At 40.4% G+C, this 67,500-nt stretch overlaps 1 protein-coding gene across 1 annotated transcript; it reads right to left on the bottom strand.

Annotated features, from left to right (window-relative positions):
- Positions 1-25,007: 25,007 nt before the first annotated feature.
- raly (RALY heterogeneous nuclear ribonucleoprotein) lies at positions 25,008-53,382 on the bottom strand. The gene is made up of 6 exons (XM_030135028.1): positions 53,112-53,382; positions 44,419-44,491; positions 43,338-43,385; positions 32,968-33,131; positions 29,539-29,658; positions 25,008-25,204 (listed from the first exon to the last, which is right to left on the bottom strand). The coding sequence occupies exons 1-6, from the start codon at positions 53,365-53,367 to the stop codon at positions 25,008-25,010; spliced, it is 858 nt and encodes a 285-aa protein (XP_029990888.1). The 5' UTR covers positions 53,368-53,382.
- Between the last annotated feature and the right edge of the window lie 14,118 nt (positions 53,383-67,500).

The raw sequence follows: 67,500 nt of genomic DNA, 5'->3' as shown, positions 1-67,500 counted from the left end.
CTCATCTGTCTCACCTCTGGCGCCTGTCTGAGTCAGGACAGATAACAGCTGTTAGATCTCAGGGCACAGTAACGCACCACATTTCACTGACGGTAACGGGAACGGTGTTGGAATGTTTCAAATAATGATTCATCACATTACCCGTTACTGGAAAACAATAATGGCATTATTTTAAACGCTGTTATTCCTAACACTGCAGACAGACTAACAGATTCATGAAACTGAGGATATGACTGAGGATGGACAGATTAGATGAAAAACTGGTGATGAAAGTCAAACACAGCTTTAACTGGAGTTTCAAACATTCAAAGGTCAGAGCAGATACTTAACAGTAAACCTGTCTGAACGGATGAACCACAGTTTACATCTGGGAACATGTGTAAGAGCAGCTCAGACTAATACACACATCTGGTTCAATGTGGTGGTCCCCTTAGACCAGTACAGACCAATACAGGCCAACACAGACCAGTACAGACCAGTAGAGCCCAGTGGGTTCATATGGTGACCTGTTTGGTACCAGACCACATCATCATATGAACCCACAGATCTGTGCATATTTCACTCAAACTCCTCATTTTGCTGTTTCTCAAATCTGAATATCTGACACTACTCTTATTTCTCAGGTGGATTTTTTTTTTTTTTGGGTGGGGGGGTGTTTTGTCTTGGGCTGAGGCGACTTTTCACCATCACATATTTTTTCAACATGACTCATCGTGTTGAACTTCCACATGTCCAATCTGAGCTAACTGTTAAACGTCACTTCAATCCTTCCTGGTGTCAAACTGCTTCAGTATAAAAACACTGGACACACTGTTCATGTCCTGAAGCAGCTGGAGCTCTGCCACACACACACACACTCCACTGTGTGTGTGTGTGTGTGTGTGTGTTTCAGATGTGTTTTGAGTCTCCTGCTGTTTTATCATCTTCCTGTGGTTCTGACACAGCAGTGGGTCTGTCTGCATCAGTGTGTGTTCTTTCATGTGTGTGTGTGTGCGTGTGTGCGTGTGTGTAACTCATCAGTTCTATGCTGTGTTCTGGCAGTTTCCTGCTGTTTTAGTTTCTTCCTGTGACTCAGACAAAGTGTCAAGTCTCTCTCCTGTAGGTTTTTACTGTGTGTGTGTGTGTCCGTCTTCCTTCAGCTGGATGTCCGTCCTGTGCTGTGGTCCACTCCTCTGCCTGTCCACGGCTCTCTCTCTCTCGCGCTCTCTCTCTCTCTCTCTCTGTGTGTCTGTCCGCTGGTCCACGCTCCTTCAAACACAGACGGACAGATGTTCAGTGACGACAAACATCAAACATCACATTCATTAGCCAATCAGGTGGTTACAGGTTAGACGTACACTAGGGTTGGGAATCTTAGTTGTCAGGCTGATTGGATACTCACCTCCATCTGTTATATTACAGATACATGTGTCACCTCATGATGTGATGTGATACGACTCACACCCAAATCACAATACACAGTGACTAAGAACATTGATTGAACACATTCATTCTGGTAAAAAAAAATATGCAGTGGAATTCAATGAGCTGATTATTTATTTGTCAAATAAATAAATTTGAGTGTTCTAAACAGTTTGTTCCGTGTCCTTAAATAAATCCTGTGCTTCATTTTGTTGTCAGTGTTTCTCTTCAGTTTGTTTAAACAGAATACCAGTTTACCCTCTTGTTAATGTTTCACTTAATGTGGAATTTTTGTTGTTGCTCTTTTTCTGCAGAATATGAATTGACACAACTGGGATTAGATTTGTGTTGTTTGTTCCAAACTCCCTTTCAGGGAAAAGTGCAATACTAATGTTTCAAATACATTTAGTAATATTTTATCTATTTTATTTTCTATTTGATTTATTGCAGCAGAATTATATTATTCCTGTTTTTCTACATTGTATTGTTTCCAAACATTGGGGGAAAAATGTTCAAAAATTCATAATAAATGCATTAAAGACATTTTAGGGGTTTTCTTTCTTCCCGTACGAAACCGAAAAAACTGAACCGTGGCTTTGAAAACCGAAAACGTACTGAACCGAACATTTTGTGTACCGTTACAGGCCTAGTAAATATTTATTTTTTATATAGACCCAAAGTTCTTCCGAACCTGCTTCAGAACATCTGTCTACATCTGGGTTGAATGTTTAACCCTCTATCCTGTTTTTAGGACCAGAGTCAGACAAATACCCAGTTCCATTAAAAAAAGACTAATATCACTGCTTTCAGATCAGTAAAGCTTGTAAACCTCGAGGCAGAATATTGTTAAAATTGCACTTATTTTTTCTTAGGAAATTTCAGTTTTTTCAGGTTATTCACATCTTTTATGTTTGGATAGTTTATAAAAGTAAGTATTTTCATATTTATTTTGGGGTTTTTTTTGCACTCAAACAGTCATAAATTGTCAGTTGTCATTATTTATCAGTTCTTCTGTTCTTATTTGACTGGTTGGGTCCACTGCAAATCAAATCAGACTGAATGTGGAACCTGAAAGAACAGGAGTTTGAGAGCCCTGATCTAAGGGAAACCGTTTACGAACACAGACTAAACTGCATCTGATTAATCAGTTATAATTTGTTTGAATGTGCATTTATTTATAAAAAATAAGAGCCTTTTTCCACTGTGACAGTTAAATACTGGAACATATTTAATGTCACAGATCAGGTTTTTAACAGCTGAACACACATACTTACAGTCAAGATAATTCTATGTCATCTACGCAGAATTTAACTGAATGTAAAGAAGGTCTTTCATGTTTGGTAAAAACATGTCATAATGTGTGTAGTGTTTAGTTTGAAGACGACTGAAGTGGAACAGCCTCCTGCGGTTCAGATGTGATCGGATGTTTAAGGAGAATGAAAACAGACAGAAAAGCCTCGACCGCAGAGAAGAAAAGAGTTCCACCATGAGCAGAAACAAAAGCGCTGTGTTTTAATTAAACTGTCATGAGGTTCATCATGTGGACATAAATCCACATTTATGGACACATGTTCCACAGACACCAGCTCTGTTCTGCTGTCTGTGTTCTCCAGACGTCACAGCCGTCTGCCTCTGGACGGTCCATCGTCCACATGTCCAGCGTCCACATGTCCTGCTCATAAATGTTCTGGGCTGGTTTCTGCTCAGACCTGTGGACATGCTTAAACTCCAGCTCTGAAAACATACATGAGTTCTTCTGTTTCAGGCTGGAGGCCAAGGTTCTGACAGTTTTGGATTTTTCATTCTAGTTTAGTTTTACAGGAGGTCCTCGGGTTATGCGGTACTCAACCTGCGCTGTTTCGACTTTACGACACCTGAGTCTCGTCTGCCAGTTTGTCTCCAACCCCACAGTGAAGAGTGTCTGTGTTTGTGCTCCGTAATTTTCTCGGTATCCTTGCCTTTTTCACCCTCCTTTTTCACATCATGGCCTCAAAAAAGAAAGCAGGATCTTCTAGTGATGCTGGTCCAGCCAAGAGGAAAGCCATTACAATGGAAACGAAGCTGGATATCATCAAAAGGTCGGAGAAAGGCGAGACGCTGACGAACACTGGTAATACGTGTATTTGGATATTTATTGAGAGATTTGGGGGGTATTTAGGGGGTATTAAAGGGTTAATTCCGACTTACACGGAAATTTGGGTTATGTCGCCAGCGTAGGAACAGAACTCGTTCGTAACCCAAGGACCTCCTGTATTTAGTTTGGACTTTTTTTTTCTCTAATCCAGTTCGTTTTAATTCATTTTTAGAGCAGGTTTGATAGTTTTTATTAGTTTTCTTTTTGTTTTTTCTAAATGCTTAGTTGTAGTTCAGTTGTAGTTCAGTTGTAGTTCAGTTGTAGTTCAGTTGTAGTTCAGTTGTAGTTTAGTTGTAGTTCAGTTGTAGTTTAGTTGTAGTTCAGTTGTAGTTCAGTTGTAGTTCAGTTGTAGTTCAGTGGTCTCTTTTCTCTTCTTCTCTGTGCTCCTATTCAAATCAATCCCAGACAGGACTCTGCTGCTTTAGTCTCCATGTTTCCAGGTAGAGTGGGGACCAGAAGACGACTGGAAACCACAAGTGAACACAAGTGACGGAGCAAAAAGTGTCGTATGGAGACAGCACAGAAAACTGAGAGAGACAAAGAAATCCATTTAACATCAATCTGACATTGACAAAGACCAAAACGAAGGGAATTTTATCCATAATTTTTTATCCGTTTTAGTTAGTTTTGTAAAAACACAGTACAGTTTCAGTTAATTATGTTTTTTTCTTTTAATTATAGTTTTCATTTATTTCAGTTAACAAAAATGTTTTTACAATTCTAGTTTTCGTCATTTCATTAGTTTTTGTTAACGATAAGAACCTTGGCTCAGAGTGTGTGTGTTTTGCTTTTGACCTTCTCTTGTTGGTTTTTCTGGAATCACTCCTCTAATCTAAACCACAGATCCTCTAGATCCTCCACAGGTCCTCTACAGATCCTCCACAGGTCCTCTACAGATCCTCCACAGGTCCTCCAGATCCTCCACAGATCCTCCACAGGTCCTCCACAGATCCTCCAGATCCTCCACAGGTCCTCCAGATCCTCCACAGATCCTTGTCTTCCTCTGTTTGGTTTCCACAGCCTCAGTGCAGTTGGATCTCATAATTCAGCTCAGATGTTCAGATCTGTCATTTTCAGTCCAGCTCAGTTGGATCTGTCAGAGTGCTGGTCAAACTGCAGGAGTTACTGGAGGAAGCTCTGGCTCATTCCTGCTGGATTTGATGAACGGTGGCTTTGATCTGGATTAAAAATGACAAGCCCATGTCCTGCAGGTTTTATCAGATGAAGGATGTGACGTTTGGACACTTAAGGGGTTTATAAAGACATGCAGGATTTATTTGAAAGCTCGAGCTTAACTTGCCTTCCTTAGAACAAATACAGAAGACAGATCGCCTCCCTGAACATCCCTTTATCAGATCCCTTCACATTCAGGACTTTACAACTATATAAAGCCTTTCAGTCCTAATCCCACAGGATCAGCTGTGGAGCAGGTACTGGTCCAGGGCCCAGACCCACGTTCTGTGTGTAGAATGGGTTGAATCAGACCCATGGGCTGGGTCTACTGGAGGTCTACATATTCAGTCCTATTGGACAGACATTTGACTGGACATGGAACAGCTTCAGTGGCTTTGAAACTGGGCATCAAATCCTTATGGGATGTTTTCCTCACATCATATATATATATATATATATATATATATATACACACACACATATATATATATAAGAAAAAAGGACCCCCCCCCATCGGTCCACATTCACTTCATTATGAGTGTTCTAGCTGTTCTACTCTGTTCTGTTCTATTTTGTTCTGTTTTCTATAGATGCTTCATCAGAGTAAGAGATCAAAGGCGTCTATGGAATGGACAATTTCTCAGTTGATCCTCGGAGAGAAAATCTGATCTTTTCCAGTTTCAACAAAGATGTTACAACTGTTAAATTGTGTCTTTTTAACATCAAAACATCTGTGTTTAACTTTGCAGTACTGTCATTTTCATTACTACAATTGACCCCAAAAACTGAAAAACTGTGCTTTAGGGACTTCTTATTTTTATCCTCCTCAGACCCAGGAAAGGTCAGCAGTACCAGCTTTTCTTGTTTTTTATTAAATCAATGCCTATATTGGAAACATCATGATTAAACAGTTTTTTCAGATGCAGTTTTTCAAATTTTTATGGAATGTCCTTTGTGGTGGACAGTTTTATTTTCTTTTTGTATAAAGTTATGAAACTCTTGTCCATAAATGTGGACAGAAAACCCACAGCTGGGTCTGAGGAGGATAAAAAAAGAAATTAAAATAATAAACTAATCAAAACAAACTGTATTATATTGAAATAATTTTATATAGAGCTGAAGTAAAGTTAGGAAGAATGAATTTTTGTGAAATATTTAGTAAAACTTGACTAAATGCATTTGAACCATCTTTAAATCTCCATAACATCAGTATCAGTGTCAGTGTGTGTTAGTATTTGTCAGTAGTTTGAATGTAAACATGTGCTGTGTGTCATATTTTTATGTGTAAATGAGCTGAATGTTCACACAGACACAAAACCTGCTGCAGGTTTCAGTCGAACATGTTCCTCCTGGTCTTTGCTGTGGAACACATGTGCTCCTTGGCCTTCACGGATCGATCAGTCATCTGAAAAATAACAGACTGACTGAAAACCTCCATTCAATCAGAAGCAGACTGTGTTTGACTGAAGCTGGAGACGAGCTGCTTTTTCCAGGTAAAGACTCTGGTGTCAGGAACAAGGTTCTAATAGTTTTGGATTTTTCATTATAGTTCAGTTTTATTTAGTTTTGAAAATATAAAATAAAATAAAATATGGGGCCCCTTGAAAAGAAAGGACCATCTGTGTCCATACCATACCATACCATAGCAACTTTATTTATAAAGCACTTTAAGAACTTTACAGCAGGCCAAAGTGCCGTACACCAAACATAAAACAAGGGATTAAATAAGTAAATAAAACTAGTGATAACACAGGGTGTTAAGCGGGCTAAGAACAACAAAATACAACCATCATAAAAACAAAGAGAAATTAAAATCTGTTAAAAACAGTATAAAAAAAAAAAACAGACATGTCACTCACTGATTAAAAGCTAATGAGAAAAAGTGCGTTTTTAGACGTGATTTAAAGACAGGTACAGACTGAGCCTGTCTAACAACTAAGGACAACTGGTTCCACAACTTAGGGACGACAACAGAAAAGGTACGATCCCCACAAAGCTTCTTTTTAGGTTTTGGAACCACAAGCTGCATCTGATCTGCTGACCTGAGAGCACGAGGGGGGGCGTAGGGGTGGATCAGGTTGGACAGGTAGGAGGGCGCAAGGCCACTCAAACATTTAAAAACAAATAAAAGAATTTTAAAATCAACTCTAAAACGCACTGGGAACCAATGGAGTGAAGCTAAAACCGGTGAAATATGTTGATGTTTGCGTGTCCCTGTTAAAAGCCGAGCTGCAGCATTTTGGACCAGCTGCATTTTCACTCAACCCGGCATGAAGTGCATTACAACAGTCAAGTCTAGTGGTTACAAAAGCATGGATCACAGTTTCAAACAGATCCCTGGGCAGAACAGATTTTACTTTTGCAAGCTGTCTTAAGTGAAAGAAACTGGACTTGACCACACCACTAACTTGTTGGTCGAGTTTAAGACTGGGGTCCATTTTAACACCCAAATTTGACATGACCGGTTTAACCAAATGAGATAAGGAACCCAGGTCAACAAGAGCTGTGTGATTTGAAACACTGGGGCCAAAAACCATCACTTCTGATTTGTCCTGGTTTAGATTCAGAAAATTCAATGACATCCAAGATTTAATGTCATCAATACAGTCCAATAGCGGTTTTATCGCTTGTGGGTCATCCTTCTTAAAAGGTTAATAGATTTGACTGTCGTCTGCATAAAAATGGAATGCAATGCCATGTTTCCTCAGGATGTACCCTAAAGGGAGCATATAAAGAGAAAATAACAAAGGTCCAAGGATGGATCCTTGTGGTACCCCACATGACAGGGGGGCAGAAGAGGAAACAAATTCACCAAAGTGAACACAGAAGGATCTCCCAGTCAAATAAGACCTGAACCAGTCCAGAGCCGAACCCTGAATCCCCACCCAGTGTTCCAGTCGGGAGAGGAGGATCCCATGGTCAACGGTGTCGAAAGCGGCTGTCAGGTCAAGCAGCACCAGAACAACAAAAAGGCCAGCATCAGTTGAAATAAAAATGTCATTAAAACCCGTAAGAGAGCAGACTCCGTGCTGTGAAGATTTTTAAAACCAGACTGAAAAGTTTCTAAAATACCGTGCTCATCTAAAAATGATTTCAACTGAATAAAAACAATTTTCTCCAGGATCTTTGAGAGAAACGGGAGCTTAGAGATAGGCCTGAAATTTGACACTGCTGCAGAATCAAGGCCAGGTTTTTTAAGCAAGGGATGCACCACTGCATGTTTAAAATGAGCAGGGACAACACTGGATGACAAGCTACTGTTTATAATTGATTGGACAGCAGGCGCTATTGTTTCAAAAACCTCCTTAAAGAGACGCGGAGGTAGTGGGTCATCTGGAGAACCTGCAGCCTTCAACTGAGCAACAATGTTTTTTAATTCTGGGAGAGTTACAGGCTCAAAGTCATCAAAAACAGCACAACAGGGGACATGCACGGAGGGGTCATGAGAAGCAGGTGTTATTTGAGTCCTTATAGTTTCAACTTTGCTCACAAAGAATGAAAGAAACTTCTCACATGTTTCAGAAGAATGCTCTACGCACACAGGCTGAGGGACATTTAAAGAAGAATCAATAGTCTTGAAAAGCACACGAGGGTTATGACGATTATTTGTAACAATCTCAGAGAAATACTTCGTTCTTGATAATTTTACAATTGATTGATAATGGCGCCAGCTTTCTCTTAGAATTTGAAAAGACACTTCCAGTTTATCTTTTTTCCATTTGCGCTCAGCTCGTCTGCATTCTCACCTGGCAGCACGAGTATTCTCATTTAACCAAGGCTCCAGTTTAGGTTTAGATGCCCTTATTTTAACTGGAGCCACAGACTCTAGCACAGTCTGGCAGATCGAATAAAAACTAGAGGATAGCTCCTCGGTATCAGCGCATACAGACTGGTCAAAATTAACAGTAAAAGTGGCAGCAAACTGAGCAGCAGTGGAAGGGTTAAGTACCTGACAGCGGCGCGCTGGAGCGCACGGTTTGGCCATTAGACGGTGTCCAGTGCAAGGTTCTAATGGTTTTGGATTTTTCATTATAGTTTAGTTTTATTTAGTTTTGACTTTTTTTTTCTGAAATTCAGTTTGTTTTAATTCATTTTTAGAGCAGGTTTGATAGTTTTTATTAGTTTTCTTTTTTTTTTCCTAAATGCTTAGTTTTAGTTTAGTTTTTTTTTTTATATCTTTTCTCTTCTTCAGCCCAGAGACCATGTCTGTGGGCTGGCCTGGGAACACCTCGGGATCCCCCTCAGAAGAGCTGGAGGAGGAGTCTGGGGAGAGGGAAGTCTGGGCGTCCCTGCTTAGACTGTTGCCCTCGTGACCCGGCCCCGGATAAGAGGAAGAGAATGGATGGATGGATGGATTTCTCTTCTTCTCTGTGCTCCTATTCAAATCAATCCCAGACAGGACTCTGCTGCTTTAGTCTCCATGTTTCCAGGTAGAGTGGGGACCAGAAGACGACTGGAAACCACAAGTGAACACAAGTGACGGAGCAAAAAGTGTCGTATGGAGACAGCACAGAAAACTGAGAGAGACAAAGAAATCCATTGAACATCAATCTGACATTGACAAAGACCAAAACGAAGGGAATTTGATCCAGAATTTTTATCCGTTTCAGTTAGTTTTGTAAACACACAATACAGTTTCAGTTAGTTATGGGTTTTTTCTTTTAATTATAGTTTTTATTTATTTCAGCTAACGAAAATGTTTTTACAATTCTAGTTTTGGTCATTTCATTAGTTTTCGTTAACCATGATAACCTTGGTCCAGTGTTGTGTAGTTTTTTTGTCCCAGGGGACAGAAGTCTGTCCCTGAACATGAACCCACTCCTCTGTTTGGTGACAGTTCTGTGCAGAGGATGGACTGAAGAGTGTACATGTGTGCAGGTGTCGTGTTCTTATTCTGATGTCACATACAGTGGAAACTGTACATGACTTTTTTTATATTGTAATTGTTCTAGTTTCAATAAAAAGAGTAAAAAAAAAAAAAAAAAACAAGGCTCTGTAGCGCCCCCAAAAGACCACTACTCCTGTGTTTTGATCCTGTGGTCGTAGATGTATATGTTTGGTTTATTCTGTCGTCCCACTCTGGCCTGCAGGGGGCCACTGGTGTATGAGTGTGCACATGTATTAGAAGTATGTGTGTTTAAATTCTAAAATTCCAACGGACCCCCAGACTATCTACCTGGGTCTAACACCTGATGACGTAATTAAAAGAGAAGCACTTCTTTAAAATTTTAATTCTTGCCTGCAAAAAGGTAGTCACAAAGAACTGGTTCAAAAATGACCCTCTATGACCACAGCAATGGCTGGACATTATAGAGGAAATACACTATATTTCCAAAAGTCTTGTCTCCTCCATCCCAATCCTCAGACTCAGCTGTTCCAGTCCCTTCCATGTCCACAGGTGTATTAAATCCAGCCCTAGGCATGCAGACTGCTTTTACAAACATTTGGGACAGAATGGGTCTCTCTCAGGAGCTCAGTGAATTCCAGTGTGGAACTGTGATAGGATGCCACCTGTGACACAAATCCAGTGGTGAACTTTCCTGGCTCCTAAATATTCCACAGTCAGCTGTCAGCTGGATTAGAAGAAAGTGGAAGTGTTTGGGAACGACGGCGACTCAGCCACGCAGTGGTAGGCCACGGAAACTGACGGAGCAGGGTCAGCGGATGCTGAGGCGCAGAGTGCGAAGAGGTGGACGACTGTCTGCAGAGTCGATGGTACAGACCTCCAAACTTCATGTGTCCTTCAGATTAGCTCCAGAACAGTGCGCACAGAGCTTCATGGAATGGGTTTCCGTGGCCGAGCGGCCGCATCCGAGCCATACATCAGCAAGTGCAATGCACAGCGGTGGATGCAGTGGTGTAAAGCACGCCGCCACTGGACTGTAGAGCAGGGGAGGAGCCTTCTCTGGACTGACCAATCACACTTCTCCATCTGACGATCTGACGGACGGGTCTGGGTTTGGCGGTCTCCAGGAGAACGATACTTGTGGGAGCGCATTGTGCCGAGTGTAAAGTTTGGTGGAGGGGGGGTTATGGTGTGGGGTTGTTTTTCAGGAGCTGGGCTGGGCCCCTTAGTTCCAGTGAAAGGAACTGGGAATGCTTCAGCAGAACAAGACATTTGGGACAATTCCACACTCCCAGCTTTGTGGGAACAGTTTGGAGCCGGCCCCTTCCTCTTCCAACATGACTGTGCACCAGTGCACAAAGCAAGGTCCATTTGGACATGGAGGACAGAGTCTGGTGTGGATGAACTGGACTGGCCTGCACACAGTCCTGACCTCAACCCCATAGAACACCTTTGGATGAATTAGAGCGCAGACTGAGAGCCACGCCTTCTGTCCAACATCAGTGTGGGACCTCACAAATGCACTTCTGGAAGAACGGTCCAGAATTCCCATGAACACACTCCTAAACCTTGTGGACAGCCTTCCCAGAAGAGTTGAAGCTGTTAGAGCTGCAAAGGGTGGAGCCACGTCAGACTGAACCCATAGACTAGGAATGGGATGGACCTGACATTCATATGGGAGTCAAAGCAGGAGAGGGAATACTGTTGGCAGTATAGTGTATATACCATGGAAAAATGTGCATTTCATCTGAGGGCTAAGATGGGAACTTTGAAGCAAAGATGACAGAAATGGATCAGATTCAAGGACACTAATTCTGGATATCAGATCAGGTATGGAAAAGCAGTCGAATGCATAAGGAACAGCACCACCCCCTTCTTAGATTGTGTGTTGGGTTTTTTCCCTTTTGTTATTGCACTGTAAAAGTGATTTAAAACATTAAAATAAAAAGTTAAAAAAAAGGAGCCTGATGACAGCCCAGCCCCGCCCCACCCCTCGACCTCACCCTGCTCCCAACCAATGTCGCCAGTTTGGTTTTATGATTTCTGAGAGATAAAGAGTTTTGGAATGTCAGCATTTGTTTTTGATCAGATTGTAAATAGTTTGCAGTCACCGCAGCAAATGTTCAGGGTGAAAAGTCTTTTTTATTTTACTGAGTTTTCTCCTGTTTGGAATTCGGAGGCCAGGTTAGACCTGTCTGTGTACTTTGGTTTCTGTGTTTAGATTAGGGACTTTTAGAGTGTTTGAGTCGGTTTGATTTGTTGTTTTGCTACTGCTCACCCTAAAAGAAATAAATTTCTGCTCGGTTTTGATTTAACATAGACTGTCACAGTCTTCTGTGGGAGTGGGAGTCATTTTACATTATGCCCTTTTGTACCCCCAGACTAAGGCGTAACATCCTGACAACATGCTCCAAACAGAACACACTTTTTCTGATTGGCTTTTAATCAATGAGTGGCATGTTTCTTTTATATATATATATATATATATATATATATATATATATATATATATATATATATATATATATATACACACACACACACACACAGGGTGGGGAAGCAAAATGTACAATGAACATTTAGTTGTTTTTTCTCAGCAGACACTACGTCAGTTGTTTTGAACCCAAACATATACTGATGTCATAATCATACCTAACACTATTATCCATACCTTTTCACAAACTTTTGCCCATATGAGTAATCAGGAAAGCAAACGTCAAAGAGTGTGTGATTTGCTGAATGCACTCGTCACACCAAAGGAGATTTCAAAAATAGTTGGAGTGTCCATAAAGACTGTTTATAATGGAAAGAAGAGAATGACTATGAGCAGAACTATTACCAGAAAGTCTGGAAAATACTATTAAAGAAGAATGGGAGAAGTTGTCACCCCAATATTTGAGGAACACTTGTGCAAGTTTCAGGAAGCGTGTGAAGGCAGTTATTGAGAAAGAAGGAGGACACATAGAATAAAAACATTTTCTATTATGGACATTTTCTTGTGGCAAATAAATTCTCATGACTTTCAATAAACTAATTGGTCATACACTGTCTTTCAATCCCTGCCTCAAAATATTGTACATTTTGCTTCCCCACCCTGTATGTATGTATGTGTGTGTATATATATATATATATATATATATATATATATATATATATATATATATATATATATATATATATATATATATATATAATGCTTTTTTTAATCAGATTTTAATTTGTCTTTGTTTTAATGATGGTTGCATGTTGTTGTTCTTGGCCTGCTTTGCACCCTGTGTTATTCACTGTTTTTACTTATTTCTTTACTTATTTAATCCCTTGATTTATGTTTCGTGTACGGCACTTTGGCCAGCTGTAAAGTTTTTAAAGTGCATTATAAATAAAGTTGGTATGGTATGGAACCAAACCTGGTCCACATACATATGTCAATGAGATCCACATAAAAGTCCAATGGGCTGATGACGTCAGACCAACAGAAAGTCATGTTGAATTTTCTGTCCATTTTTGGTGCTTTCCTCACAGTGTCTTTTGTATCTCCTCCTACAGATTGAACTCAGTTCACTTTAAACGTGTTCAGTTCAGTCTGAACAGGTCATGTACAGATGTGGTCAGGTGACCTTCAACAGGTTCAGTACAGGGTGGAGAACTTTGATGTTCGTCATGAAAAATGAAACTGTTATAATTCAACCATTTTTCATCCAATCAAAACCAAACTTGACCTATTTGATAATAGCCCCGCCCTGAACAAAATGTCATAACATTATTGAACGTGACTCATAGCTCCACCTACTGGTGGACAGTGGAATTCCATCTAAGTCAATGTTGCTCCGTCCTCAGCCCCATGTGACCTCCAGACCCCTGTACTCCTGTGTTCACCTTTAGCTGTGTGTGTGTGTGTGTGTGCGTGTGTGTGTGTGTGTGTGTGTGTGTGTGTGTCATAACTGAATATGTTTTTACTGTTTGGTTCTTTATGTGATGTCACTGGAATCTATGCAAAGGACTTCATGAAGTCAGACTGAACAGGAACGGAACATCAGTGCCTCTGGACAAACTGTCAGTAAATGTGAGCGCTGCATGTGCCTTTGTTTCCTTCATCCTTAAAGCTGCTGAAGACTTTTGTGACCATGTTTCTTCAGATCTGTCCATCCTCAGTCCTATCCTCAGTTTCATTCGTCTGTTCGTCTGTCTGTCATTCCTCAGCTGAATCTCTTCCTCATGCTGAACAGTTTCTTAGTTCCATCCACCACAATCAAACCATGTGTTTACACTTTGAGCCAGGAGGGAACTGGGCATCTGAGGAATTTTGCTGTGACGTGCATTGTGGGAAAGGGAGGCTCACGCAGCCACCTGCAGTGGAACCATATGATATTACATGGATGAAACAAACACGACGCGGAAACAGCTGAAACATGGAAACGGCTGGAGGAATATGCATAGAAGGAAGAGAGCTCCTGCTGTTTCCATGTGGTGTCTGTTCCAGCTGCTGCTGTCAGGCAGCCGCACAAACCAGCGTTGAACCAGACTCAGAGCTGAGGTTCAGGTCGAGTGGAGCTCAAACTCTTACCTCTCATGGGTGGATGGGTTCTGTCTGTGCTGACAGACGACTGTTCTCCTGAAGAAGAAGAAAAAGAAAAAGAAAAAAGAAAAAGGAGAAGAAGAAAAAGAAAAAGAAAAAGAAAAAAAAGAAGAAAAGGTCAAAGTCAGCAGCAGTCATAAATAACACATGTATCCAGGACGGTTTTGGTTTGTTTTAGTTCTGAAAATGAAAAACACACACATGCACAGAAGTAAACCATGTTCATGTCACAGTGAAGAAGACCAACCACCAGAACCAGAACCAAACCACTGGGTCCTGGATCCAAATATACGTGAACCAGCACTGACGTGTGTGGAACAGCTGAACAGGTCTGCATCAACAGAACATAAACCTGCAGATGAAAGGATCTGACAGAGTTAAAGACACAGAGTTAAAGCTGCAGAAGGACCTGCACTGGATCTACACACAAACAGGATATGTCACACTAAAGACCTTCCATTAACCCTTTAATGGACAAGTGATTGTTTTTGGTCATTTCCACATACATTAGAGGACAGTGACAGTAACAGTTCCAGGTAGGACAAAGAATTAGGACATATTGATTTTTGAATTTTTTATGAGTTTTTGACATTTTCCAGATCTTCACTGGTTTCTAATGGAACACATGTCACAGTGTTATAACCTGGAAACAGTTGAACATATTGATCTAATTACTATTGATCATAGACAGGAAGTCACATATGGGCTTTCATTTGATGCCATGACCTTTGACCTTGAGTGACCCTGAAAGGTCAAACAAATGTCAATTAATGTCTTTAAATATGCCATTGGACTACAGGACAATGGGTCCTAATTTCAAAAATTTGTTATTTTTTTTGCATTTTGTTGTTATTTGCAAAAAAGCACTAATTTAGAAAAGTTCACCTAAATGATTTCACATTTACAATGAAAAATGAAGTTACACTCATTTGTTTTATGTCAGTCAATCAATCAAATGTTATTTACATAGTGCCAAATCAGAACTAAAGTTATCTCATAACCCTTTTCATATAGACAGGTTTCTGTGCAACGTCATCCCACATATGCACACAGAGCCAGGGGACAGGAAGTGGGACGTTTGTCATTGTTTACAAACGGAGTCCAGCAGCAGCAGTAGTTGTTGTTCTGTTAATGACACAGAGTGGAAAAAGAATGGATGGAAAATGTATAATATCCTGAAAGACGAAGCGGATCCTGTGTCCAGGCCATTTAAAGGACTCAGTATCTACTGTGTGAGACTTACCCTGTCACCAAGGCCGCCTTAATGCACGGGCTAACTAGGGCTGAGGCCCAGGGGCCTACTGACTTAAGGGGCCTATCATTTTACAGACTCGATAAGCATATAAACTAACATCGATCTGTAATTTGTCAGTTTTCCTGTCAATCTTTTTATACGTACTGTATGCACATCTGAAGCCCAGCCCCAGCCCCACCCCCATGTGCCAAGAGGTCACGTTCAATGACAAAATGTCGGGGAAGAAGAAATTTGAGAGCAGTGCCCATAAAAGAGAACTGGGACGAGAAAAGTAGGATCCAGAGTAAGATTTATTAAAGAGCATGCCGAAGCTGACAGGGTTCTTTAAATCAACCTTGGATGACAGCGGAGAAAGCTCAGAAATTAAACGACTGGAGGAAGCAGCTGAGCCTGGGCCGCACAGGTGGAGTTAACAGCCACAGAAGGGGCAGAAGGAGGGGGAGACACAGAAGCATCAGGGCGGGGGAGAAGAGCCAGATGAGCCCTTCAGCAGTGACCCAGGCCGTTGGGGAAACAACTTCAACCGGCAACAGGTACGTGCATACTGGGCGAAAATGGGACCAGAGACGTGCCAAAATACAGACACTGAACTGTCTGCATCAGAGCGTGTACAGAAGCATCAGAGACAGGATTTTTCTACAACTCATTTCAGCAGCAAACTAACTAACGGAGAGTATGTTAGTAGAGAAAGGCTGTGTTATTCACCATCAACAGGCAGTGTGTTTTGTTTTGCGCGCAAGATATTTGGTGAGAAAAAAGAAAAGTCGGTATTTGTTAATGGGGGATATTCACATTGGAAACATGCAGGTGATCGCACAGCAGAACACGAAAATAGTGACACACAGAAAGGCCATGATCGCTTATATCAATCAAGCTGCTGGCCGTGGGACAGTGGACTCAGAACTAAAAAAAACAGTTTGACGAGGAGTGTGAGTATTGGACACAGGTTCTACAGAGGGTTGTTGCTGTTGTGAAGTATTTGGCTGAGCGTGGGCGAGCTTTCAAGGGTGACAAACAGCCACAGGTTTGAAGTATTTGGCTTTATCTCCATGTCACTGTCCATGGTGCTGTGTGTGTTCGTGTGAGTTGGGGGGGGGGGGGGGGGGTTTACACCTATGTGCAGGTGCATGGGTTCTCAGGCTCTGTTGCTGCTGTTAAATAAAGGTTTTTCTTGACAGTTGATGGTTGTTGATGATATTTTTTATCATTTTTATCATGAAGTCAAACTTCAATCCATCTTGGTTACAATCTACTCGCTGTTATAGATTACCCAGATGTTATATTTAATAATGAGGCTCGGTAATTTTGGAGGATGGGACAGGGGGGCCTACAACACCTCCCTCAGCCCCGGGGCCTACCATTAGGTTAAGGTGGCTCTGCCTGTCATGTGCAGGTATAGGTTCAGATGGACCACAGACCCCTGTACACGGACACTCACACAGCAGAAGGGCTCGTCTTAGTCCCTGTCTCTGAATGGACTGGACGCCTGCCCTCAAAGCCCCAAACCCTGAACCTGTGTCAGAAAACTTGAAGTTTTGCACATGACCACAAAGTATGTAATTATATATGCACGTTTGTCCTCTGTGTCCACACTGGGCTTCTCTATATTCTACAGGAGGTGACCAGTCAGAGGATGAAAGGTCAAGTTTTGGTCTCCACCAGGAGCAGCTGCAGGAGGACTGACACCCCCACCCCCACCCCCCCAGGTTTCATCACCTCTGATAGAACAGTCAGAGTCACCTGCCAAACAGAACCCATGGAAACGCCTGAATGACTTTTTAATTATGTTCACCTACGGACACACATGTCCACTGTCAGCAGGATTCATTAAAGACACATCCTTTATGAGGCTGAACTAAACAGAGGAGGAGTCTGAAGAACGGGAAAGAATGTCCAATAAAGTAGAAACAGTGAGAGAATAGATGCACTAATGCAGAGGAGTCCAGTACAATAAGAACATCCCAGTCTACAGATAAGGACAACTCCAAACGTTTGTCTTTGTTTTAGTGAAAAAAAAAGTAAAATTAAATTGGGAAAAGTTGATATTTACAAGCTATCCTTTCACAAAAAAATGTGAGTAACAATAATAAGAAAAATAAGTGTAATTTTAACAATATTATGCCCCAATCTATTATATTTACAGGTGCATTACAACTTACAGACATACACACAGTGGATCTACAAAGGCACAAAACATGTAGGAACAGACAATTATATTACTAATAATTTTGGAGAAAGAGAGAAAAGGAGCGAGAGAAAGGAGAGAGAGAGAGGCAGACAGATTGTGTAAATCTGTGCACATCCTTCAAAGACACACAAACTGAACTAAATGAGTTCTGAAGGAGTAACTATTTAATTTGACCTTTGACCCCATAGTCGGGGAGCCAAAAGCTCAATAAAATGGGTTGAACCTGACATTGTCTGCCATACTTTTTATTTGTGGTTTTTTTTTTGTTAATTTTGATCCTAAGGACCAATAATTGGAAGGTCTGCTCTGCTGGAAATATCGTGAAGAAAATTGTGGCCTTTACTAGTGTACGTACCCCTCATTTTTTGATATAAAATTTTGAAAAATGAAAATTTTCCTTCAATGTTCAGTGGGCTGGGTAAGCTGTCAATAAATGCATTCCAGGTGCAAAAAACACATATGGTGACAACCTTCAATGAAAAAATAATCTTAAAAACACATTTCTGCATGATTTTGGCTCAATTTAATGCAAAAAAATTAGACGTTTTCTCACTTTTTTCCAATATTTTCAACTTTACTTCATTGGCAATCAACTATTCCCCCAAGTTCTGACATCAGCCAATATGCCATTCTGTTCACCAAACAGTATACTCATTCCACAGAAAAAAATTATACAAATCCAACCAAAATCAATGGATCTGTGATGATTTCTCTACTAGTCGGCAACACAGGCCCAGAACCTCTAGAGAATTTTAAGCTACTCTCAAAATTCCGAAAGACAGACTGGATATTTAACATAGTTGTTAAAGTCCACATTTTTAAAAATCATGGCCTAGGCATCTTTTTAATTTCAACATAACTCTGTTCTTTCAATAGAAACATGCCACACAAGAAATTGAAATACAACAAAATGACTTGATTATGTCATTATGTCGCTCCCCGACTACCATGACTATGAAACCTGGAATAAAACCTCAAAGCATACATCTGATCCTGTCTAAAATAAAGGTTTACAGACATGTTCAGAATAAAGCAGATGCATTTGCTCTCAGACATCCACCTAAACTGAAGCACAGCATTAAAGCAGATGGATTCACATGAACACTGTTTGAACCCCACATGTTTAACTCTGCACTGATTCACCTGTTTGAAGGAATTTCTTGTAAAACCCAATAGTTCCAGTGGATCTGTCCCACTGGAGCAGAGGCTGTTCTGGCCTTAAACTCATTGGAACAGACGGAGGGAGTGTTTGGACTAATCTACTCTGACTTTGGACTAAATACGTCCCATAACTCATTTCCTGGACTCATGTCATCAATAAAGACGAACAGGTCGGACTCAGATCCATGACTCCTCACTGGTGATGACTGGTTCAGTTTGAAGACCCTGGAGGACGTCCTGACCAAGGTTACAATAGTTTTGGATTTTTTATTATAGTTTAGTTTTATTTAGTTTGGACTTTTTTTCTCTAATTCAGTTTGTTTTAATTCATTTTTAGAGAAGGTTTGATAGTTTTTATTGGATTTCATTTTTTTTCTAAATGCCTAGTTGTAGTTCAGTTGTAGTTCAGTTGTAGTTCAGTTGTAGTTCAGTTTTAGTTCAGTTGTAGTTCAGTTTTAGTTTAGTTGTAGTTTAGTTGTAGTTTAGTTGTAGTTTAGTTGTAGTTCAGTTGTAGTTCAGTTTTAGTTCAGTTGTAGTTCAGTTGTAGTTTAGTTGTAGTTTAGTTGTAGTTTAGTTGTAGTTTAGTTGTAGTTCAGTTGTAGTTTAGTTGTAGTTCAGTTGTAGTTCAGTTGTAGTTCAGTTGTAGTTCAGTGGTCTCTTTTCTCTTCTTCTCTGTGCTCCTATTCAAATCAATCCCAGACAGGACTCTGCTGCTTTAGTCTCCATGTTTCCAGGTAGAGTGGGGACCAGAAGACGACTGGAAACCACAAGTGAACACAAGTGACGGAGCAAAAAGTGTCGTATGGAGACAGCACAGAAAACTGAGAGACAAAGAAATCGATTTTGTACCAATCCGACATTGACAAAGACGAAAACGAAGGGAATTTTATCCAGAATTTTTATCTGTTTTCGTTAGTTTTGTAAACATACAATACAGTTTCAGTTAGTCATGTTTTTTTCTTTTAATTATAGTTTTTATTTATTTCAGTTAACAAACATGTTTTTTCAGTTCTAGTTTTCCTCATTTTGTTCGTTTTCGTTAACGATAATAACCTTGATGATGACTGGTATTTTAGTGTCTGTTCACCAGTCGTGTAAAATTCTGTCAGAACTGTTGATGAAGAGGTTTGTCTCTATGGGTGTCAGTGTGCAGTCGTTTCGTTAATGATAATAACCCTGGTCCTGACACACTGGCATGGGTTGGTCCTTCTAGTATTGGTTCATCAGATATAAAAGCATGTGGATAAAAGTTCACAGAGCTGAGACCCCAGTTCTAGACTCCGGGGGTGGGGTGGGGTGGGGTGGGGTACTGTGACCCGTCTTTTGTGACACCGGTCCTTGAACTTCTCTGACACACCTCATACTTTTGCACAGACGTGGCTCTGGAGGTGGGATTAGTCTGACAGGTTTGTGCTGGTAGTTTAGTTTTCCACAGAAAAACAATGGACCGGTCTTTATTCCATCCTCCAGGAGGTATTGTGATCACTTTACTTTGTTTGTTTGTTTGTTCTCATCTTCAGTGTAAAACTCTTCCACCCATCTTTCCCAAATCTTCCCCACAGATAGGCCTAGGCCCTGGGACCAACCCATTACATTCTGGGCCAAGTAGACCAAAGTTCAAGGTCACAGCAAGGTCACAACATCTACAATTTTCCATCTGTCATCATTGAGACATTTTCCAAAATTCATCAAAAATTCAAAATGACTCCGATTAGCCTCCAATTTGATCCACCCGTAGCTTAGAACAATATCTTGTATCTGGCACAAATGCCACATTTCCACTACATGGAACCAGCTCGGCTCAGCTCGGCTCGGTATTCCTTAGACCATTTCCATTCCAGGATACTACTGACTTTACAGTACCTAGACGTCATAGCAATGCGGCACATTATTTCCATGTCGTCTGTTCAGAGAGTTGCTGATAAACTCACTTGTTGTGTGTTGTCTTGTCTGAATTTTTACATCGGCCACCAAAGACTGAATCTCCTCAAAAGAACATGGTTTAGTTTTGGGCTGTTCTCATGTGGATTAATGTACCGCTATATTTACTGTCCTCTTCTGCATCTGTTTTTTGTAAAATGGTGAGTCACAGAGAAAACTGTCTGACCAATCAGTGGTCTGCAGTGTTATACGTCACAGTTTAGTATCGCTTGGAACCTCGCCAGAGGTGATACCAAAAAACTAGTACCAGGTACCAGATTCCAGGTCCTTTTTCGTAATGGAAACGCAAAAATGCCAAGTCGGGTCGAGCTGGTACCACGCAGTGGAAATGCGGCTAAAATTGTCCACATCCACTGTGGAATGTGGACTCTGTGGACATTTACATTTAACATTGAAAATCCCATTTACCACACATTTAAAATTAGAACTGAACAAATATTGATGTGAATTGAATCTAACTGGACAGACACATGACTGGCACCAAGCTGCAACTTTTTCTGCTGTATGGAACAACCTGAAAACTGCTGAATTTAAACAGAAAGAGTCGATGCACACATGCACACCGTTCAGGGTGTTTGGCGGAGGTTTGCGTTCTCTGAACACTTGGTTTGATAGTGCAGCGGCTCCTCCTGCTCAGGTCCACCGCTCTACATGTGTTGTTGATTCTCCTCACTCCCCTGTGGCTAATTTTACTGTCAGTCGTGCACTCGGCAGCCTGTGTCTATATAAAAGCCCATCTGAAGCAGGAATGATGTGCTTCTGTCTGGGAACGCGGCTTGTTAAACCTGTCCACAGAATATCTGCTGCAGGTTTCAGATCCACTGCTGCTTTCAGAGCTGTCAGCAGCCTTGGATACACTTGACCTCCACATGAGACTCTTTTTTAACACACAGGCCCTTCAGAGTCCAGCTGGGTCCTTTCAGCTCTGAAGTGGCCCCTCTAAACTGTGGGGTGCCTCAAGGCTCTATTCTGGGCCCCATTCTTTTTATCTTATAAATGTTCCCACTAGGGTCCATCACATCCGTGTTCGCTGTTTGGTGGATGATCTCCAGACCAGTGGCGGCTGCTTGTCTTTCAGACAGGGGAAGCTCACTGTCGGCTTACATCAAAAAAATTGTCAAGTTATTTAAACAGAAATTCGGCCCTCCGTTCCTTATGATTTGTGTATTTCCAGGTCAGTAAATGAACAGTTCATTTGGTTTCTGTGATTTCACAGCAGAATGTGTGACGGTATTAAACTGAACTGTGTCAGTGAAGGAGCAGATCTGAAAACAGCTGTCAATCAAACCGCATTCAGCCTTCAGACCCGTGCTCCAATTGGCATGCGGAAGCTCAGCGTCCGGCCCGGCTGAGCTCCGCCCACGGCTCCGTTCACGCCCAGAGACGCTAAGCGTCCGGGGGCGGGACAACATGGTGTCATTTATCCAATTAGCGTCCAGTTTCGAGTCGTTGAAAAAACCAGTTCCACTCAGTCCCATTGAAGTGCATGGACGCTGAGCATCTACGGACAAATGCACTGAGCAGAGATGGAATGAACAAACACAGACACTGGAATGGAGGAGAAGTGAACAACATCCAGTCCACTGATCTGGGATCAAACTGATTCTGAACCAACTGGTCTGAGAGATGAACGTGTTCCAACACATTTGGAGTCAATGAAATGAAAACAACTGAACAGATTTGAGCATTTAATGGGAGTCATTTTAGGGGAAGCTGAGCTTCCACTGCAGTCTGACACAAACACCTCTGCTCCAGGTCTACCCCCCCCTTAAACCTGGTCCTGGTTCCATGCAGAGTCTAATTAACTGTCTGCATGTCATTAAAACCTGGATGGCCTTAAAAGTCCTTCGTCTAAATGATGGTTCGACGGACACTGTTTTATTTGATCTGCTCCTCCTTTTACTTCAGCTGCTCACAGTGCTGTGAACTCCCTGGACTCTTTTACTCACATGTGTTTTAAACCTTCGTGTTTTCTTTGATGGTGCGTTTAAATTCAACAGATTTCTTCTGTTAATACCAGCTTTTTTCAGTTGTGTCTTTTACCAAAGGTGAAGCTGTACCTGTCCATAAAGCAGTTCCAGCTGGTTGTTCATTTATTTATCACGTCTCCACTGGACTTTTGTAACAGGGTTTCTGCAGGTATCAGCAAATCTAACTGAATGTCCTTTTTAATGCCACTTTAAACACACTTAATGCACATGTCCACATGCATGTACACTTACATATATACTTTTATATGTTCACTTTCACAGGCTTTCACCAGGTTCTCAATAGTTCCTCCTCCAATCACGTCTGCTCAAACTTGTATTTTCCCATTTTTCCCACATTTGCTAATATTCCCTTTGCTCTTTCACCACAGCATGAACACACTCACAGCATGTTGCATTCCAGACATCTGGTGTTTGGACTTCATGTATCAGCCATAAACAATAGTCAATTACAGGGTTACCTGTCAATCATCACACTAAACTTCTGTTCAAAATTATTCAATGTTTATAGAATCAAAATAAATTGTGAATAAATGTTTTTGTTCCATTAAGTGTATTTAATTTTTTAATGCTTCTGGACATCAAATTTAATGCTTTTTAATGTCACTTAAGGCCTTCATTTTCACAAAATCTATCTAATGACTTTAAATACTTTTTAGTGACCCACAGAAACCCTGTGTAATCTGTTATAATATGGGATGGACCAGTCCTCCGTCCACCGTGGCTGGGACCACATCACCCTGGTACTGCCTTCCTGTCCCTACAGGATCTGGGTTCAGATTTGATTGTTTTTCAGTGTCTGAATGGTTTGACCCCCCCCCCCCCCCCCCCCCCCCCCGTATGTCTGTGTGCAGCTCGTTGGCCAACTGTTGTTTTTAAAATTATTTAGAAATAAAGTTGACTTCACCTCCTCAGAGCCAGCTCTGGGTTTTCAACAGTTTCACAACTTTGTACAAAAAAAAAAGAAAACTGTAAAACTGTCCACCACAAAGGACATTCCATAAAAATGTTAAAAACTGCATCTGAAAAAACTGTTGCATCATAATGTTTCCAATGTAGGCACAGATTTAATAAAAAACAAAAAATGCTGGTACTTTGCTGACATTTCCTGGGTCTGAGGAGGTTAAAGACAATAAAAAAACTAATGAAATAACTAAAAACTCAATAAAACTAACCTGAAAACAAGACAAAACAGCTAAACCAAATGAAAAGTGTAACACTAGTCTAATTTTGGCAAAAAATATACAAATTCATCGACTTTGATGAACAGTTAATGCAGTAGGAGTGCTTGTGTGTTATTAAAGCTGCTTTGAATTATTTTACTTAATTTACTTTTCCCAACCTTTGTTTATTTGGAGTTTTATAGAAACTGGGCAATACAAACACTGTATCATATATGACACATCAATTGAAAATAAATTGTTGCACAATTCCCATTTTTCTTTTTTACATGCAAACAAACCCAAGAACAAGTACACCAACCTTCTCCATTAACAAAAATAAACAAAACAAAAAACGCAAAAAAAACCAAAACAAAACCCCTAAACAAACAAAAAAAGGTCTTGAAAGGTTCATGTTTAGAATATCGACGTGTTATGTGTTACACAAGGTACATAACCGAATAGAAAAAAACAAAAAAGAGGACCAGACAGAAAAATGACCATAAAGGTCCACCTGGAACCAAGGGGACATTTGTTCTCCTGACTAGCTGAAACAAAGGATTCCAGATTTGTGAAACTTTATCAGCAGAAGTATAAAGTGTCATTCTAATTTTTTCCAATCTGGGGAAATACAGGACGTCTCTGAGCCAGTGAATAAAGGAAGGGGCTGTCGTGATTTCCATTTCAGGACAATCACCCTTCTCGCAAGAATGGTCATAAATGCAAGAGAATTACTTTGAGAAGTGGAGAGGGAAGGTGTCCTGACAAAAATCCCACATAGGGCACTCAAGGGGTTTGGATTAATTTTCCTACCAATTACGTTAAAGATGATGGAAAAAACTTTGTTCCAAAAGTCAACCAGCTGCGGACAGAACCAGAATGTGCGAATAAGATTACCCAGGGATTGATGACATCTGTCACTTAATTTACTTTTTAACAAATACGTTAGAGAATATGTTTCTAACATCATGTCATATGATATTTGGAGAAAAAAATATTCTATGGTAAAATATAAAATTCTCTACATTTCTTGCTTGGTAAATGTTGATTCTGTGATGTGTTTTTATGTTCAGTCTGTTTAAATAACTTTCTTTCGCAGTTTGACAGATGAGGTGTGTTTTATTTGAAGGTAAAGTTCATGAGTGCATAAGCACATGTGGTTTCACACACACACACACACACACTCAGGTGTAAATACACACCATGTGTTGGTGGGTGTGGTCCTGTGTGTGCTCCTCCCCCTCCTCCTCTTCATCTTCATCCTCCTCTTCTTCAGCCTCACTGTTCTGTCTCTGTACCAGCTCATCCTCCAGTTCTGAGCTCGACTCCTCCCCTTCCTGCCACGCACCATCACTCTTATATGGCCCCGCCTTCCTCTGCTCTGCACACACACACACACACACACACACACAAAGCATGAATATGCTGCAGGTGTAACAGGGAAAGTCACAAAAACAGCAGCTCTGGAATGGGCTGCTGTTATACGTACGGGTCTTCAAAAAAAACACAACGTAACCACCGGTTCCACATACACCCTATCACACACCTGGGATGTGGTCCTGCAGAAGACGTCAGACACCAGGGGGCATAAGAAATGAGCCCAGGTAAAACTAACCCCATGGGAACAGACCAGTTGCTCATATGTGTGCAGATATTCCATCATATCCTGTTTACAACTGGTTTTCACAGATTTTCAGTCATGAAGGCTGTTGAAGAAATACCGTCATTTCCGGTCTATAAGCCGCTACTTTTTTCCACACACTGTGAAGCCGCGGCTCTAAAATGATGTGCTAATTTATGTTTTCTGGGCTAACGATCGACCCGGCTGACGAAGCAGGAAATAGAGCTGCTGCGCTAAACTTGGCATCAATGAAGCGATGGTGAGATGTTGGAGACGGGCTGAGTGCAGCTTACAGTCCGGAAAGAACGGTCCTCAGTTTTCTGATGGGCAGTCGGACCAGTGTGTGTGAAAGCTGGTGTCAGCTCCAGCCTTAGGGTTAGTTTCTGTTATGGAAACACCAAGCATTAGTTCCACATGTGGTCATTTAATAAAGGTACTGTTCACATCCATAAATGTGTCAACGAGTACATTTAACCCTTTCATGCACAGTGGTCACTCCAGTGGACGGTTATTCTACGGCTGTTCTATTGTTTATTCATGGGTTTTGTTGTTTTAGTTCCATATCAGGACTCTTATGCATCATCCAAAACACTGCAATTCATACAATTACTGTAACTTTGCTGTTCTTGATAAAAACTGATCTGCAGTAACATGTTTTAGTGGAAATCAACTGCTAATTGGTATTAGACTGTAATTAACTTTTTTTTTTTTTTTTTTTTTTTGCATATCCTCCTGAGCAATGTATTTTGTCCTCTGTAGGGGACAAAAGTTGGACAGTTTTACTTTAAAAATGCTGTCCATTACAAAGGACATTCCATTAAAAAAAAATCAACCAATAAATAAAAGTAGTTTTAAAAATGTATCTGAAAAAACTGTTGCATTATGCAGTTTCCCATCAAGACAATTTTTTAATGTAAAAAAAGCTAAAACTGTCCATTTCCTGGGTCTCAGGAGGATTTTATCTCCATGAAATGAGTAATAACTGATATTAGAGTGTGATAAAATGTGAGAAAACAGTAGCAATCTAGCAATTAGTAGCATTAAAAATGCTTTTATTTCATAGTTTTCACACAGTATATCACTTTCTGATGATGATTTGTATATAAATGTTTCTTTGCTTCAAAACTTAAATGCATGGTGTCCAGCTGAGTGGACATTTTTGTAACTCCTTGAAAAATACGTTCATAAAAAAAAAAAAAAAAAAAAAAAAAAATCAATTGCATTGTTTTTTTCATGCCTAAAGAGGAACAAAAACACTCAAGAAAAAAATATTGACTAAGGTTCTCATAAGTCATGCATGAAAGGGTTAATGACAATCTATGACAGAAATACGGGACCAACTGGATTTAACTGATGGGGTTCAGACACAAACATTAAAGAGCCCGTCGGGTTTGGACAGAAACAAGTGACCTGAGCTGGACTCTGTTGGACACTCCAGACTATTTAGAAAGTCATACACACCAAGGTTCTAACAGTTTTGGATTTTTCATTCTAGTTTTATTTAGTTTGGACTTTTTTTCTCTAATTCAGTTCATTTTAATTCATTTTTAGAGCAGGTTTGATAGTTTTTATTATTTATTTTTTTCTAAATACTTAGTTTTAGTTTAGTTTTAGTTTAATTTAGTTTAGTTTTGGTGTTAGTTTAGTTTTAGTTTTAGTTTAATTTTAGTACCTACCTCCCAGCGCTTTTAATTCAAATGTGCAGTAACTTGTTCGTTACCTCTCAGGACTCATATTTTTTATTACTATTACTCTTTTTTTTAAATAATACTCCACTTTACAAATGTGTATCTGAGCTGTATGTGTAATAACTGTTTTTTGTTTGTATGTTTCAGCTGTGTTTATGTTTTGGTATCTGTCTGTTCTTGTCATATCCTTACTTAGCTCCTTTTCTGACTCAGGGAAACACACAAGAATTCCAATGTGCCCAAAATATTATGTATCTGTGCAAATGGCAAATAAAGTCTATTCTATTCTAGTATTAGTTGTAGTTCAGTGGTCTCTTTTCTCTTCTTCTCTGTGCTCCTATTCAAATCAATCCCAGACAGGACTCTGCTGCTTTAGTCTCCATGTTTCCAGGTAGAGTGGGGACCAGAAGACGACTGGAAACCACAAGTGAACACAAGTGACGGAGCAAAAAGTGTCGTATGGAGACAGCACAGAAAACTGAGAGAGACAAAGAAATCGATTTTGTACCAATCCGACATTGACAAAGACGAAAATGAAGGGAATTTTATTCATAATTTTTATCCGTTTCAGTTAGTTTTGTAAACACACAATACAGTTTCAGTTAGTTATGTTTTTTTCTTTTAATTATAGTTTTTATTTATTTCAGTTAACGAAAATGTTTTTACAATTCTAGTTTTTGTCATTTCGTTAGTTTTCGTTAACGATTATAACCTTGATACACACATGACAATAGGAGGGGGCAGCAGTGCATGAATGGATTAGCCCCTCCTACATGTGGTAGTTTTACTCATATTTCTTATCCTGTGCTAATTGTCCGTTAATATCACTGACATCCTGGTCTACAGTAGCATTAGCCCACAGACCCAGGTCAAACTAGTCCAGTCTGAATAGTGCTACAGTCCAGGAGGTCCCAGTTCAGACCAGTTCCATGTGTGTAAAAGTACTAGTGTGTGCTGCAGTGGTTCATATCAGTGAACACCCCCACCACCACCACCCCCCCACCAGCAGGACAGTGTTGGACATCAACAGTCCCCATGGAACAGCTGTTGGGAGGAAAACACTGTTTTCCCTAAAAACTCTGTGGTCTTTTCTCCAGTTTGTTAACTGTCATGTGAATAAACCTCTAAACTATTGGAAGAATGTGGTGTGAGACCAAAGTGGAGGTTTTTGGACTGAAGTGAGGACTGTTCAGTTTGACACTGAGCAGACTGAGCATTCACACACAACTGAGACACTAAAGTCTGCAGGGAAATATGAAGAAGTGAAGTGAAAATCTGCCCAAAGTGGATATGGAGGACTGAGAAACACCAAAGTGGACAGGTTTGAGTCATAAGAAAAACAAACAAACTGTGCCGCAGGTTGACATTTGACAATGACACATATTTAAAGGTGTGAGTATAACGGAGTTAATATATGTAGTGTGTGATTCCACATGCCATCTCACACTGTTTTATTGTATTAATTACAATTTTATTTTATGGGCCTTGAACACCACACCCCTGCAGACTAAGGTTGTGCACCCCAGGGACATAGCACCAGTTTCGCTGTGCTGTCTGCCTGGAATAAACGGCAAAGGTACAAAGAAGAATCAGAATCAGAATCAGAATAGCCTTTATTGTCATTTGACAGCACAGAGTACATCAAACAAAATTAAGATCGATGAACTAGGGACATCGAGCTGCTGCAACTTCGGCCGCACTGCCACAGGACCCTTTTCTTCAAAGAAGATCGGGTTTTGTCAAATCTTTCACAATGCACTAGTACAGCTGCTACACAGGAGACTTTCATGACCAGGTTTTCCTCAGATCTGTCCATCCTCAGTCATATCCTCAGTTTCATTCGTCTGTTCGTCTGTCTGTCTGTCTGTCGTTCCTCAGAGTCAGGAGGAACTGGGCATCTGACAAAGTTTGTTGTGACGTGCATTGTGGGAAGCGGAGGTTCGCGCAGCCGCCTGACAGCAGCAGTGCAACCATATGATATTATATGGATGAAACAAAACACGATGTGGAAACGGCTGAAACGTGGAAACAGCTGGAGGAACATGCAGAGAGGACAGGGAGCTCCAGCTGTTTCTGCATCCTGTCTGTTCCAGCTGTCACTATCAGACGTTTGAGCGAACTGACATTTCCCACAACACACATCACAACAAAACTCCTCAGATGTCCCAGTTCCTTCTGGCTCTGAATGTAAACACAGTTTGTTTGTGGTGGATGGAACTAAGAAACTGTTCAGCATGAGGAAGAGATTCAGCTGAGGAATGACAGACAGACAAACAGACGAATGAGACTGAGGATATGATGATATGAGGTTCTGGTCCTGTGTGTGTGTGTGTGTGTGTGTGTGCGCGTGTGTGTATATGTGTGTGTGTGTGTGTATGTGTGTGTGTGCATGTGTGTGTGTATTACCTGTGCTGCTGATGTGTGTGTCCTCTGTGATCTGCTCCAGTCTTCCCAGTAAAGCTTCGATGTTTGCTTTAATCTGAGTCAGCTCTGACTTTATGGCCTGAAGTTCTGTCCCTTTGACTGCTGAAGAAGACAGACAGACAGACAGACAGACAGACAGACACAGAAGACAGACAGAGACAGAAAGAAGAGACAGACAGACAGACAGACACAGAAGACAGACAGAGACAGAAAGAAGAGACAGACAGAAAAGAGACAGACAACAAACAGACAGATGATCTCATTAGTTTCGTGTCCTCAGTCCTTTTCTGAAACGTGCTGATTCCAACTCATTAAGTTTCAGTTCAGACTAAAGCTGAATAATGAATTCAAACATTACTGAAATGACAAAATGGTCACATCCAATATTTAATCACAGAAGTTGTCGGAGGAACGGTAAATGTTCCACCAGTGAATCCAGGTAACGTCGGATGTGTCTGATTCTTCAGCTGTTCCCTTCAGGGCTCACCACAGCCAGTCATCTTCCTCCATTTAACCCTGTCCTCTTCATCCTCTTCTACCTTCATGTCCTCTTTGACTCCATCCATAAACCTGGTCTGGGGTCTTCCTCTAGACCTCCTCCTCTGGACATGTCCAAACCTCATGGATCTGGTCCATTCTGGTCCTAACAGACCCTGATCATCTGGCCCTGTCATCCAGCTCTGTCTGCTGTCTGTCCTTCAGGTCCAACATGGCTGCTGTCTCCTCTGTCTTCCACACCTGTCCTTTCATTCACTCTTTTAATCACACACACCTGACTCTTTTCCACTCATTCCAGCCTGCATCACATGCTTCTTCTCCTCTTTTCCAAACTCACCATTGGACTGTTGACCCTCAGAACCTCAAACCCTCCACCTCCTTCTGTAAGTCCACTGGTCCACTTCCGTCGCACATGCTCACTCCTGGCCTTAGTCTAGTGTCCACTACTCTCTCCCAGTCTGTCACTATCAGATTGATGGTTGTTTATAGGCAGTATATGTCATAGAAGTTGATCGGTCTTTTTTCTCCTAAAACTCTTGGTTTTTATACTTTTTCCCCACATCTGTTCTCAGCAATTACATGTTGTTACAGAGACTGAGAAATGCACATGTGCAATATATCATTATAATATACTGTAATCTGACTCAAACAACAAACCAACTGGAGTTGTGCATCGTACTCTATGACTGATCAGCCTTTTCCAGGACATTCCTGTAGATCAGGGCTGTCAAACTCATTTTAGTTCAGGGGCCACATCCTCCCAATATGATGTGCAGTGGGCCGGACCAGTAAATGAATAACATAATAATATATAAATAATGCCAACTCCAAACATTTCAATGTGTTTTATAGTGAAAAAAGTAAAATTACATTATGGAAACAATTACATGTACAAAATGTCCTTTTAAACATGTGAATAACGTAAACAACCATGAAAAAACTGAAATTTATTAAGAAAAATAAGTGCATTTTTAACTATATCATGCCTCTGCTTATCATTCATAAATGTGCATTAAAACTTACAGATCACAATGGATCTGCAAAATACACCAAATATTTAGTAACTGGCAGAATATTAGTAAAATTGCACTTAGTTCTCTTTTTCTTTTCTTTTTCTAGTTTTTCATATTTTTTGTGAAAGGCCACTTTGTAAATTTACACATTTTCACGTAATTTCACTTTTTCACACTAAAACAGAGGAAAAATTTGCAGTTGTCATTATTTGTAGCTTTTTATGGTAGTATTTTACTGATCTGACCCACTTGAGACTAAAGTAGGGCTTTATGTGGACCCTAAACAAAAAGGATTGACTGTTAATATCTTGAATGTAATTTTTGCATTTCACAAATTCACCCTATGGGCCAGATTGGACCCTTCGGCGGGCCAGATTTGGGCCCTGGGCTGCATGTTTGACACCTGTGCAATAGAATGAAAAACATGGTTTGAGCAGCAACAAATAGTATGTACTGATGAAGAAACCAAATTATCTTTCAAATTTCAACTCACTTCAGTTTCCCTTTAAATCCATATAGAAACATGAGTATTAACACCACTCACAGGTTTACCACAGGTAGAATAGTAGACTGGTATTAACTGAAGAACAGTTTGGACTATGTGTCCGACCAACAGGAAGTTTGAAACCACATGATTTTAGGAACGGTCAGAATGGGATGGACATCAGAGGTCTGCAGCAGAATGGATGAGAAGGAGTTTTGGTTCCTGCAGGTTGTACTGTGAAAAACCAGTGTTACACAATAATAAACAGAGCTTTTCAAGACGGAGTGGCTCTGACTGTGGCGTAGATGACCTTTAGCGGTGAAAAGCTCAGGTCCTTGAGGGTAATTTTCCTCTTAGCTGTGACTCAGCTGAACCTTATAACACATCCTGGATTTACGTTCTGGATTTGTGTCCATGCAGATTTTATTGGGTGTATTCTGAGTTTAGTCAGAGCACAGATGGTTTTCATTCCATCCTAAGTTAACAGCAGTCTGTTAACTTAGGATGGAATACAGTCAGTCAGCAGGAATGTACCGGCACCACCGCTTCCTTTACAGACCCAGTGTTCTGGGAAATTTGGGATACATCTTTTTGCCTCTTACTCGTGTTACTGTTTATGGACACGTGTCTCTGTCCATCCACCTGGGACTCAAACCATGTCCGAGAAGACACCCCCCACCCCCCCATGACCAGTCTGGTGTTCACCTTGTTATGGAAATGTTCAATTGATAACCCACACACAAAGAGGAGGAGAGAAAGTTAGAGTTAAAATAAATAAATGCATTTATTGAGAAGTCAATCACAGAGAAACTCTGTAAGTGAAGTCTGATCAAACAAGAGAAAACTAAAGATTATATAGAACCAAATCCAACCCCCTCAAACTATGATGTCATTCCTTACGTACATCGTACCACCCCATACTACTCCTTCTCTGCTCCGTGAAGAGGTCATGATGACCTCTCCACTCTAACCTTGCTTGGATCCTATCTGGAGTGCAGGCGCCATCCTCTATCTACGTACACATTCAGACATTTAGGTGTTTGGGTTTTAACTCAAGGCAAGAACTCCGTTCCTGGGTTGGGGGTGTTACAGAGTGGTAAACATCACACATAATGAATAATGACTCAGCATTAAAAGAAGATGTACTAACAGTATAAAATATAAAGAGTATAAAATATAAAAAGTAAATTTTTCCACCACAACCTCAAAAAACAAACTGGAAAAAAAGGACAAAAGGGTCAGAACCACTGGTCTAGTGAAAGGTTTAGGAGGATTTTGAACCTGATTAAAACAGTTAAATTTATAACAGTTTAAGGAGTTTCTCTCACATTTTACAGAAAACGTAAACAAATCCGTGTCCTCTATGGAGGGTCACGTGTCCGCAGGTCATGTGTTCATAGGTCACATGTTACTCACATGTTTGTCTGTTTCCGTTGCTGGTGTTCAGGACAGACGTGTTGCGTGCCAACAGTTTGACTGGCAGAGCCTTGACTCTGTGAACCAGAGGAAGTCCCACCCTCGGCCGTTTGACAGACACCACCCTGGGCACCGGTGACACCCGTCCACGAAACTCAAACAACCTGAGGAGATACGACAAGAGAGAGGAATCAAACCATAATCATCACAAATGATCAAAGAAGAACTTTATTAAAGAATGAAATGATGACTGTTGATATGAAAACAGTACCAGAGGGTCAGAGTTGAACAGACAGAAGTTTATGTTCGATTCATCTGTTGAATGTCACTAATAAGAACAGAGTGAACAGATGACGTTCCATCAGATGAATTCAATGACGCTCACAGTAAGAGCAGAAATATGTGCAGTTGACCCCCCCCCCCCCCCCCCACACACACACACACACACAATATTACACCTCAGTTTATCATTTATACATATATATTACATCTTACAGATCCCCGCGGATCTACAAATACACAAAACATTAAATAACAGGCAGAATATTGGTACAATTCCACAGACTTCTCTTAAGACATTACAGGTTATTCACATTTTTTGTAAACGGCTAGTCTGTAAATGTAAACATTTTTGTGTAATTTTACTTTTTTTTTTACACTAAAACAGAGGAAAATAGCAGTTGTCATTATTTATAGGTTATTCTGATAGTATTTTACTGGTTCTGATCCACTTTATATTGAATTGACCTAAAATTATTTTAACATCATTGATTGTTCATATCTTCAGTGTAATTTTCGCATTTCACTAATTCATCTCAGGGGCCGGATTTGACTCTTTGGTGGGCCGGATTTGGCCCCTGGGCCACATGTTTGATACCTGTGCTTTCACTGCTCTGTTATTCCCTCCACCAGGAGGTATTGTGATCACTTTACTTTGTTTGTTCATCTTTAGTGTAAAACTCTTCCACCCATCTTTCCCAAATCTTCCCCACAGATAGGCCTAGGCCCTGGGACCAACCCAGTCCATTTTGGTCCCAGTAGGACAAAGTTCAAGGTCACAGCAAGGTCACAACATCTACAGTTTTCCATCTGTCATCGAGGCATTTTCCAGAATTCATCCAAAATTCAAAATGACTCCGATTAGCCTCCAACTGGATCCACCTGTAGCTTAGAACAGTCTCTTGTATCTGGAACTAAATTGTCCACATCCACTGTGGAATGTGGACTCTGTGGACATTTACACTGAAGACTGAAAATCCCATTTACCACACATTTAAAATTAGAACTCAGTATTGATGTGAACTGAATCTAATTGGACAGACACATGACTGGTACCAAGCTGCAACTGTTCCTGCTGTATGGAACAACCTGGAAACTGTTGAATTTAAACTAGAAAAGCACTCTGAGAGCGCAGAACTCTGCCAAGACAGATCTGTGCCCCCATGCCCCGATTACCACCAAAATTTAATCATTTCTTCCTTGTACCAGTATCAATATTTACTGAAAACTTCATGAAAATCTGTCCCTAACTTTTTCACTTATCTTGCTAACAAACACGCACACACACAAACACACAAAGCACAGTGACCCCAATACCTCCAGGTAAACAGAAATAGTCCATCCACACATGCAAACCATTGAGGGTGCTTGGCGGAGGTTTGCTTTCTCTGAACACTTGTTGTTTTTATAGATTAAATGTTCAAACATCATTGTGAAATCATTCTTTTTTCCATATAGTGTGTGTTCAGGTCCATGCAGATGAAACATATTTCAGCAGATTCATAATGTCAGTACTTCTGTAAATAACAGAGGATTACCTCGAACAAGGGCCATAAATTTAGACTTGAAGTAAAAGGTTCCAAACTATGGTGTTGAAGGAAGTTTCCAGAGAAAAAGGCCAAATATTTAGTTTTGGAGACAACGGTCTGGATCTGCTTTCATCAAATGTTCCAAAGTTAACAGGGTCAAAAACTTATATAAATGTAATTTAGATGTTTGTGATGACCTTTAGAGACAGGGTTTGTCCACAGGGTCCAAACCTGTAATTAGACAATCCTTCAGATCCTGTTGAATGTGGAAATATGACCAAAGTACTGCCATAAATGTGCAGTTTGATCAACTCTGTTCCAAAGGAAGTTCTGATCTAAGTTTACTTGGGAACTATTTAACTTTCCAAACTGATTTTCAGCGGTAAAAACTAATCAGATGAATATTTCAACAATGGGATAGAGTTGGAAACTGGAAACAACAGAATCTGACAGATTTATTTAATGTGTGTGTTCAGTATGAAGCTGGTTTACACGAACGGAAACACTGAGGGTTTGACAAATGTGGAAGAACCACCAATAAATCCAGTTCTTCTGGTGTTAGTGCAGACTTTTTATTGGATTTTATTTAACCTTTATTTAACCAGAACCTCCTTTTTCACAGGAGTCCTGGCTATTGGAGACTCTAATGTAGGGATGTAACGATTACCGGTATAATGATAAATGGCGGTGAAATCACAGACGGTTAGTATTAACATTTAAATTCTAATTATTATGATAACCGTGTTTGATTACAGCACTTTCAGGGGAAAAAACCCTATGTAAAGATCTGCTTTAATGTCAAATATTTGAGTATAGTTTTAATTTATTATTTTAATTTTCTATACCTAATATTTAGAACCAATATTCACTTTTAAAGTGTTTTTAAAAGGTTCGTTAAGCATCTGTGTGTTATTTATGCAATAAATTATATACATTTGTCAAATTGGATTTTATATATTTTTTGTGTGTTTTCTGTCCTTTTATGTTTTTATAGTGGCGGGCGGGGGGGCTTAATATCAAATACCACATTAGCCCTGATTTTCTGATGCAACAAGATGTTCTAAGCACTCCTGTGTAATTTTTTTTGAAATTTTCATCCAAACCCCCCCCTACCCTGAAAATTACTGTTTTAACTCTGAAAATCTCCTCTTTCCCAGCTTCTCCTCTCTTTTGTCCAGTGCAGTATATAAATATGTTCATGATGGGACAGTTCATGATCCTGTCAGTGCCAGAGTGTATCATAAGAGTACTTTGTACTATGAACAGTCTAATGTCAAGGTCATAGTGGAGGTTAAAGGTCACCAAAATACCTAGTTTTTTCAAAAATTCAGACCATTCTGACATTTATCAAATCTGTCCTCAGTTCTGTTCCTAGCACACATTTTGGTGGGAAGCACTAACACTTCGTTCATTCATTTTCTGAACCTGCTTTATCCTCACTAGGGTCATGGGGGTGGAGCCTATCCCAGCTACTTATGGGTGAAGGCGGGGTTCACCCTGGACATGTGACCAGTTCATCACAGACTGAACATATAGAGACAAACAACCACTGTCACATTCACACCTATGGGGGATTTAGATGAACCCATGAACCTATCAGAGCATGTGTTTGGATGGTGGGAGGAGCCAGAGGACCAGAGAGAACCTACACAGACACGGGGAGAACATGCAAACTCCACACAGAAAGGTCCCACCCCCATGGACTAAAGGTCCCACCCCCATGGACATGGTGTTGAATTGAACCCAGGACCTTCTGTCTGTGAGGCTTCAGGTCTATCCACTGCATCACCCACAACAGGACATATACATGTAAATGTCAGTCATGTGAAACTACCGACTGTTCTTTTTTCGTGTCTGTTTGCAGAATACATGAGGAAACAGTTGTGCTGAATGTGTCTGATTGAATGTCAGTTGTTTGTGTTCTGAGGAGAGAACCTGAGCCCAACATTTGGAAGAACCCACATGAACTGCTGAATTCCATCCAATATGCATTTGGACCATTTGGGTGACCTTTGACTTACAACTGGACCTTGACTCTACACCTTTTGTAGTTCAAAGCACTCTGAAGACATGACATGTCTCACAAAAAAACATTTAAGGGCCCAGCATGAGCAGATTGACACACTGTACTTTATCAAAAGTGCAGAAGGTTTGAAAGTTGACAAAAACCCCACGTTTTCAGGGTTGAAAGAGTAATTTTCGGGGTGGGGGGGTTATTGGGCTTGATTTGAAATTTTTTCATATTTTTGTATTCCCAAGACATGGGAGCATTACAAAATCTGAGCTAAAGTTGAATCCGAAAATTTTCCTGAAATAAGCCCCCCCATTTATAGTAGGTTAAAGTGAAAAAAATAATAGATGATGTAGATGAAGTTGTGCTGAAAAAACAGATCCAAACATGGGTATAGTAAATATGTGTTTACATAGCATATAAAGGCAAAATCAAAAGGACTGAAAAACAGACAAAATAGGCTCAGACCACTAAGGGTTAATATTTAAATGTTTCTGCAACAGAAGGTACATTGTGACTATTATTTTATTTATTTATTTTTTATCTATTTATTTTTTTAAATACAACTTGGTTAAATTCTTTCAGTGTGTGTATCAGTACTTTTTGAACACTTTGAGCACAATTTCAACAATACCACAATAATAATGAAAACCATGAAATGAAATTTTCATATGGTTCCATCCCTACTCTAATGTTATCGTTCTTTGTCTAACTGTGAAATTTCCCAATGGTGGGGAATCATATTTAGTCTTATCTTATCTAAAACTAATCAGTGAATATAAATCAGTCCTATTATTGACAGTTTTTGCTATTGTCTGTTTTTGGTCCATTCAGATTGCTTTTTTTCCCCATTGTACATCTCAGAAATACAATACAAAACAAAAAGAAAGAAATTCACATTTTATGATATAGAGGGTCTGCAGGTGACGTCAGCGCTGGCGGAAGTCACTGCGATTCCGCCCACTGAGTGGCAGAAAGAGGGAGATGAGTCACAGCGTTGGCTTCAATCCTGTTTAAACTGAAGAACTATATTGAATCCAAAATGTTGCAGAGCTGTTGTTGGTTGATTGTATTTTCAGGTTCTTAAAGCAGTGGGAGCTATCGTTTACAGACACCCAAAGACAAAGAAAAGAGAAGCAGATGGATCCACAAATCCAGGAAACCAAACCTAGATCTGTGGATCCTGTTTGGGGTCAGCTAACATTCACTGATGCTGTATTTTTGGGTCCAATCAGACCTGAAATGACCTATTGTTTTGGCTAACGGTCCTTCTTAGTGCAGCTCTTGGTTTCATGATCAGATCTTTCCTGGTTTTTGTCTCATTTTGTGATTGTGAACCTTGTGCTCCTACATGATTAGTAAACTAACTGAAACTGAGGCCAACTTAGTTTTACAAATACGGAGGAACTGGAGAATAAAGCTACGACGGAGTATTAGGACCACAGAAGAAAAGAAAAACACTGGGCACTACCAGAAGAAAGTCAGAAAATATGGAGATAAAACCTGGAATTTTATGAGAATAAAGTCGAATACAAAAAGAATCACAATGTTATGAGAATAAAGTTGTAGTTATAAAAAAAAAACACCTCTATTTAACAAAAATGTCATTGGTTTATGAGATTAAAGTCGTCATATTCTGACAATAAAGCCATAATATTACAGAATAATGTGTTAATTTAAACCAGGTGGTGTAAATCTGCTAATTTCCCAGAATGCAGTGGTGCCCTGCTGGTCCACAGCAGTAGTATCTGTGTTGGATAAAGGACTGGATCTGAACTAGACTCAGTAAATCTGCTCAGTCCCAGTAGATCATGCATAGATTCACTGGGGTCAGTCCACGATCTACTGGAAATGACCTTTGGATCAGCTGGTTCTGGACCCTAGTTTTAGACCCTTTGGATCAGCTGGTTCTGGTCCCTAGTTTTAGACCCTTTGGATCAGCTGGTTCTGGTACCTAGTTTTGGACCCTTTGGATCAGCTGGTTCTGGGCCCTAGTTTTGGAGCCTTTGGATCAGCTGGTTCTGGGCCCTAGTTTTGGACCCTTTGGATCAGCTGGTTCTGGGCCCTAGTTTTGGAGCCTTTGGATCAGCTGGTTCTGGGCCCTAGTTTTGGAGCCTTTGGATCAGCTGGTTCTGGGCCCTAGTTTTGGAGCCTTTGGATCAGCTGGTTCTGGGCCCTAGTTTTGGACTCTTTGGATCAGCTGGTTCTGGGCCCTAGTTTTGGACCCTTTGGATCAGCTGGTTCTGGGCCCTAGTTTTGGACCCTGGTTGTCAGTCCTGATGAAACCATGTATATTAGTTTCAGGTCCAAATAGCGCTGACCCCCTCCCCCCTGGATCAGGTCTGGATCCTCCATTTGTGTCCACATGTCAGTGTTCATGGACCACTTGTTCTTTGGTAGCTGGTACAGATCCATGTCCAGTCCAACTGTCCTTCATTTAATTTCAGATTTCCCATGGTCCTTTGCTCTGGCTGTGTTTACTGCTATACTCCGTCATGTTGAGCAGGTTGGTTTAAGACACTCAGTCTGACTGAGAGGGGCGTGGCCTGGGGGGGAAGTGACGGATGTGCAGACCCTCTATACATTAAAACAAAAGACAACTGTCTGCACAATGTCATGAATGAAGACTATGATGAGACATTCAGGTTAGGACTGAGAAGGACCTGTTTTAGAAGGACTACCCACTACTGGAACATCTCCATCCAAACTCTGGAGGACAAGCAGCGCTCTACAACCCCCCCCCAGACAACAACCCCCTGACTGTCCCTTCATTGGCTTGAATGAGCAGAAGAAAAGCAACAAGAATGCAGATGTGAATTATCAGACAGGACAGCCTTTACGTCCTCAGAGGAAGGAGGACCTACAGTACCCTGTTCCTCTGCATTAGGCTGGTGGATTACAAAACACACAAACACTGATGTGTTCTGACAGGAGCCTAAAGAGCCTTGGGAGGGATGTTTGTCCCACAAATATGAGCATCTTTAGGGAAACTCCAAACCCTGCACCGCAGAAGTTTTCACATTCCTCCATCTGATGCTGAATAAACTGCTTTGTTGTATTGTTATTTGTTTCCCCATGGGGGAAAATGCACACTCTGTTATCTGACAGAAGAGATCAACTTCAGGACAAATTCAGATCAGATGGATATCTGTAGCTTCTACATGTAGACGCTGACAGATCCAGACTTTACTGTTGGTACCAAAGTGCACACTCTAATGCCGCATTTCCACTACGTGGTATCGACTCGACTCGACTCAGCCTTAAGAAAAGGACCATTAAGAAAAAGGACCTGGAATCTGGTACCTGGTACTAGTTTTTTGGTCTCACCTCCGCTGAGGTTCCAGGACTGGGGACCAGATACTAAAAGGTGACACTGTGTAAACACTGCAGACCACTGATTGGTCAGAGTCGTCTCTGTGACCCGCCCTCTCACATAAAACAGATGCAGAAGTTGACAGTAAATCTGTCAGTAGGTGAATCCACATGATGACAGTCTGTAGAACTACACCATGGTTTGTCCAGGAGATTCAGACGGAAAAATTCCGTATGAGTTTGACGAGACAACACGCAACGAGCGAGTTTATCAGCAACTGTGAGCAGACGACACAGCAGTAACGCACCGCATTGCTATGACGCCCAGGTACTGTAAAGTGGGTAGTATCCTGGAATGGAAACGGTCTGGAATAGGACCTGGTACCAGAGTGGAGTCAAGCCGATTTCATGTAGTGGAAACACGACATAAGATCTGTAACCTCAGTGAAATGAGTGGAGACGTGATAGAACCCATAGATTTAATTCAGGTTCATGGAATAGCAAAAGTGTAAAGCAGGAAGACCATCTGACCTGACAACAGTGAGGACAGCTGTGACCTGGTCCACTCAGATACCGAACAGTTACCGCACAACACCACCACCGCTGAGGTACATTAAAATATACCGTCTTAGAACAGATGTTGGTCCGATTAATACAAGGACGGAAAAAAAATAGAACCATTATGAGCTGTTGTCTGATCGACTGACAGCAGCTGCTGTTTCTGATCCATCTTACCCCTGTATGGAATAGTCCAGTGTTTTTCAAGCTTGGGGTCAGGACCTCACGTGGGGTTGCCTGAAATTTCTAGTAACTGATTAAAAAAAATTACTAACAAAAAATATTTGGTGAGTTGACAGAGACAATCACAATACATAAAAGACAAACTGTGAAGCTGAAACTGCAGCACTGTGGTTCTGTTCTCTGTGGTTCTGTTTCTCTGTGGTTCTGTTTATGTGTGGTTCTGTTCTCTGTGGTTCTGTTTATGTGTGGTTCTGTTTCTCTGTGGTTCTGTTTCTCTGTGGTTCTGTTTATGTGTGGTTCTGTTCTCTGTGGTTCTGTTTCTCTGTGGTTCTGTTTATGTGTGGTTCTGTTTATGTGTGGTTCTGTTCTCTGTGGTTCTGTTTATCTGTCAAATGTTCATTGTGGTCAGTTTCAGATGCTGCAGCTCTTTCATAATTCATAGTTTCAGTTCTAGTTTGTTCAGTATTAATTGTCCTCCTTGTAAATCCCAGCTGGACTGACTGGACAGATCCTGACCTTTAATCTACACCTGGATTTACTGCCTCTGTCCACAATAATAGACATTATATAGACTAAATATCCTCTGAAATTAACGTTTATTTGCAACATAGTATAGAAAACTATTACATGATCAAAAATAAATGAATTTTAGCAAAAAATGTCTCCATTTTGAATGTCTGGGGTCGGCAGAAATTTGTGATGTTAAAATGGGGTCAGGAGCCAAAAAAGGTTGGGAACCACTGGCCTAACCCCTAACCCTCAAACCCACAGGTGTCAAACTCCGGTCCTCGAGGGCCGGTATCCTGCATGTTTTAGATGTTTCCCTCTTCCAGCACACCTGACGGTCGTTATCAGGCTTCTGCAGAGTTGGATGATAGGCTTATCATTTGAATCAGGTGTGTTGGAAGAGGGAAACATCTAAAACATGCAGGATACCGGCCCTTGAGGATCTGAGTTTGACACCCCTGCTCTAACCCAACCCTAAACCCCTAACCCTAACCAGGGCACCTCTGGAACCTGATTGGACACCTCCTCGGGTGCCAGTACCACCCCAGTTGATTGACAGGTCATTCCATGTCTTGTTGAAAGGTGCACAATTATTGGAGATGCAAACGATAAAGGCAGAATACACGTTTTTCAGTGAAATCACTGTCGATGTAAATGCAGATGTTTTTATTCATTAACTAAATATTGTTGTTGTGTTGAATGATTTAAATTAACATGTTTAAAACAAAGCATTTGTTCAAAAAATGATGATGTTCAATATTTGTAGTGATATTTAAGTTGATGCTAAAATAGTGTTCAGCTGTTGGAAAAAAAAAAAAAAATTCTATTTCAATTTTCTGACACTGGACTTCTGAGTTTATCTGCTTGGGTTTGATGTGTTGTCACTCATCATCCGACGTCCTGCTGACGTGTCATTTATCAGCCGGTCGGCTTGACGGACCTATCACAGCCCGAAACTGTCAAGCAGGTAACATCTAAAAACTGTACCTGGTCTGAACAAAAGAAAAAAGAAAAGTATAATTATATTAACACAAGACAAAATGAAGGTCATTAGCCTTATTTCAGTTCTTTAAAAGTCAGAGAAAAAAGCCACTTCTCCTTTTGGGTAAACTTGGTTCCCATCTGGTATCCATGAAATCTCCATCCTGATTCCATTCCTCAGCAGACAGTCATATTACTTTAATGTCGTAGAAACAAAAAAAAGGGCTTATTACACATTCTTGACAATCCAATGACTGATCTGTTTCTTCTATTCCAAACCTCTACAACATATTTATGTCTGACTATGTGAGCTGTGAACTGTGGTTTATTGGACTGTTTAAGGGAAAACATTTTCAATTAACCGCACAATGCACTCGTTAAAGAAGCCTCAGAGTGTCTAGGCCAAAGTAACGTGCTGTTCTTTTCTAGTGTCACGACAGTCGACTCCAACAGAATAATCTGAACAGTAAATAAACTTCTCCTTCATTATTTCAGTCATTTCAGAACCTTCAAAAAGCACTCAACTGTACCTGAGCTCACACACACAAGGTTAGAGCTGAAAAAGTCACACAGTTAATTGTGTTATTTTTGCGGTTATCCTACCTGTATGTATATATATATATATATATATATATATATATATATATGTACATACACATATGAATGTTACTTTGAAGGCCAACATTTGTGGATCCAAACATGTTGGTGGTTTCTACAGAATGCTTCAGTAAAGTTCACACTGGTCAAACTACTGTTAATTAGAGCAGTGTTTCTTAAAAGCAGGTCTGCTTCTAGTTTTGGTGGTTGTCGTCACTGTGGTTCTCATTGCGGTTGTTATTACTGGTATTGTTGGTGTTCTCCTGGGGGGGTCTGCACTATTTTCTTGTGGGTCCTGTAAAGGCTAATGTGATTATCCTTCCACTGATATGAAGATGGGAACACAGAGAACATGTGCTGGACACAAACGAACCCTGGACACAAACCAAACTAACACACATTGGTCCTCTTACCTGTCATAGAAGTCTTCTCTGTAGTAATCGTAGTCAAACTCATAACCACTGAGAAGAAAAAAAAAAAAAAAAACACGGAAAAAACAGTGACAGAGGATAATAATGAAGAACAGCATCATTTTAAACATCACAGGCTGTTTGATGGAACACACAATTTAGAGTAAAAAAAAAAAAAACCAACAACAATAAAACACAGAAAATGAGGAATACATAAACATGGACATAATTATAAAGTGTGGGAAACAACACCATGGGGGGGGGGGGGGCGGAGAGAGAGAGAAAGGGGGGGGGGGGGGGGGAGGAGAGAGAGAGAGGGAGGGAGGGAGAGAGAAGGAGAGAGGGAGGGAGAGAGGGAGAGAGAGGGGGAGAGAGAGAGAGAGAACAGTCCAGTCCACTTCAGTCCAGTCCAGTTAGTCCGGTCCAGTCCAGTCAGTCCAGTCCAGTCCAGTCCAGTTCAGTAGATTGAACATCCACTGGTTGTTTTTCCAGTTTGTGCCTTTGCTGTTTTTTTAGTCCATCAAACACACGTTGGTTCCACAGATGAACATGTGACCAGTATCAGTGGGTCCATGAGCCCGTTAACATTGGACATCTGAGAACAGAAAAGTCCAAACTGTCCAAACATGTGTGTCCTCCATGTGTCTTTTCCAGTCCAGTTCAGTCCATGTCCAGTGTCCAAACCTAAACTCTTTGTCTAGTCTAGTGTCAGATCACCATGGTAACAGATCAGTTTGGTGTCCGTCCATAAAATGAGTCCAGAGTGAATCCAACCGTCAAACATTAGTTCCACCTCATACATGTTCCAACCTGAAGAACAAAAAAACACCCAGGACTGACCCATGACCCCCCACCCCCCAGAGGACCCCCCCACACAGTTTGTCCAACCCTGGTTTAAACTAGGTGTCTTTTCCACCAGTTGTCTGTTTGACCTCTGTCTCCTGTCGTCCTCTCAGACAGTTGGACAGGACTCTTTTTCGTTCTAAGCTGCTGTGGGTTCCTAACCCTTCATCGCTCTAAGCTGCTGTAGGTTCCTGAACCTTCCAGATGTTCTACAGATGTGAGTTCAGTTGCAGGCTTGTACCTGTACACAGATGCTGCTGATCTCTTCAGTCCTTTGGCTCTGTTGGGTTTGGGTTCTCCAGCCATGTTGATATCTGGAAAAAGAACAACAGAAGACAGGAAAGGATGAGTATTTATGTGTTAGAACCTCTGAAAGCTAAAAACAGTTAACCCTCACCTATCAGACACAGATAAATGATTCCTCACATGTTCATTCTGTTCTTCCAGTTTTATTCTGGTTTTAATGGTATAATGTAGAGCTGCACGATTCTGGCAAAAATGTGAATCACGATTCTTTTGCTTAGAATTGAGATCATGATTCTCTGGTACAAATTTTTTCACAAAATGTTTATTGCACCGCTTTGGAGGAAAATGGGTTCTTTTACCTGTGATTCAAGTCTGTCATATCACTGTGCAGTAGTCTGGTCACTTATGCAGTGTTTGCTGTGGAATTGATCTGTTGATGTGGCTGTGTGGAATGGGGGGGGGGTTCTGCACGTGCGGTTAGGCAGGGGGTGCATGTGTGTGCGTTTCACTCAGTGGGGGGGGGGGGGCTCGGCCGCATGCATGCAGTTCGGCTTGGGGTGGGGGGTGGGGGGGGTTGCATGTGCATGAGTTTTGGCTGGCTACCTGCTCATGTGGCGGCTTCTGTCCTATTCCAATGGGGGTAAGGGGTGGTACAGTCCATGCCCCCGCAGAAGTGACAGTGAAACGTTACGCTCATTGACCTTTTCCCTGCACTTATGGTCACGGTTGCTAAGCGACATCAGCTGATCTATGAAAGTTTGCAGCGCAAAGAAACTTCCCAGCAGCTCAACGGAATATTTTTAATACAAAATTTTTGTAGAGGGCGAGACTTTTGATTCTTGGTTAAAGGCTGAGTTATCGTCACCCCCAAAGAAAAGTCTTATCTCATCTTACTTTATCTCATCTTTCTTTGTCTCATCTTATCTCATCTTACTTTATCTTATCTTCTCTGACCTGACGTTACCTTAACTTACCTTACTTTGTCTTAGCTCACCATATCTCATGGAGTTGCCAGTCTCTGCAGCTGCCTGCATGTGTTACCCCATCCTAACCTCTAGAGGGAGCTGTCTGCTCATCTTTTACCTCCATCCTCCCTCTCTTCTTCTCTCAGTCTGTCAGTCAGTTCTTCTTTTCTCAGTCTGTCAGTTCGTTTTTCTTCTCTCTCAGTCTGTTGTTTGTCAGTTTGTTCTTCTTCCCTCTCAGTCTGTTGTCAGTTCATTCCTCTTCTCTCTCAGTCTGTTGTTTGTCAGTCAGTTCCCAGCAGAGTGCACGCTCTCTGAGCTGCATGCATAATTTACTACAAATGAAAGTATGAAATCTGATTTCCTGCTGTGTCTCTCCTCCTTTGGATCACAACACAGACTCAGATTAAAAGTAAAGATGCTTTTTTTTCTACCTCTACACCGTCGTTCATCTGTTCACTTCTGGTGGCTCTAAGCTGATAAACACACCCAGACTGTTTAATTTATTTTTTTTTTTGTCCTATTTACTGTCAGTCTCAGTCATAAATATTAAGCTTCATGCATTAGGAAACCCCTTTTAGATAGTGACTTTGTTTTCCCTCTATTATCACATATTATGATACTCATTTGTTTGTTTTTCTGTTGTTTAGGCTGGGTAGAGATTCAATTACAATAGGAAACTTTTATTTTTATTTATTTATTTATTTATTTAAATCTTGCAGTATTTTTGAAGGTATGCACATCCGTCACTTTCCCCCCAGGCCACGCCCCTCTCAGTCAGACTGAGTGTCTTAAACCAACCTGCTCAACATGACGGAGTATAGCAGTAAACACAGCCAGAGCAAAGGACCATGGGAAATCTGAAATTAAATGAAGGACAGTTGGACTGGACATGGATCTGTACCAGCTACCAAAGAACAAGTGGTCCATGAACACTGACATGTGGACACAAATGGAGGATCCAGACCTGATCCAGGGGGGAGGGGGTCAGCGCTATTTGGACCTGAAACTAATATACATGGTTTCATCAGGACTGACAACCAGGGTCCAAAACTAGGACCAGAACCAGCTGATCCAAAGGGTCCAAAACTAGGGCCCAGAACCAGCTGATCCAAAGGCTCCAAAACTAGGGCCCAGAACCAGCTGATCCAAAGGCTCCAAAACTAGGGCCCAGAACCAGCTGATCCAAAGGGTCTAAAACTAGGGCCCAGAACCAGCTGATCCAAAGGGTCTAAAACTAGGGCCCAGAACCAGCTGATCCAAAGGTCGTTTCCAGTAGGTCGTGGACTGACCCCAGTGAATATATGCATGATCTACTGGGACTGAGCAGATTTACTGAGTCTAGTTCAGATCCAGTCCTTTATCCAACACAGATACTACTGCTGTGGACCAGCAGGGCACCACTGCATTCTGGGAAATTAGCAGATTTACACCACCTGGTTTAAATTAACACATTATTCTGATCATATTATGGCTTTATTGTCAGAATATGACGACTTTAATCTCATAAATGAATGACATTTTTGTTGAATTAAGAGGGGTTTTTTTTATAACTATGACTTTAATCTCATAACATTGTGATTCTTTTTGTATTCGACTTTATTCTCATAAAATTACGGGTTTTATATCGATATTTTATAACTGACTCATAATCACAAAATGAAGACAAAAACCATGAAAGATCTGATCATGAAACCAAGAGCTGCACTAAGAAGGACCGTTAGCCAAAACAATAGGTCATTTCAGGTCTGATTGGACCCAAAAATACAGCATCAGTGAATGTTAGCTGACCCCAAACAGGATCCACAGATCTAGGTTTGGTTTCCTGGATTTGTGGATCCATCTCCTTCTCTTTTCTTTCTCTTTCAGTGTCTGTAAAACGATAGCTCCCACTGCTTTTCAAATCTGTTCATACAATCAGTCTCACAACAGCTCTGCCCCATTCTTTATTCAATATTGTTCTTCAGTTTAGACAGGATTGAAGCCAACGCTGTCACTCATCTCCCTCTTTCTGCCACTCAGTGGGCGGAACCGCCATGACTTCTGCTAGTGCTGACGTCACGTGCAGACCCTCTATTATTATTACTATTGTTAATGTTATTTTCTTGGACTGTTCAGTGTACTTCAACAGGTCATATCAGTGTGGATCACATTGTCTTAAGGCTTGTAAATGGATACTGTTAGGTCTGTTTGGAATGGGAGGACCCCGGGAAGAGGAGCTGATGTCCTGCAGCAGTTAATGGGGATACATATATATATATATATATATATATATCTTTAAGATAGAATTCCCTTTTCTTGCTGAGATGGAAAATAAACAGAAACAACAGAAACAAATCACAGTGAATAAATGTCATCTGCAGTGGTTAAATACAGGAGGTGGTGTAAGACTAAAAATAACAATATTATGATCGTTTTATTTGGAATTTGGAAAATGTCTTGTGTGCTTATACTGATCTGCACTGATGCCACACACCAGTCCCAGTCTGATCACATGTCCAATAAGGAGCAGGATGGAGTGTGTCCAACAGGAAGAGGAAGATAAAGGAGGATGAGGAGGATGAACCAGTGGACTGATGAAGAGGAAAAGGGAGTTCACAGCATCCACAGGCTGAACATTCAAGTGTGTGTGTGTGTGTGTGTGTGTGTGTGTGTGTGTGTGTGTGTGTGTGTGTGTGTGTGTGTGTGTGAGGCATTGATCCAGAACTCTGACCACAGCCAGGGGTGGAAATGGCAGGAGGCCAAACACACACACCTTCATCCAACCAAAGCCAATACTGACCTTCGCCTTCATGACCTGAGGGAAACACACACACACACACACACACACACACAGTCCACCTGCTGCTCCATGTGCCTCAGTGACTCCACCACAGCCCCTGCACAGACTACTCTTTCAAAGGTGAGGTCCCTGAACGTATCTCACACACACACACACACACACACACACACACACACACACACACACACACATATCTCAGTCCTCTGTAAACCTGCAGTTGTTCATTAGCAGCTGCAGTGACAAACAGGTCCAGACTGAGCACTTCAGGGTCACACCAAACCAAAGTCCACATCAGTGTCATTAATTACAGATGCACCTATCAGTTCACAAAAAGGCTCATTTCTTAGTTTAAGAACTGTATTTTATGGAACTGTTTACAACATTTGAAGTTCCCTCCTGCCCCCTGTCCCACTTCCCAGATTTGTGTTCATCTAAACTGATCATTGCATCCTGGGACATTCCCAGCCCAGTCTACACCAGTCACCAACCAGTGCATCCATGGTTTAAGCTAACAGACCAGAACAACATCTGAGTATTCCATAGGTTCATGGTTTCTGCAGACTTTCAAATGGAACAGAACTTGGGCCCAGATGACATTTCACGAGAATGGAAGAACTCCAATTCACCAACTCACAAACTTATATTTTGCACTCTTTATAAAACTGTCTAATTTGCACTATATAAAAAACTATTTGCACTACAATAATTTTGATATATATATATATATATATATATATATATATATACACACATAAACATATTTTTACAGACTGTATTCCTGTACATTACCATTCACTGTATAAAAACTTCAATTTGCACTTTCTGTACATACTACAATATAAAACCCACTGTAAATAATATACACATATACATATATTTTTAATAGACCAGATCCACACATCCACTCACTGTCGGCCTGATCACAATCAAGGTGTCCAAGTATATTTGCATCAGCTATTAATCAGTATTGCAAACAGATACCCCCCAAACCATTCCCAAAATGTTTCTTTGACCACCTTATTACTAGATCTTGCAATCCTCCAAATTTAAAGAAAATCGGATAAAAACTGATAAAATTTCAACCCAATGAGCGTGAAAACGTCCACAATTTTATTGTTATAAGAGAGCAAAATTATTGTACATAATGTTTTGTAACACAATAAATAATTACAACTCAACTCCTGTGTCTTTTATTACAAAATACACACATCACATTGCTTTTCATTTATGGACTAGGCCTGTAATGGTACACAAAATTTTTGGTTCAGTACGTTCTCGGTTTTCAAAGCCACAGTTTGGGTTTTTTTCGGTTCGGTATGGGAAGAAAGAAAACCCCTCAAAATGTCTATTAATGCATTTATGAATTTTTTTAACATTTTTCCCCCAATTTTTGGAGACAATAGAACATAGAAAAACAGGAATAATATAATTCTGCTGCTACAAATCAAATACAAAATAAAACAAATTATTAATATTACTAAATGTATTTTGAACATTAGTATTGCACTTTTCCCTGAAAGGTAGATTCAAACAAACAAAAAAAATCTAATCACAGTTCTGTCAGTTCACATTCTGCAGAAAAAGAACAAAAAAATTCCACATGAAGTGCAACATTAACAGGAGGGTAAACTGGTATTCTGTTGAAACAAACTGAAGAGAAACACTGACAACACAATGAACCACATTATTTATTTTAGGACAGAGAACAAACTGTTTGGGACACTGTGTGTATTTGTGTGTGTGTGTGTGTGTGTGTGTGTGTGTGTGTGTGTGTGCACAGGAGATTTTTTTTTTTTGTCGGCGCCAGGGGGTAGGGGGGGCGCGCAGTTATATACCTGGGGGTGTGGTCCATAACTAACGTAACAAACGCTGTCATGAAACGAAAGTGAAACTTTACATACTTTCAAGGTTCTATTTATTCCTCTATTATACAGCGTGCATGGTAGACAGACAGACACACACACACACACACACACACACAGAGACAGACAGACAGACAGACACACACACACACACACACACACACAGAGACAGACAGACAGACACACACACACACACACACACAGAGACAGACAGACACACACACACACACACACACACACACACACACACAGACAGACAGACAGAGCTAGTGTCAGTGTTGTAGAACTACCGTAGTTCCTGGGGGCCAAACAACGTCCGTCTTATCTCCGTCTCTTTCCTGGTTGTTGTCTTTCATCTGAACCTGAACTGATCCAAACTGGACTGGACTGATGCTGGAGGGTCTGCAGTCTGTTCCTTCCAGGTTCACATCATATTTGTTGTTTTTTTTTAACCTTATATCAGCTGTTATTTCATATTTCGGGTCAATGTGTGCTCCTTCAATATGTCCGTGTGAAACTTGCGCGGATTTAAAGTTCTGCATTGAATGATGTCTTTCATTCCTTTTTCTTTTTCTCATCATACTGTGCCGTTTCAGTACAGCTGTGTACCGAACCGAACAGGTGTGTACCTAAACGGTTCGGTTCAGTACGTGTACCGTTACAGGCCTAATATTGATCATTTTTGTTGAACAGCTGTTTGATTATCAATTCTTCTTTTCAGTCTCAAGACAATCCACCATTTTGTTGTTAACCCCTTCTTTTCCAGCCCTTTAATTGGAATAATAGAATGGGAACCTGTTCTTTCAGTATTATTAGGACTAAATCTGCACAACTAGACAGATGTGGCTCTGCTCCCTGGTATGCTGCACAACATTTGGAACAATGTGTCAAACGGATGTTTACGTGGAAGCGCATGTTTTCAATGGTGCGTTGTTCACCCAAATTCCTGGAGTGTCCGTACACCAATATACTTCCATCACTAATCTGGACTCTATGCCTTACAGATCTACTGTTCTCACTGGTTCCACATGTTTGTGTCCTCCTGTACCAGAAGACTTAGTTCCAGATGGAACACAGATGCCACCATGTGCTCAGACACATTTCCATTCACATCTGCTAGAGTCCGTACACCAGTAGTGTCCGTACACCACATTCTAAATATGTGGCTCTGATTTGACTGTTTCTGTCAATATATGGAATTTTTCAGCAGGCATGCTTTGGACACCACATCTGTGCAAGAAACAATGCATGATTCTGCTGAGGTCTGAAACATTTGTATCTGTGTGTAGGCATTAAATATGGAGGCTGTTAGGCTGGAGTGTCCGTACAGCCAAGAATGTGTGATCTGACAGGGGTACAAGCCTGACACATTTAGAGGAGACACCAGAATACACACAGATTTAGGACTTTAAAAGAGAAATATCAGACAAATCCAATGGCCTGTCTGATTTCTGGATAGAGCAGTATTATTTCTTTTCTGTATGTGCACCTTTTCTGGTCCCCTGGACTGGGATCAGGTCGTGTATATAAACTCCAGTTTACACTCAGTACATATTCCATCATAAATCCACTGTAAATCTCATCCCATTGCTGTCTCTGTCTCCAGTGGACTGTTGGTCTATATTGTGTTGTTCTGGGTTCATGTCAGAACTGTATGTTGTGAGAATTGTAAAAACTGAAGCCAAATTCCTTGTATGTGTTCACATACTTGGCCAATAAAGCTGATTCTGATTTCGGTGCCTTTGGTGTCAGTGTTGTGGAGCAGCAGCTCTTTTAGTCGACCAATCCACAGAAGTCAGAGTTTCCCACTTAGACACTTTGTTGGTATATTTGGTGGTTTTTCAGACCCATGTACAGACTGTGTATATATATATATATATATATATATATATATATATATATATATATATATATATATGAAAAAACACTAGTGACAAATCTATCCCCTTCTTCTGGACTTTTGGAGACTCTGACATTAAAGCGTGTATCAGCCTTTGTCTAAAATAAATCAGTGAATATAAACCAGTCAGTTGACAGTTTTCTCTGGTCTCTCTTTTTAGTCCATTTATTTAATGCCGACTGAACATTAAAACTGTTCTGGTTAATAATGTTCATGTTTAACTCGGACTTGTTGTCGTCTCCTAAATGGACCATAAGGTTAAACATAACGTGCCCACAATTGAAAACCCTCGGCCTTCAATCCACCAAGCCCCACTAATGACATCATCAGCCTACTGGAACCACCACCCCCCCCAGCCCGAAATAATTTGTGGGATGGGGGACGACATACTTCTACAAGTAACATGACGGACCTGTATGTGGAGGAGTTGGTGAGTTACAGAGCTGTGTGGATAAAGATGTGAGAAAGTGAAAGTGAAGGTGACCTCAAAGGTTTGGCACATACAGACAGACAGACGGCTGACAATACCCTGTCGCAAGGGCCGAGGGCAAAACTGAACCAAACTGAACAAAACGAAGCTAAAAACTCAACCAACGCATAAATCCCTAACCTCAGTAACTCCTCTAGTGTCTCCTTTGGGTCACTGTACCCGATCCAAACCCAGATAACAGAGGACGGTTGGAACTGGAACATTAAAACATGCCCCAAAAAATACAAATAAAAAACTAGAACTGACGGAGTACAGTTCATTTGTAGTTCTAAACTCATTTAAGGTGTTTTACATTTACAATTATGCAAATTAGGTAATGAGGTCATTTAGCAACTTAAAGCAACTTTTAGGATAGACCATCAATACTTTTACTGTTGACCACACTGATCGAACGGACCCAAGTGATCAAACTGACCAAAGTGACCAAACTGATCCAAGTGACCAAACTGATCAAACTGACCAAACTGATCAAACTGACCAAACTAACCAAAGTGACCAAACTAACCAAACTGACCAAACTGATCAAACTGACCAAAGTGACCACAGGAAATAAGGACAAATCACTGAATGCTCATCAGAACAGCTGAAGCCATCGGTCTGACCTCCTCACTCCTCATGTCAGCCTGAATATTACCCCTTTCCCATCCTGTGACTCTGGACATTAACCCTTTCCCCTCCTGCCTGTGACTCACCCAGCGTCTGTCCGGCCAGGACCCTGCCGTTCTCTCCGATCACCGCCCCCCTGGCGTGCCTCTCGCTGGCGTACTGGACGAAGGCATAGCCCTTGTGCACGGAGCAGCCCAGCACACGACCGTATTTGGAGAAGATACTTTCCACGTCGGACTTCTTCACCACCGCCGTGTTCAGGTTACCGATAAAGACCCGGGAGTTGATGGACTTTGGGTCGGTCTTGTTGGTCACATTACTGGTCTGGACCTTCAGCGACATGCTGGAGAGATGAGAGACTGACGGGACCGACAGACGAGGGACCGATGGGACCGACAGATGTTCTGGACGAGAAGAGGATCTGCAGGAAAAGAGAGAATGAAGGAAGGACACTGTCAAGAGAACGCACTCATGAGGAAACAGCCGACGTTCAGTTTAACCACAATAAAACCAGTCTTCATGTTCTAAACAGACATGAAGACCTTGGTGTTGGAGAACTGCTCAGGGTACTGTCATCAGTTGGTCGTCCGTCCATCCAAAAACTTTGCCATGCACTGATAAGTCAGACCACTGGGGGCAGTAGTGAGTCTGATAAGTCCGACCAAGGGTTTTCAAGTGCACGCACGTTATTAGGGCTGTGTACCAGTAAGAATGTGGTGATACAATACAAATCACAATACTAGGACTACGATATGATATATCATGATATATCACAATACTGTTAACAAGGCAATATTTTTTTCTTGTTTTGTTTCTTCTTCTCAGAGAATATTTCCTGGAAAAATTTTATTATACCAGAAATATGCATAAATACTAAAAAAAAAAAAAAAAAAAAAAAAAAAATATTGTTCAGAACAGAATTTAATACTAAATCACAAAACTTTCCTCTGTAAAAACTAACATTTTTTACAGATAAATAAAAATAAAATTACAAGCACAAAACACACATAAATAAATACATAAAATTATGTTTAACAGACAGAGTTTCAGATCCTGCTCAGATGTTCATATCTATCATCTTTCTACTCGACAAATACAGACTGATAGGACATAAAATTAGAGAACTGAGCAGTTGAAGTGAATGTATATGTCTGTGGAAAGGTTTTAGCCCTTAAAAGGAACTTCAAACTAGTAAATATGTTTTATTTTTATTTTTCAAAGTGCCAGGTAAGGTGTGATCCTTCACGTCCAGCTGACAGACCAGGTACCAGGGTTCAGATCCACTGCTCAGACCCCTGAACAGAACCAAGACCAGGACTGGTGGTCTAGGTCCATGTAAACCTCCACAGGTTTATGACTCACTAGATCACTGCTTCATTTCCCCTCTGCACTTCAGGAAAACTCTATAAGTGAGCAGATGATTCACCTAAATAAGAACAGAAGGACTGAACACAGACAGATGAGTCAGAGATGACGGAACAGTACGGAGGTTTTCTGACAATAATGTGGAAGAGGGTGAATGTGAAGGGGTTCTCCTTTTTGAACACTCCTAATGCACTGGTTGGACATTTTTAATCCATTTATTTATCTATTGAACAGATGTTTGACAGTACAAGTACAAGTTACTTTAACCCATACAGACCCAGGGGTACTTTAGGGTCAGTTCCCAGTTTACATTCTTCTCCATATGTAACCTTTCTTAAGCAATTTATCACCATTTATTATACGTTTATTCTCTATATACTGCATTTTTCACTGTAAATCATGTATTTTCCTATATTTAATTCAGATGGTCATGAAAACTCAGAGTAAATTCAAAGATTATATTAAAACAGAGAAAACTGAAGAAAAAGTGACTTTTTCAGTCAAATCTATCATTAACTGAACGCATATCAAGTGTCTCCATCTACGCTTTAGTGGTGAATTAATGTTCTACAGCAGAGGTGTCGAACATGTGGCCCGAGGCCCAAATGCGTCCCCCCAAAGGTACCAATCCAACCCCTGGGATGAATTTCCAAAGTGTATAAATTCCACAGTCCAGGCTGTGGAACTCATTTTAGTGTGGGTTCCACATCCAGACCAATCTGATCTACAGTCAAATAATAACAGCAGAAGAACCCACACAAAAGAAGGACTGCAGATTTACTACTGGGTTTGATGGGAAAAAAATGTCTACTATGTCTATAAATAATGACAACTTCAAATTTTTGTCTTTGTTTTAGTGCAAAAAATCACATTAAATTCTGAAACTCTTTCCATTTCCAAACTCTCCTGTACCAATAAAATGTGAATAACCTGAACAAATGTGTCCAACCTGAAATGTCTGTATTAAATTCAGTCCAGTTTGAACTCTTTTCTTCCTGTTCCTCAGTGTTTAGTGTCTTTGTAGATCTGATCCAGAATGCACATGGACTAATGAGAAGTGGAGGAAGAAGACTGGGAAAATTACACTGATTTTTCTTAAATTTTTTTATTTAAATTTCTGTTTTTTCAGGGTTTTTTTTTTTGTTTGGGTAGTTCATAAAAGTAAGTATTTTCATAATTTAATGTTGTTGTTTTTTTCACTAAAACAAAGACAAAAATTGTCAGCTGTCATTATTTACAAGTTATTCTGTTCTTATTTTACTGGTTCAGTCCGCTGCAGATCAAATCAGGCTGAATGTGGAACCTGAAGGAAAATGAGTTTGACACCTGTGTTCTAGAGGGTGACTGTTTCCACGTTCCAAATGGGTCAGATATGGGATTAGTGGTGTTGGGTCTTCAGGAGTTAAATCAGCCTCATATTTTAAGTGTTTCCATTCTACTGCATACAGCCTTCAACAAATACATCAACACATAAAATAAAATAAAATAAAATATGGATCAGATTGTGATTGTTCAGAAAAATGAGAAACCTCAGTTTATGCATGTGTCCATGTTACTGCTGCTTATATGTCTGTTGAACTGAACTCTGACCTGTCTGTCTGTCTGTCCATCTGTCTGTCTGTCTGTCCATCTGTGTAATCCTTTTTCTTTTCCTGTTTGTGTCTTTCTGTGTCTAACTCCATCTCGTTTTTCTCTCTCATTATAAATATCCAGCAGTGACTGTGGATCCAGGAAACAAGAAGAAGTGTTTAGGATTCAGCCTCTGTGTGTGTGTGTGTGTGTGTGTGTGGTGTGTGTGTGTGTGTGTGTGTGTGTGTGTGTGTGTGTGTGGTGTGTGTGTGGTGTGTGTGTGTGTGTGTGTGTGTGTAAAATAGACTTTTCTTTTCTTTCAGACCTGCTGCTCAGGAAAAGTTAAAAGGTTAAAAAGTTTAAAAGTTAGACCAACACACTCTCTGTGTGTGTGTGTGTGTGTGTGTGTGTGTGTGTGTGTGTGTGTGTGTGTGTGTGTGTGTTTTGATGATTCCTCGTCCTTTCTACCTGACCTTCCTGGTGACACAGTCATCTTAAATCTGATTGGTCAAACTCTAATGAATCAAATTGAGCTCAGCCCCATGGGTCTGTGTATGTGTTTTAGAGGTTCACACCAGAAAAGTGTTGACCCAGCAAATGCACTGATATGTGTATGTGTGAATGGTTCTTTAAGTGTGCGTGCAGTAACACATCATTTATCAAGAGACAGTCGCTGCATTCTCACTGTGGACGCAGCTGTAATCATGTCATCAGTTTTTTTAACTCTACACTAGAGCTGCAGCTAGCAAATATTTTTGTAGTTGATTAACCTTATCGATTATTTTCTTTGTTTTGATTCAATTAAATGATTATGTGAACAGGCAAAAAAAAGCAATAGTGAAAATGTGAAAAAAACACGTTTGAAATTCACAAAAAACTTGTCCTTTATTCCAGAACCAGCTGAAACAACAACCACAAAAAGAGTAAAAATAAAAGGGTATTTTAAAAATATATATATAGAAAGTAGAAAAGCACTCAGAGAGCGCAGACCTCCACCAGGACAGATCAGTGCCCAATCACCACCAAAATTTTATCATTTGTTCCTTGCGCCAGTATCATCATATCCTGAAATTTTCATCCTAATCTGTCCATAACTTTTTGAGTTATCTTGCACACAGACAGACAAACCAACGCCGACAAAAACATAACTTCCTTGGCGGAGGTAATAACAACAACAATATAAAAGTATATATAAAAATATCTATAGATATAAACAACAAGTAAAATGATATCTACAAACCATATGGCACTACAGTCTTCAACACATTTGGATCCAATTTATGACCAACTGAACATGGAACTAAAATGTGGGTTGATCCTGTTGATCAGGTGCGTCACAATAAGTGTCCGTGTGAAACACAACAGTGGAACCAATGTTTAACAGCAGAGAAATAAACAGCAGGTTCTGGTATAAACAACAAGTTGTCATTTTCAGACAGGTCTTTTTTCATACTTTTACGACTTATTTGCCTGTTCAAATAATTGTTTAAAGGTGCGGGAGACTTTTGTGACCAGTGTTTCCTCAGATCTGTCCATCCTCAGGTTCATGAATCTGTTGGTCTGTCCGTCATTCCTCAGCTGAATCTCTTCCTCATGGTGAACAGTTTCATCCACCACAAACAAACCATATGTTTACAATCAGAGCCGGGAGGAACTGGGCATCTGAGGAATTTTGTCACAACGTGCATTGTGGGAAAGAGAGGCTCACGCAGCCACCTGACAGCGGCAGCTGCTAAAGACATGACATGGAAATGCCACTGCTGCAGGTGGCTGGGCGAGCCTCCATTTCCCACAATGCATGTTGTGACAAAATTCCTCAGATGCCCAGTTCCCTCCTGGCTCTGTAAACACACGGTTTGTTCCTGGTGGATGGAACTAAGAAACTGTTCACCATGAGGAAGAGATTCAGCTGAGGAATGACAGACAAAAATGAAACTGAGGATGGACAGATCTGAGGAAACACTGGTCACGAAAGTCTCCCACAGGTTTAATCGAATCAAACTGAAGAAAATAATCGATAAATTAATCGATTACAAAAATACTCCATAGCTGCAGCTTTACTCTAGTCGACTTTCATGTCATTTATGAGTTTACATATTATATCATCGTCATGTATTTTACTCCATCTACTAAAAAAAGGCCTTCAGTTTAACATATCTGTCAAATATTTGATCGCCTGTATCCGTCCGTTGGCAGGAGTCGTCTATATCCAACCCAGTCACACAGATGTCTGTTCTGAAAACACTGAATATATGATGAGTACAGTCTATAAAATATGCAGATCCTACACACACACACACACACACAGCTTTTACAATCAGGTCAAACAATTACACTTGACCCAAACTAGACCAAATATCACAGTCTTTGAATTTCCTCTCATCCTTTTCATTTGAATGAAAAATTCAGTGTTGTTCTGCTCTGTTTAGTATAATAAACCTCTGCCACAGAGCAGCTGAATGAGTGCACGTTTAAAGCCCAGCGCCCGTCTATTCAGTGGAATAAAAGAATGTGGTAATAATAAAAACAACAGTTCGAAAAAAGACTGTTCCATTTCCATGTTGGAGGATCCTTCCAGAACCAGTGTGACTGTGTTTCCACTCATCTGCTCTGTGATGAATATTACAGTTTTCTGTTTTGTAGACTCGTGTCAACGACAACCAACAGAATTTGGTGCAAACAGAATTCCTGCGTTTGGGTTTGGAAGGAGGAGCTCATTCTCTAGAAGCAAATGAGCTTTAAAGCCCTGCTCAAGGGCTTCACGGTTTAATGAAACATGCACTCATTAGAATAAAACAGGATCAAGTGTGGAAGACCTACAAATGAATCCAATAGCTGACTTTGTGCTTTCGATTTAAAAGTTCAATTATAATGAGCCTCATGTACGAGTCACGTTTTTCACTCCCAACTATTATCATGAAGTCTGATTTATAAGACAAACCACAACTAATATGACCACATTTAAGCACAGATTAACACCGGTTCAAACACACACCAGCTCCTTCAGTGATAGTTTACTCTGATATTATGGGATATGTCATTTTATGGAATAAATCCTGTCTTCAGGTGCAACACAACATTTTGTTGTAGACAACACATAGACACGCAGAGTTAAAATGTCAGCTGTATGCTGGGGTAGAGTGGGGTAAACATGACAAATTCATGGGGCCCAGCATTCCTGGGGGGGAGGGGGGCATATAGCAATTAAGGGGGCCCAGTGGATACAGGTTAGAAGGTGGGAAAATTCTGTGTAAGCTCTGACGTTCAACAGAGGACACAGTCCAACAGTCCAAAGTGTCTTTCAGTTTACAGCAGTTAACCCCCCCCCCCCCCCCCCCCCCCCCGGACAGATACTTTGTTGTAGCAAGGGCCCACAACATTTACCTTTCAGGGGGCCCACAGTGGCTAGTGGCGCCCCAGGCTGTATGTCATGAACACTGTCAGAGTTCAGTGGTTAAATGGAATGCTTGGTTTAGTTTCATTTATTAGTTTATTGTATCGTGGACAATCCCAATTAATGAACTGTGTCAACAACAGTAAAAAGGGGCAGCTTTAGGTGACATGGCTACTATCCTGCTGTAGTCCCCGGCCTGATGACAATAGGCACCCTAAAAAAACAATACATCACAACACATTAATTAAAAAGAGAGAGTTAAGACAGATTAGAGACAAGATAAATCAATAAAGATAAAAAAGAACAATGAAATAAATTGTAAAAGAACAAACTATCAATGTTTTCCACATGATAGACCTGGTCCCTGTGTCCCCCTACATCAGGGGTCGGCAAACTTAAACATTCACAGAGCCATTTGGACCCGTTTCCCACAGAAAAGAAAACACCAGGAGCTACAAAACCCTTTTGACAACTAAAATGAACTAAAGGCTGCATATATAGTTTTCCCCTTAATGCTATGCATAAGAAAAAAAAAAAAAAAAACTACCTCTATGAAGTTCAGCACTGGACAGCGCTACAGTTACCTGTGCCTTTTGAACAGGTTCAGCACTGGACAGCGCTACAGTTACCTGTGCCTTTTGAACAGGTTCAGCACTGGACAGCGCTACAGTTACCTGTGCCTTTTGAACAGGTTCAGCACTGGACAGCGCCAAGACAGCTCTGTTCACTGCAGGAGAGCAAATATGTGCAGCCTGAAAAGAAAAAAAATAGAGAAAAAAGTGGCTCCTATCATTCACTTAACAAAGCCGGCTCTAAGAGCTGCTGTGTTCGTGACCAACACAACACTAACCAGAATACAGGCTTTAACCTCATCCACTAACAAATGGAACTGACGGTTTAATCCATTTGCCATTATTTTATTGAGTGTTAAAAATTAAATATGTTTTACTTTAATGTTAAAAGATCACCAAAATATTCAAATTAAGAATTACATTTTTTTTTTTTTAAATAAACTAAAATTAATTGAAATTAAATCTTATTATTCATGTTCCCAAAGCCACAGCAGAGGGATGACAGAGCCACAGGTTGCTGACTCCTGCCCTACATTATATGTTTATCATTGCTTTCACATAAATGTTTTTAAACTCCAGTAGGACTCATATATAACCCTGTGCAGAAGCAGAACCTGTTTCTTCTTCTCAAAGCTGAAAACAACCACATTCCAGCTTTAATCCACATTAACCCCGTGATCAGTGTAAATACTCCTCCATGCCTTCATGTTTAGGTGAAAAGGTGCTGCAGGCAGATTTTCAACAGCAGTGGGGAGGAGTTAGAGGAGCAGTGGGTCTGCAGGGGCGGGGGGGGCACTGATATATGCAGTACAGCAGAAAAGAGGAAGATGACGACTGACTCCACCCACAGCAAAGTCAGGTAAGTGAAACACCAGGGAGTCGACGGTGAGAAACACTTCAAAATGATAAACAGAAGAGATGAGGAGGAGGAGGCAGCAGGGGATCAGACCCCCCCCCCAAAACTGTACATAGAACAGGAGGCGTTAATACTGTGGTTGAATGAATCATAGTGGGATTAGTACCAATATCCTCCCACTGCCAATAATACTAATGTTACAGCAGGACGGCACCACTGGCAGGTTAAAGGTCACAGCTGAGTGTGAGTATATGACACTTCAGAGGTTTGGATTAAACAGAGATGGAGTGAAAGTTGTTTCTAAATTATAAAAAGAGCTGCAGAAATTAAATGGAAACAACATATTATATGTTAAATCAAAATGGGAGGATGAGCTAGGTATTGTCTTGTCTGACAGTGATTGGTTTACCATGTGCAACACAAAACAAACATCTACGAGCTCTAAAAGATGGAGGGAATTTGGGTGGAAAAGCCTGATCAGACTCTTTATTCCACCACATATCATTACTAAAGGAAAGGGACATCAACAATATTGTTGGAGACAGTGTGGGCACGCAATTGCTAATCACTCTCACATTTTCTGGACTTGTATAAAATTGAAATCTTTCTGGGACGGGCTTTTTGAAATAACTGAGGGTATTATGACCTTCACAGTTCCTAAGGACCCCAAATTCCTTTTGCTGGGACTGCTATCTGGAAATGTATTAGAGAAAGAAGACAAATACCTCTGTAAAATTCTTAGAATCGCTTCCAAAAAGGCCATTACAAGGAACTGGCTCAATACGGACGCACCTCATGAGGATCAGTGGCTAGAATGGAGGAAATCTACTCCATGGAAAGACTGACTGGCTACCTACGACTCAAGGAACACATGTTCATGAAGCGCTGGAGAAAATGGATGGACTATAACGAAACGATGCTCAATCAATTACTGCTGTCTGTGATCGAAATATTTTGTGTTCAATCAGTGACCCCAGGTTTGTGTGTTGTATTGTCTGTTTGTTGAAAAAGCAAATAAAAACAAAGTATAAAAAAAAAAAAAACGGAGATGGAGTGGAGGAATAGGACAAGAGGTACGACACAAGCTCCTTCAGGTAAGAGAATCCATACATGAAAATGGGCCTAATTATAAGAAAATGTAGAAATTTTCTGGTGATTTGCACAAAAAAATTGTAATAAAATAAAAATACACGGCTGGGCAACATGACATTAAATGTTATCATATTATCATTTCATATCATCTCAATTTATGTCATGTTTGGCAGGTGTTTCGATTTAAAGGCTGCTTTAAAGAAGCTACATAGTTATTTATAGCTGTACATTATTTGTAAAAGACACAGCTGATTGAAACTGGAGTAAAATAAACAGAGGACATGTTGGATTTCCTCTGTGTGGTGTCTTCAAGGCCTTGATTAAATTTATCTGGTGTCTTGACATAATCATGTGCTATAGGTGGTGCAGTTTAAATAAAATTAAACTGGCTTAAATTGAACTAACAAGATGGAAAATACATAAAAGACAAAACACAAGATGAGAACAATGTAAAAAAAAAAAAAAAAAAAAAAAAGCAACGGAATGGAAATAACATAATACTATGTAAAAACTATGACATAAATGACCATAAAAGATGTAAAAAAAAAAAAAAAAAAAAAAACCATAAGATGATGTTAAATAATGCAACATGACAAAAAGAAAAGTTAAAAAGATCTAACAAGATGAGAACACACATACAACAAACGTACATGCAAAACAGAAAACAAGATGAAAACATGTAAAAGACAGAAGAAAAAAACTGAAAAAGACGTGAAAAACTGACAATGACAGAGCTGACAGAGTTGACTTACATGCACCATTTCTGAGGAGCGTCTGTCTGTAACTCAACAGTAATACAGGAGTCATGTAATGCATTCCAATTGTGAGACAGTAATATTGTAAGGTAAAGAATTACTTTGAAATAACAGAGACAAGTAATCTGTAATGGATTACAGTTTGGAAGTAACTTGCACAACACTGTTCATTACCCATCATGCACTTTGTACAGGAGCTGAGTGGAAGAGTAAACTGTACTGAAATCCAAGTAACTTCAGTGTAATCCTGTACCTTTAACAGTGTGTGTGTGTGTGTGTGTGTGTGTGTGTGTGTGTGTGTGTGTGTGTGTGTGTGTGTGTGTGTGTCAGAGTTGTTGAACTGACTGTTGAGGTTTCACTGTGTTGCATTAGACACTGCAGGTGTTCATGTTCATTTCAGACTTTTAATTATGGGATGTTTCATGTGTGAATCACCAGGACGGTCACTTTGAACACAACCTGATCTGAACGTCATCAGATGAACGCACACACACACACACACACACACACACACACACACACACCGTATCTCTCACACACATCCTGTTCACTTCTATACATACCAACAGTAACTGTAACAGCAGGTCCACTTCAGCAGACTGTACATGTTCTATAAGGTCTGAGAAAATATCTGCTCCAGACATACATGTACTCAATAGTACATACTTGAATCAGATGAATAAGTACACTACTGTCCACAGTGCTGTTTAGTTCATGTTTTAGCTTACCGGCCGACAGGCCGTAAGCTACTGCCGTCATGCAGCGTCTGGTGTCGTCTGTCGTACGAAAATTACAAAAATTTCAATCGTCGTCTTCTCCAAAACTACAATTCTGATTGACTTCAAACTTGCTATACAGCTTCTTCATGATGATGTCAACAAAAGTTTGTGAAATTATTTGGCTCTGGATCTGATTCTAGATTTGGTGCAACTTTGAAAAATGTCCCCATTATAACAGATAGGAAGTGGATGGATGCAATAACTCAGTAAATCTAAATGATCTCCAGTGTAAATGTCTCCAGTCCAGCCCTGATGGGGAGATGACCCAAACAGAATGTCCACATGCTGATCAGGATCTTCTTCTGGATCTGGAACTGACGCAAAATTTAACATGGGCTCTAATGGGGAAAACATTTCAATCATCTTTTTCTCCTAAACTCCAGTTCTGATTGACTTCAGACTTGGTATACAGCTTCTGTATGATGATGTCAACACAAGGTATTGGAATTATTTCGATCCGGATCTGATTCTGGATTTGGTGCCACTTTGAAAAATGTTCCCATTATAACAGATAGGAAGTGGATTGATCCAATAAATCAGTATCAATGATATCAAGTGTGAATTTGAATTTTTACAGATCTGATTGGAATATGAGCAAAACATGGACTATTTCTGTAATAGAATAAATACACAGAACTGGGGGAGAATAAATGACATCTGGATACATTTCCCAAAGCTTTTCATTTGGCAGTAAGCTACAGGGCCATTGGTCCGATTTTTTATATATATGATGGTATGGGACACAGGTCCTTCACAGCAGCTCATGGTCATGATCAGCAGGTGAGTTCAAAAGCACTGAAGGAACGCAGCAGTACATGACCAAGGAACTCCTACAGGGTCTCTTTTGGGTCACTGTAACCAGTCCAAGCCCAGATAAAAAGAAGTGGAACTACAACATAAAAAAAAAAATAAGACAAAATAAGTATAGTTTATTTCTAGTTCTAAACATATTTAGGATGGTTTTATTCACACTTCTTGTCTCTAACACACTGTTATTCCTCTGTCCCATATCGTTCATTACAATTATATCCACATATACAATTATGCAAATTTGGTGATGATGTCATTTAGAAACTTCTAGTGACTTTAACGACAGACAATACACTGAAAAATCTAAATCTGACCAAGTGTATTTGTCTCATTTCTGTTCCAAATATCTCATCACACTTAAAATCAGACAGAATCACCTACAGAGGAACTTTACACTGACATAGAAGAACTGATTCAGAGACAATAGATCTGCAAAATCTGATTTACACTAATCTGAACAACATAATTTTCTCTGGTTCCATTGGCAGCTTTTTTGTGCCTAATTCAATATTTTTTTTCTGCTTAATTCAAGCAAAAAAAAGCTGCCAATGGAACCAGCGTAAATGCTCTTGTTCAGATCAGTGTAAATCAGATTTTGCAGATCTATTGTCTGTAAATCAGTTCTTCTATCTCAGTGTACAGTTCCTCTGTAGGTGATTCTGTCTGATTTTCAGTCTGATCAGATATTTGGAACAGAAATGAGACAAATACACTTGGTCAGATTTAGATTTTTACAGTGTAGATACTTTCACTACTGAGGAGTTGCAAACACTGTCCCTAAACCAAACAGATGACCCTTCATGTCAAAAAATAATACACGTGTGTCAAAAGTGTCAGTATGTGATGAGAGCATGTGGAGTTTGTGGACATTATGCATAAACAAACGAACCTACACAAAACCAACAGAACCCTTTAGACAGGTGTGAACTGTGGGTACAGTCATGTCCAGGACGTCATAATTAGGGCTGTGTATCGGCAAGAATCTGGTGATGCAATACAAATCACAATACTAGGATCACAACACAATATATCATAATACTGTTAAAAAGGCAATTTTTTAGTTTATTTCTTTTTTAAAAATGATTATTTCCTGGAAGAATTGAATTACAGCAGAAATCTGCACAAATACTAAACACATTTGTATTTGATCCCAACAGGATCTAATGTTAAATCACAAAATGTTCCTGTGTTCAAACTGAAATTCTGTTTTCCAGACATTCCAGTTTCAGATCCTGTTCAAATGTTCAGATTCTATTAGTTCACAACTAACATCAGAACAGGATTTGAGTTCAATTCCAACAATGGAAATAACATCTGCCTCTCAGACAGAAAAAAGTGCTTTTAGGATGATTCAAATAACCATTATTTAATAAAACAGTGTTAAATAATAATAAATAAGATATAAACAATAAAGAAAAACAAAACCAAAATGAACTTCCACCATATCTACATTTGAATAAGTACCTAAATATATCAATACAGTACTTTTTAATATCGATACAGTATTGTAAAATGAAATATTGCGATATATTGCAGAACCAATATTTTCTAACAGCCCTAATAAACAGTTCAGAAAAGGGTTGGTCTGAGGTGAAGTGCATGGTCTTCACTATTAAAAACATCACTATGAGAGTAGAAGGAAAGACAGAGGCAGAGTCAGTGTGTTTGGCTGAGATAAACACACAGACCTGGAAGACAACATGAAGTATTTTCAGTCCAACAAACCAAAGACAGCTGCACAGATGCATGTGGACGAACGCTGGAACATGGTGGTTGTTTGCATGTACTCCCAGATGTTTGCATGTGTTTCCAGTCCAAACACATGCAGGTTAATAGGGTCTGATTCACAGGATTGTGTGTGTGTATGTGTGGGGGGGGGGGGTTTAAATGGCCCGTGGGTGTGAATGTGAGCATGAACAGTCTGGTTCTGTGGGTCAGGTCTGTCATGGATAGCCAACGTCAGCTGGGCTGTGGTCCACATCCCTGCGGTCCTTCAGGGTTCAGCAGGTAGAATGGATGGATGGAGGATCTGGTTTTTCTGTCCTTTATTGGACTGAGTGGAAACTGGCAATTACAAGTAGAATACACTCTGTATGTCCTTTAACAAACATTTGGAACAGTGGGTTTGTCTTCCTTATCCTTCTCAATACTAACAAGTGGTTCCAGGCACAAGCTCAGCCCCTCACATGAATTGTATCTTATTTTGGCATCGATTCAGCTGATGTCATCAGGTCTATGTGAGTGCTGATGTCAGCATAGACACATTTTACCCATTATAAGTAAATGGGAGGAAAAAAAAAAGATTTTAAAAATTCATTTAAAAAATCTGAACTTTGACCTACTTTTCCCAAATGTAACCACATCTATTCTGGGTCACTGCTAATCTATAAACCCAATTAGGTCTGAATTCAACTAACAGTTTTGCTGCTAAAGTGTAAACAAACAAACAAACCAAACCAAAATAATACCTTGTGACAGTCACACCGTCCATAGTCCTGATAAACCTAGTGAGAACTCTGGTAATTTTAACTAGTTGCATCCAAATGTGTTGACGCCTACGTTGCACATGTTGTTTGTAGATGTTTTTGTCGGTACAATGACAGAAATATTTATGGAAGAACTGAAGTGATTTGGGTTTTTATCCAGAAAACATGTTAAATGGATAGATATCAGCTGTTAAATTAAACTACTATGAGCTACTTTTGTTGGTATCATTATATTTGTCCAAACAAATGGACCTTTAGTTAGACCAGGAACTAAAATACACAAGAAACTGAAGAAAACAAGGAGTGGACTGATGAGTTTTTCCACAACTGTACAATATAAACCCAACCAAACTGTCTGTATATATCAGAGTCTCTGTCTGTCTCTCTCTCTCTGTCTGTCTGTCTCTCCCTCTCTCTCTCTCTCTCTCGTCACTCTGTACCTTCATCAGTCTGTATGGACGTGCACCTGCAGGCACCATCATACATGTTTAACACATGTAGTCCCACCTCAGACTAAACTGTTGACCCTTTTACAGTCTCAGTTTCCTGTTGTCCATAAATCCTCTCCCATGTTGGTGTGATTGGCCCTTATCCATGGTCCTGAAACTGAATCAGGCCACTCCCACATCGCAGGTGTGGGCGTGGCAGAAAATTTAATGTTTCGTGCATTTTTAGTTTGTATTAAAGATAAATGTCCAACTGTTGGACATGTAATAGGACCGACCGTTAACATCAGGGCTGTTCATAAGTTGTTTTTTCATCATTAAAAACAAAAAAAGCCCCTCCCCCCTCCCTGT

This window comes from Sphaeramia orbicularis, chromosome 5, assembly GCF_902148855.1.
Source record: "Sphaeramia orbicularis chromosome 5, fSphaOr1.1, whole genome shotgun sequence".
Lineage (NCBI taxonomy): Eukaryota > Metazoa > Chordata > Actinopteri > Kurtiformes > Apogonidae > Sphaeramia > Sphaeramia orbicularis.
This window is presented reverse-complemented; position numbering and strand designations above follow the sequence as displayed.

What these genes read in the sequence shown, in the direction of transcription:
- raly (XM_030135028.1), bottom strand. Translation starts at nt 53,367, where the DNA reads ATGTCGCTGAAGGTCCAGACCAGTAATGTGACCAACAAGACCGACCCA. An exon ending in TCAGCAGCATCTGTGTACAG is followed by an intron (nt 43,386 to 44,418) that starts GTACAAGCCTGC and finishes TTTTCTTCTCAG; the next exon opens with TGGTTATGAGTTTGACTACG. An exon ending in CAACGGAAACAGACAAACAT is followed by an intron (nt 29,659 to 32,967) that starts GTGAGTAACATG and finishes TGTCTTCTTCAG; the next exon opens with CAGTCAAAGGGACAGAACTT.